This window comes from Pyrgilauda ruficollis, unplaced genomic scaffold, assembly GCF_017590135.1.
Source record: "Pyrgilauda ruficollis isolate IOZ18807 unplaced genomic scaffold, ASM1759013v1 scaffold17, whole genome shotgun sequence".
Classification (NCBI taxonomy): Eukaryota; Metazoa; Chordata; class Aves; order Passeriformes; family Passeridae; genus Pyrgilauda; species Pyrgilauda ruficollis.
Window position 1 is genome coordinate 8,447,439 of NW_024515875.1, and position 71,089 is coordinate 8,518,527.

Below are 71,089 nucleotides of genomic sequence, written 5' to 3' on the forward strand. Positions count from 1 at the left end.
ACCAAAATGATTGAATGATTCTGTGAAGAAACTGATGAGCTTGAAGCACTCGTGGTTGGATGAGGGCAAAATACAATTCCTGTCTTTATCTGTATAAAGACCTGTTTAATATGCCTAGTTACTATGCTGGAGCAAAAGAACTATTTGTGAAGAGAGATGTGCTTGTTAAGCACTCAGTGCTGCCCACGTACACAAATATGTATTTTTTTAATAAAGGGATTTTTTGCACGTTCCTCATCCAAGTGTGCTTACTGTTTCTTCCCAGTATATAGTGGACAGGTTTAGGCTGGCTTTGCTTCTCAGGGCCACCAGTGCCTTTCAAATGCAGGATGTTCCTACTTGTGACAGTGGAGCCCAGGAGCACCTGGGCCTGCAATCCTGTGTGTCATCCCCATACCACTGCCTTACCTGTCCCTTCAAGCAAAACACTCAAATTCAAGCTGCCCTCTCCTTCACAAGGGGCACTGTGTCCTTCAGCTCTTTGGTCATGAGGATCTTGGGGCAGACAAGGTGTTACAGTTAAATGGGAAAAGCTTTGCTGCCCACCCATCCTCATTGCTGCAATCCTTCCTCTGTGGCAAAGCTTTCCTGACTTTTTATGTGATTGTCCCGAAAGCTGACAATAAACAGTTCCTGTTTGTGGGCAAAGACAATGCTGAGAACTGTAGTGGCAGACTGAGGGAAGAGAGAAAGGGCAGCCCCATCCTTGGCACCATGAAGGAGTGGCAGCTGTAGGATTAGCTCTTTCCTGCATAACTCAAGGGAAGCTTTCCATGAACCACTGGCACCACTCCCTAGTATGAGTTCAGCCTCTACACTTGTACATTATTTATTTCTTTTCCCCCAGAGGTCTCTTGCTTTGACATGTTCGAGTGCCTGTGAAACACCTGTGCACTTGAACATGTCCCTAGTGCTGTCTGCAGGGTCTACCTGCTCTGCCTGGGTAATCTGGGTGAATTCCTCTCAGAGCATCCAGAGTGGGGTACTTCAGAACAGAGGAGCATCCACAGTGGGAGAGGAGCACACAGAAAGCACTCAGGCACTTGGCACGTCTGGAGACTGTGCCAGTTAGGAAAGGCAGTAGGGGAACTTTTCATTATTCTTTGTGTTTGGAGTGACTGACAGGAGGGCACATGGCCAGTGCAGGCTGCTACCTCATGCAGGGTGAAACTGTGCCTGTTCTGCTAGTTCTTTCCTCAGGTCAGTAGCTGTCCCTTAGTCACAGGCCAGGAGACTACCAGAGGGCTACTTCTGCCTCTTCTTGCTCCTTACCAGTGTGGGTGAAGGAGACCTTGAGTCCTGCTCACTCCCTCTCTGAGCTGGGGTCCTCCAGCAAACCTTGAGGAAAAAGCAGAAGGAGAATGCTGGGCACCCTGTCAGCCAGCAGAGAGTAGGGAGTGAGTGGAAGAGAGGAGGAGACCTCCATGCTGAGACCACACTGAATTTCAAGACTTTTGAAAATTGTTCATCACCCCAGAGCAACCAGTTGATTATTCTCCCTGAACAAACTTGGTCATCTAGGCAACCATAAGGAAGCGTGGAAGAGTAAATGGTTGACCTGGGGGCTTTGCTGCCTTGTCTATTCTTCTAACAATCTGTGTCTGAAAAGCACATATTGAGGGTTTGATACTCAACAAGGAGCTAACTTGGCCTACAGTCATCTGCCATGTTAGCACAGTATTCATTCAAGTGCATAGAGACAGAGAGAAATCCACCTATGTGTTGTTCATACTGGTATTTTCCACCAAGGGGATATGGCACACATGGGAACATATCAATACTTCAGCTTTTTCATATCAGTAGTTTCAAATTTCTATTTCAGCTAATGTAGAGAGAGGGAGTCAAAGAAACTTATCAACAGGCAGGAAAAAAAATCTATAAAATCTTGCTTTGCAGTTCATCTGATAAAGGAAATATATAGTGTGTAAACCTTGTTTCTCATCAAGATTCGCATTTGTGTAACTGATTCTTCTGTCCCTCACACTGTTATTTCCCCTCACATCATGTACCTCTGTCCTAAGGCAGTATAAGGATGGTCAGAACAATGTTTTTTTGTTTGTAGCAAGAGAGGAGACATGTACACCACCTATGCTAGCAACTCTGAACAACTGCAGAACATCTTTATAAATGTATTTTACACCATCTCTGAACTCTCCATTCATTGCACTATTGCCAAACTAATAAGAAGCTAAGACAATTGAAATCTGCCAGCACGGGAAAGCAGGGAGATCTAATGCTGCCACAGTGACCTGCACATGGATGGTGCTGCACTCGCCAGGACCGAGGTACGGACCCTGGGCTTTGTGAGTGACCCCCTTGACTGCAAACTGGTACCCTGAACTCCTTCTCAGCCTGCAGCCAAAAGGGGCTTCTCACATGGGATATCTGAGTCTCTAAGCAGGGAGTAACTGCAACTAAATACTCAAAAGCCAAACAGCTTGAATCCCTCCGCTGCTCACACCCCAATGCAACTCATCCACTATCTAATATGTTTGGATGGATGTGTTCCCTCCTGACATCTTGATCATGGGAAAAGATGCTACATTGGCTTCGGGTGAAGAGTCAGCAAAAGCTGGAAGGTCATGGGGAATAGAAGTGCTTCAGGGTGGGCCCCTGTGGATGTTCCCATTGGCTTGGCTCAGTGCCGTGATCTTCAGACTCAGTGGTTTGTACTCACACTGGGCTCTGAGCTGGACCAGCCTGTCCAGCAGTTCAGGAACTCGTGAGCTTTGTGTCTCATATCAGGGCCCCTGCACTGACTCCAGCTGTGGCCTCAGCTTTCAAGAAGAAAGTTCAGACAGGGGACCCGGTGTTTGGTTTTGCATTGCGCTGCCAGACAAGAATATCCTGTCATTATGTGGAATCACTGAAAACTTTAATAGCATCCCTAAAACCTCCCTCCCCTCCCAAAGCATTTTTCTGGCTCTTAGCATGTTAGGGAGTAGCTACAGACTCCCGCAGCGGAACTTGCAGGATTGAGTGGTCTTGGCAGAGTAGCTGCAAAGGGCATTGTGTTTAATAAAAGGGCTAAACTTTACACTTAGGGTTTTCCCTATGTCTTGAAGTGAGATTTGGTCTTTGGATGTTAAGTGCTGGGCTGATGAGCACAGAAAATACAAACTGGCTCCCTGCGTCCCTCTGGCAGCAAGCAGGCAGGCACTTTTCTCCTGCCCTGGGACACTCGGGGCAGATTCCCTGCAGATTCCTACTGTCCTTACTAAGGAGGCATGATTTGCAGCGGTGCTGGGTGCCTGTAGGTGCTGCCCTCCGCAGGGGCAGTCCCGCTGGCTCAGCACCGCTGGGAATCAGGCAAGGGGCTCCCGGCAAGGGCGAGGGCAGGGGGAGCGGGGCCGGGGGATAAAGAGGAGCAGCGGTGCTTGCTGATGCTCAAACATAGGTCTTCAAATGGAGGGACCTGCCGCAGGGCCAGGGCTCTCGGGCCCCACAAGTCAAACTGCACAGAGTCACAGTTAGTCGTCATCATCGTCATCGTCGTCATCGTCGTCGTCATCATCGTCATCGTCATCATCATCGTCGTCGTCATCATCGTCGTCATCTTCATCGTCATCGTCATCTTCGGTATTTATCTTCCCGGAAAGCACATCCTCTATCCAGTCCTCCAGCTCCTCGGCTGTGGGCAGGTCGTCATCATCTCTGATGTCCATCCAGACGCTGTCAGCCTGTGGGGACAGGTCAGGAGGGGTTAGCTGTCCTCAGGGACACAGGGAAGAGGCGGGACACAGCTACTGGGGGCTGAGGGCTGGAGCACGGCTGGGATGCACTGGCTCCCTCTTTCCACAGCCCGTGAGCAGGCTCAGCCAGAGCATCTCTCTGCCCATGCATTGGGATCCTCACCTCCCCCTGGAGTGCTGCTGTCTGAGCAGGGGCGGTGGGACTGGTCAGCAGGTTTTCAGGAGTGTGTGGTGCTGTGTGCCCTGATGAGATGTGTGCCTGCTGCCCATAGCTGTGAGCAGGAGCCTTGCCCACCTGATGCATTCCTCACTCTGTCTGGACAGCTCTGTAGACTCCAAGTCTACGTAAGGAGATATCAAAGGGACCTCTGCCAGCACCCGCTGCATCACCCCAGTTTGCAGGACATCACAGTGGTTCCCTCCTTCCATCCACCACCCTTCTGGGATCTCTTCCTTGGAGCCTTCACAACCTCCTGTCAGCACCCTTTCTCCCCAGCCTCTTTTACCTTTGCCTCAGGACCTTGCTCGGGACTCTCCATGTGTGATAATGTTTCCTGCTCTTGGAAGACCCTTCCCTTAGATTATCTCAGCCATGCTTCCATGCACACCATGGATCTCAGCTGAAGAGTGGTGAGAAACACCAATGCCCTGGACTGCAGGTGCCCCTGCTCTTTCCCTCCGGCTGTCTGCATTACTTCCATAAACCAAAAGGGATGGGACAATTCAGTAAGAAGACAACAACAAATTTGTGGCTGTTACCCAGGGACAGCAAGATTATTTGTTCTTTGAGGTCTAGAAATGAAACTTTTCTCTCTACTTTGCTACAGGTTCCTTGGGTAAATGCCTGGATAAGCCCCTTTCCATTCACTGGCTCCCCTCCATAAAACAGGATCAGCCTCCTATTTTGCAGAGGTGCTGTGAGGTTTTCTCGTTCAGCATTTGATGTTGCAGAAGCAACTTCACATATCAGAAGACAACTACCAGCTTTTGCAAATGCATCCAACTTCTTTCCCTGTCTGTGGTATTTAATTCTCTTTAATTTATGGCTTGCTAAAAAGCCAGACTAATTTCTGCTCAAGGAAAACTGCGTCTCCCATACAATATTTTCCTCCTAAATCACCAAAACTGCAATAAAAAAGAACCCTGGAGAGGCATGCAGTCCTTGCTTCACTCAAATGTTAATGTCCCTAACCTCAGGACTGTTCGTGCGGAAAAAAGTGACACTTTTAAATAATGGGAAGAGGAGTGGCTCCATTTCACCTCAAGAAGGTGCTGTGCAAATAAAGCAGTGATATTTTGCAGGGCATCATGACCCTAGTCCTGAGCCACAGTCACCACAATGTGATGAGCCAGTTGGGGCTGCTGGGAGCTCTGGTGTTTGCATTGGCAGGTTTTTACAGAAGTGATGGGGTCACGAGGGTTATGTCCACTGAAGCCAACAGCAGTGTTTATTTTCACTCTGTTGTGTAAGTCCCACTTTGTACCTGTGTAACTTGGCTGAATGCAGTGATGTAACACTGAAATAACAAAATGAGCTCAATGTTTGTTTTAGATATCACCTGACAACCTAGAACTTTCTTAAATCTCACTCGAGAAATAAAGAAAGGACTTAAGAGGAATGAAATAAAACCTGCAAATACTGTAATCAACAGCCTGATATAGTAATTTACTATATCAAAGCCAGATAATGCATGAGTTTTTACAGGTCTCTGAGTGACTGCTGAATAATAAGGCATATGTTCTTACCTAATTCTGCTTTCTATATGATTCTCATGCCACTGATAATCCCACTTCCATGAACTTCCATTGAGTGCAGTTTAATGTAGCTCTGACGTAACTTAAACATGACCGGTCACAGTAATTATAATGAAGGGAGGGACTCTATTAAGGGCAAGTATTAAGGACATAAGTCTGGAAGACATGGGTTCTCTTTCTAGCTTATCCATTCATTTCTCTCATGGTGCTAGGTGACAGGTGCTATTTTGGCCCTTTTCCCTTTTGTCTCTCCCTTAACAATTCTGCTAAGAAGCATTAGCTCACTGGGTCTTCACTCTCCAGGTGTCTCCCCCGTGGTCTGGTGGAGTACTGCTCTATTAGAGGCAAAAAGCTCACATGCAGCCAGGGCTGAATCTACTCCCTGACTCCCAAATCAGCCTCTCAGCTGCCTCAGTGGGATGAGCAAGATCCAAGGGCTCTGCTTTCTTCTAATCACCTTTGCTTTGCCTTCCCCACCACGTCTCCCGTGTTACAGCCTTGCAGCATCTGCTGTAACAGGAGGTACAACCATCCAGTACACTCTTGCTGTCCCTCTTTTTCTGGGGCAATACAGGAGAGAGGATGTGGAGGCTGGAAGCAAGGTCAGCATGGAGCGAAACCAGCACCCAGCCCCACACATTTGTCCCAATTTTAAGTACCTCTCTGTTCTCTTCTGATGAAACATCAAGCTCACTTATGACTCAAATTTCAAACATGAAGTCAAGCACCAATTTACAAACACTTCTGCGGTGGAGAGATGTCTGCTTCCAGAGACACTTACATACCCACACAGGTTCATTTTAAAGAGATTAAAACAAACACCCAGCACTTAAATGTTAAAAACAAACAAAGGTAACAGTTTAGGCAGGAGCATGCTGCACTATGGGCTCTCTGATCATCTGGACTGTTATTGTCAGAAAGAGGAAAGAATGGTTTCTCTCTGTATCAGGGCTGTTACATTGCACTCAGCAGCTCCCCTGAGATCTCTGCTGGTGAGGGTCAGTTTGGTCCCTCTCCCACCTGCCTTAAAAGCTCACAGTGTATGGGCAACCTGAGATCAGTCCCATGGCTTTCTGGCTTGAAGGCAAGCAGTGAAAACGGTAGCTGCTGGAAAGTTCTCCCAATAGCACAGCTGTGGGTGCTCTTGCTCCCTCAGCTGTGCCAAAGTAGCCCCTGCCTCTGCAGGTCTCCCTCTGCAGCTGCTCCTGTGGGATGGTGTGGAAACCTTCGCTGCCATCAGGTGTGAAGGGGCAGGCAGGTCTCCCCTTCCCACCCAAATCCCTCCGGCACTACCTGCACAGCAGTGGCCGAAGGGGAAGAGGGCCGGGATGAACCCCAGTGTACCCTCCAGGTACCAAGGCAGCAGGATCCCTTGATTACCAGTTTATGCTGTACTTCTGTTAAAGCTGTGTGTTTATTTAGCTTTTTCTCAAGCTGTGCAGTTTCTCCCTGTCATCTGCTGGAGACAATCTTTCCCTCCTACACTCAAGCTGTGCCATTTTGCTTCTGTAGAAAAAAGAAAAAACCTCCTTTTACTCCTCTTCTCCTCCCCTAAGCATGGCTTTCTTTTCCCCCTACACACACTTTTTCTCCACAAAGCCACCCAAGCTGTTGGAGCAGGGAATGGACAAAGGCGCGTGCTGTGAGTTGGGATGGAAATGCAAGACCTTGAAACCAAACCTGGGCAAAGCCCTGAATCCCAGGCCACTGGATTCAGGGATTCACTGGATTCACTGGATTCACTGGATTCAGAGCTGGAGCTGTCCCCAGCAGATGTGGTTTGTGTGTGATTTGGCAGCAGAAACACACTCAGGCTAAAGCCCTCAAGCCTGACATCAGAGGTGTTACAAGCCCTGTGGCATGTAGGAAGGGTGAGGCCTTCATATTTTTACCCTGCACTTAACAGTGGAAATCCCACTGATTCCAGTGTCCCTCAGGACCCAACCTTTCCAGCACCCTAATTTTGGGATCACTGGATTTTCTGGGCACGTGCTACTCACGTCAGTGACGTTCACCACCCCGATCTGTGGTCTGAACAGGTCGATCTTGAAGGTCTTCTCCCAGTATGTGATGAGCTGCAGGAGTGAGACACAAGGCTCAGTCAGGGGTGTTTGCAAGGCCCCCTTGGGCTGGAGAGTGAGGAATGTGCATCCATGTGTGCACGGGAGAGGGGAGAGGCCAAACACGAGCTTGGGCTGCCGCACATGGCAAAGGAAAGTGCCGACTCCAGGGGTGTTCCCGAGACAACACCTTCTTGGGAGGCAGACCCAAGCAAGCAGCTTTCAAGGACCTGTGGTCCAGTTTCCCATCCTTCCCTGTCCCAGATTCCCTGGGGCAATTCCTGCACTCCTGTGTGCGCGTGCACACTCCCCCACACCCCCCCATGCCCATCCCGTCCATGAATTAAACCAAGAAAGGCAAAGAGCCTCTGCCACTCACCAAAGGAAAGTCGTCAGGGTCAATCCAGACGATGCTCAGGTCGGGATTATCGGTGTTGTCCCTGGCAACCTGCTTCAGGATTTCCAGGAACTCAAAACCATCTGAAATGATACATGAACCACTGCAACTCTCCTGCGAATGCACAGGCACTTTTTGCTTGTGGGGTTTCCAGCTTCCCTGGCTCCCCTCTGCACACAGGAGTTGTTTATAGTTCTCATTAAAATGCTGTCTCCCAGCGCTTTCTTTTCATAATAAGGCTTTTAATTTCAAGCATCCTCCTCGGGTATTGAAATTAGTTACACATGAATTAAGCCCCATAATCCTTCCGTGGAGTGAAACAATGTCACTGTTTTCTTGTGGTGAGGAGGAACTGAGCCCCCAAGAGGCCAAAGCTTTCCGATTTGCTGATGGCTCTGTGGAGCACCGAAGCCACGGCTTTTCAGGAGTCGGTGGCTTTGTGTTTTCCACATGCCTATCCCACACCCAGCCCGCAGCACTCTCCCAGAGCTGCACAGCAAGATGGATGCAGAGTTAGGGAGCGAATCCTGGTACTGGGGCGGAGGGAATGATTTTTTCATTTCCCCCAGGCAATCACCCATTTCTATCCAAAATTTGAGTCCTGGCTAGGGCACCTGCTAGCGTAAACACCCAGTAGGTGTTTACAATGCAAAAAAAGCATATGAAAATACACTTTCTTGAAGGATGGAGAGTCACACAAGGAAGAAAATGGGCTCCTACCTGGGTCATCTGCTTCAGCAAAGGCTACAATGTGAATACCTTCCATGTCATCCTCCTGGAAACAACACAACTATTACTGATGGGCCAGGGAGGGAGGACAGAGTCTGGGTAGTTGCTGGAGAGAGGAGGAGCAGTGGGATGCCTTCAAAAAGGACAATTACAAAGGGAGGCTTGACTAGAGCCCCACTGACAAACCAGAAATGGGAGCTGAGGTGAGGTTGACTCATGCAGGTATTCAGTGCTGAAGGGGTAGTTTGGGTCGTGTTGCTGAAACTCTTCAGATAAAAATTAGGCGGGCACCATGATGGCAATGGCAAGGGAGCTTCTGATGATGTGAGGCAAAAGCTTCTCCGCAGGAAAGGCCAGGGCCTCTCTAGCACTAGAACAGAGGCTCCCCCTTCATGCCTGAGGTCACCCACTCTCATTAATTTTCAGCTCCCAGGGGATGGTTTGCAAGGAAACAAATATCTGCCATCGTGCTCAGCTCCAAAACAATGCTCCTTTGGGGCTAGCAAAGGAGGTTTTCTCACAATATGAGAGGCAAGGTGGCTCATTTGGGCCCCTGTTTGGAGGTGAAGGGTCTAGGTGAGGGTCTCGTGAGCAGTGAGGGAAATTGAGTGAGGGGCTCATTTCAGAGCTCCAATGAGTGGAGGACAGAAATTACGGCCTGCTGGATTACTTTCTCCATGAAACATGTGCGTAATGATATTGGCAAAGGCCAATGGATCTGCTGGCCAGTTCATCATCTGCCTGCTATGAATGTCATCTCTGAATTATCCCATGGATCGGTTTCGCCTTCCTCACCCGCTGTCGGTCCCAGTTTCCATTTCAATTGGTTTTAATGCAAGAAAAAATTCCCATCTAAATGCTAATTTCTTTTCCCTTCTGAGCCCAGAGGTGACAAAGCCACCATCAAATACTGAAAGGGAAAAAAACCCCTGAAAGATTAAGTGGAAAACATTATCTTTAAAAACAATAGCGGATGCTCAGCCTTTGTGGACGTCTTCAGGGAATACGTTTTCACTGGGACATTCCAGGCAGATTTACTTGGGATTCAGATCACTTAGAGCTGGCAAAATTTACACTGTTGCTTTTTCTTCATATTCACCAGCAGCATTGTCAGACAGCAAAATAAAGAGCATATATCTACATGCCATATATAATTACATGTATGTACTGATATGATGCAGCTCTATTCTGGCCAACAAGGCAGCCAACAAAACTGGACTAACTCCAGTGAAGGCAGTGAGGATATTGTGACCTGGCAGTGAGATCAGAATCCAGCCTTCTGTAGTTATGAGCCCCCTGCTCGTAGCAGAGGCAAGCTCTGTATTCCCAGGCTGCTGGTTGAGCAAGCATCCCACCACTGGGAATTCACACTTTTCATGAAGCTGTTTTAGAATATGGTCAGTACGAAAGTGAAACCACTGCACGTGTAATTTGGGTCTCATTGAAGCTCCATAAAAAACCTTGGAGGGGCTTTGGTGGATCTTGGAAGCTGTGTTCTACACAGAATCTGTATTTCAAAACAAAATGAAAGCTATTGTGCCTAAGTGACTCATAACTCCTGGTTCAGTTTTATTACCTCTTGCCTTGCTGTATTAAAGACTCCCAAGGTTTTTGCCACTTTGGAGTCCCACAGCGTTTCATGTTACACAGCCAAGAAGGGGACATCTAAATGCTGTTATAAATGTGTCGAGTCTTTTGGAAAAATTACTGCATCTTCCTTAGTGTCTGTAAAGCACCTGTTCAGCTTTGTTTTTCAGCGTTCATCTGGCACTTGAGAGCCCCTGACTAGCTTTTAACACCATATTCACTCACAGTGAAGGGATAATTTTGTTATACACAATTTTTCGTTCATTTTCACCCTTCTCTTCCCCACCCCTGCAGACCCCAAGACTCCTTTGTGTGTGATAGGGGCCAAAATTCGGGTTAGTTCTTCACAGTTGCTGATTTGCATCTTGCTTGCACTGTGAGAAGTGCAGCCAATGCACGATCTGCTTTGAAATCTGTATTATTAACTGTACTGCCTGCCTTCACATCATTTTGAATTGTACAAGTGCTCTGGTACTTTTACAAGGACACATAGTGACAGGATGGGGGAGACTGGATTTAAACTGAAAGAGGGTAAATTTAGACTGGATGTTAGGAAGCAATTCCTTACTGTGAGGGTAATGAGGCACTAGAACAGGTTGTCCAGAGAATGTCCCAGTCCCTGGAAGTGTGCGGGGTCAGGTTGTATGGGGCTTTGAGCAACCTGGTGTAGTGGAAGGTGTCCCTGCCACAGCAGGGGATTGGAACCAGATGATCTTTAAGGTCCCTTTGAGCCCAAAGCAGTGTATGATTCTGTGAGTTTCCATGAGACATCTGCACAATCTCCATAGCTCACCCAGCCAGCAGGCCACAGAAATCACCCCACCAGCAGCTCTGGTGTCCTCAGCACTTGGCTGAGATGGAGCATCCTTGGGCAGAATCACTACACAGGCCCCACACCTGCCTGGCTCACGGCTTAGCTTTCCCTCTTCCTTCAGTGAAGCAAGCAGGAGCCAGCCCAGCTCCCCGTCGCTGCTGCACAAAGCCTCTGAGCACCCTGTTTGCACTGGGGCACGAGGCTGCACAGACAAGGCTCTCCCTTTTTCCCAGAAGAGAGTACAAGGAAGGAAAGGTAGTGTTTTGCCCAGGCAGAGGCTGCAGCTCTTGAGCAGCAGTTTCTTGTAGGGAGCTGGCAGGGGACACGACGGTTCCCACCACATGTGCTTACCCACGTCTCAAACATGTCCTCTGGGCGCAGCTTCCTCAAGGTGGCCCTGAAAGGAAGACAGAAATGTTCTTTGGGGATATATCCAGCACTGCCGCACGTGACACTGTCGGCATCACGGGAAAGGTCATCATGGGCAGGTTTGGCTGGTGGCTGGAGTCAGCCACCACATCCTGAATGCAAGAATGGGGGCACTGTTGGTCAATTTCTGCCTTTATTTATGGGGATAAAACCCTGCCCATGGCCCCATTGGAGTCACTGCAGCCACTACTCCTGCTTGGGAAGATGAGACACCTCTCTGTGCTGGAATGTGCTGATGAATTAGTCCCACACAGGGCAGACTGTTCTGTCTGTGCTGAGAGTATGAGACAACAATCACTTTTGTTTTGGAGTCCCTGGGACATTCCTAATGGGCTGTGTCCCCCCTTTCTCCTGCTTTCACCTCAGCATAATTTCAGAACAGAAATCTTTCCCACCTCTGCTAAAGCAAAGAAGACAGAATTAACTCTGGGAAGAAAATTTGGATCCTAACAACGACTGACAAGAAAATTTAAACCCTAAGACTGGTCAAATAAATTTTTTTTTGAGAAGTAGTTCATAAAGGAAAAAAAAATCATTTTCAGACACATCTGTAGCAGGAAGCCTGGCAGGCTGAGAGTTGACTGTGGTGTTAGAGGGGCATCCAAGGCACACAAAGCCATAGAAGACAAGCACAAATCATCCTTTGCACATCTGCTTGCTGTGGTATCAGCTGTTTGGGGAGGATCCCCCAGCAGAGCAGGTCTCCCTGGCAGACCTGCCCCAGGACCTGCTGCAAAGAGAAGTGTCAGTCTGTGAGGTTTGAGAACAGATTGGTAGGAGTGGCAGCATGGTGCCAAAACCAGGTGGAATAAGTGAGATGTGTGACCTGTCACTTCCGTTTGCCTTACAAACAGAGCACTGGAAACAAGGGAACAGTTTTTAGAGGTTCATAAAGGACCTGAGGAGCCACAGAACTGAGTCCCAGTTAGATCAGAGGAGGAGAATCTCCTGTGGATTAATAACATTGAAGGGTGGAAATGCATGGTCAATTTTCATGACAGAGGGAATTTACCAATTAAGATTCATAGCATATTCTTTGGCATGATCATATGCACAACATATCCTCACATAATCTGAAAAAGGTGGGAAATAGGAATATGGCAGCATTTGCTTATTATATCCAATTCTTTGGCAACCAACAAAGGCCTGACTATGAGTTGATACAGAAGATCTCCTGAGACTTGAGTGTCTGCATGATAGACAGACATACAGCAAGTAACACACTTGCAGAAAACCAGCCCTGATTGTACAGGTGCAGCAATTGGTTCTAAATTAGTTGTAATTAATTTTTGCCTCTCAGGAAAGGGGCCCAGGTGTCACAAATTGAGAAAGAATCAGCTCCAAAGGAAAAAGGCCAAAAGAAGGTCGCAAACAGTTGGGAAATGGCCAAGGAATAAAACAGACCATTATGGCAGTGGACAGCTACACTGTGAGCCTCCACAGTTCTGGTCATGCCATCCCAGAAATTATACGGACAACTGAAAAAGGCACTTGGAAACGTGGGTGTGGTGAGTGAAGGTATGGAAGGACCTCTATTTGACGAAGCTTAAATAGATAAGAATTCTTTATCTTGTCAAAGAGGTGACTGAAGAGGGTTTTGGCAGGCATTCTAAAAAATGGGAATGGTAAAGAAAACGTGAATAGCTTAGAACATGGCCAAGGCTGTAATAATGTCAAGGCTCCAGATTTGATCCCTGCACGGGCCATTCACTTAAGAATTGGACTTGATGATCCTTGTGGGTCCCTTCTAAATCAGAATATTCTGTGATTCTCTCCCTACCTTCAGTATTAATCATTTTTGTTCCTCTTAAGAAAGAGTTAGTAGGTGCCCAGAGAAATTATTAGGTAGCAGGTATAAACGAAACAAATAAGAATGGTCTTTTGATGCAATGCATATTTCAGCTGCTGAACTCATTACAATTTGGTACATTCAGCATCAAAACAGAAATAAGGTCAAAACAGCTATAGAAATTGAAGAAACAGCCACTAAACACAAGTTCAAGGATACAGTTTTTGAACCAGCAAGTCCTTTCATTGGTCTAAAACTAGAGATTAAATCAGGTGAATGCACATTATGTTTTTAGGTATACTTGTACTTGGCTTTTAAGACACTTTCCCTAGCTGTTCTCTGGGGGAAGATCTTGGAGAAAGGAAACTCAGTGGGAAGGATCTGGACACACCCACGTGTACTGATTGCTGTGTTGACTCTGGATACTTCTCTGTGTTGGAGGAGTGAGGCAACTGGGGTTTGGGTAAGTAAGAGAGAGCAGAATTCAGCCCCCATGTTGATACAACTGCAGACAAGTGGGGGTCCAACCCCAAAACAGCATTTTGCATGTGAAAGAGGCATCAAGCCAGAGGGTTGCACCATGTAATTTGTATTTGTGGAACTGAGAGTGAAATCTGGGCTGAGACCTTGGAGTGGCAGTGACCACCGTGCTCCGATGGACACCAGTTTCTGCTGCCTTGGACAAGTCACCCCACGGTGCTGACCACCGGCTTCCTGACCTTCTGTGGAGAGGATGGACTTTCCCACCACAGCCTGCAGCTGCCCAGCTGAGCTGTCTACAGGGAACCAGCACATGGCACCTGCTGAGTTTGCTTCATTTTAATCTACAGCTCATCTCCATGTCTGACTAATTCCAGCCTGTGGCTTTAGGTCTTTTACTGGTGGCAAGGCAGGATGAAGCACTTCTGCTCTAAGTTCAGCATGAGCTACTGTGAACATATCGCTGTCACTCCAGGCTGCTTCTCCTGCCATGGCAGCACCTTGTCAGGTTTGGGATTTCAGACATGTTGTTTTATGGACTCCTTTTAATTATTTTCTGAGCTTTGGCACTTGCAAAATACATGCCTCCCTACTTGCTTCTACCAAGCACCACAAAACATTCTGAAATATCTAAGACTTGGAGAAATTCCACTGCAATTTTGTGCTGGTGAAGAGTTTGCCTTATTAGGATAGAATTTAGATGGCTGTGTTTAATCAGCCTTCTGATGCTGCTGCTTGACAGAAATAGCTTGGGGGAAAGAAAATGGGAAGGACTAAGGCCAAGAAACCTAGAAGGTCAGCAAAGTGAATTGTGGATACATGGAAGATAGAGGAGCCCTTCATATTTCAGAAAAAGTAGAGAAATGTTTCTGGTGAGTCTCAGACTCTGGCGATGATCTCCTGTCTGTGTGAACACAGACCTCCAGCTGAGCCTGATTTGACATCCCCTCTCTATATAGATGGCCCTGCTTTCCTCAGACTCATCTGGCCCTTTGTCTGCTGAGAAGTGCAGTTGTGGGAGCAGCAGGTAGCCTGTGTCCCTCTCCTGAGGCATGTTTCTAAGGGTATAAAAATACAGCACCTCCGGGTAGTTGTGCCCCTATACTTAACCCTGTGCTTTACACAGGATCAGCCTCTCCAGTGACTTCCAGACTATTTTTGTAGCTGAGTCCCTAAGCAACTGTGCAATAAACCTGACTGCAAGAAGCAAAATCATCCACAGCTCCTGCTGAGTTGATCAAACACTGTAGGTGCACAGCATCGTTCCCACACAAGGCTCAATGCAGCCATAACAACTGTGGCTTCTTCTCTGTGCCTACAGTCAGCAGGAGCTTCTTGGGCCATTGTGGCTCCTCTGAGCTTGGTCTGAGCTCAGAGACTGCCTCCAGACATATCTGACATCAGGAGAGGGTTACACCCATTAGTAAACCTGCTTTTGGGAAGGAGGAGATTGGACAGGATTTGGATTTGGCTTGCAAGGCCTTGGAGAGGGTCATCTTCTGTACAGACCTGAATTAAAAGCATGGGCAATTAGGGCAAGGATTTCACTCTCCACTGCCTTCCAGCCTCACTGCTTTTTGAGTGAGGACTAACCAGGGAGGAGGAAGAGCAGGAGGAGGGAAGCTCTGTTATCCCAGCTCCCTTGTGGTGAACTATGACTGCTGCACAGATCCTTGTACCTCTGGGAGTAGGAAAAAACCAGCAATTTCACAATTCAAACCTGGGTCAGAAAATCATCAAAAGTGGTCATCATCCTCATGTTTTTTGAGAGCGATGCCCTAGAAAGGCAAGGTCACAATGACAGACACCTTAACTCATTTCCATTCTCCAGGAGCATCCTGCATGCTACATACCTTCTGTGCTCTCTCACAAAATCCACCAGCTCCTCTTCTGAGTAAGGCTTATCAGGGATGTGAACAGGCTCATCCATAAAGGGTTCATAGAAGTCCACCTCGTTCATCTTTAGGCCTAGCTTCTTGGCAACCTGTTGCAGTGCAGAAGTCACAGATGAGAGAGCCTGATGTGCCTCTTTGCCTACCCAGAGAATTTGCTGCTGGCAGAGCGGAGATCAAGGTGCTTCTCCCAAAGCATGCACTCCTAGGGGTGCCCCACAAAATAGAATGGATCTCTCCTTGTTTAAAAACCCACTGATTCCCCCTACACGACTGCTGTCAAGCAGTGGGGCAGAGCAAAGCCACAGCCCAGGGCCTGCTGACCTAGAGGGGCTGGGTTCCAAACCCACATCAGGACCTGCCTCCATGCTGCAGAAATTGCCTTTTGTCTTGCAACAGGGCCAAAATATCAATGCAGACACCAGCACCACAAAATCCAGGAATGCTGAGAAGGAGAAGCTGAAACCACACAGTAGATCTGGGAACATCCTGAGCTCTCAGCAAACAGGTGGTGGCATATGTGAGCTACCATGAAGATGTGTGGATGCTTACCCCTTTATCAAAGGTGGCAAAGAACTTGACATAGGGCTGGAAATGTTCAGCAGCTTCTTCAAATGCCTTGAAATCTGAAAGGAGGAAAGGGGAATGAAGAAGATATTTCACAGACAGCTGGCCACACTCTGATCAGCCCAGAAGATATTGGGGGAAGAACAAATACAAATTACTGTAAATTCCGTTAGTATGCCCAATGTTTCTTCCACCCTTCCAGGGTTTACAAAGAAGGATGATTTCATGTGCAGCAACATGCTGTGCAGTCCCACAGTGTTCAGGAAAGCTGCAGAGCCCAGCTCTGTGAAGCAGGTCCATGGGGAAGTTCAGCCTGGGAAACACATGGAGTTGCTCCAGCATTAAGGATTGCTGCCATTCCCTAAACAGTCACCAAGTGTGATCAGGTGTGCTTCCCCCACTGCAGGAGGAGGGGGCAGGAACCAGGTAAGTTTTTACTGGGACTGCTACCAGGTCCCCCTGAGCCTCAGGGTTCAGCAAAGATGCAGTCAGCCTGCCGGGGGAGTTTACAACAGGTATTTCCCACTTTTCTTCCAAGTAGTTATTACTGAAGAGTGTTAGGGTCACAGCCCTGCCCAAGCTGCCCTTCAGCCCAGTTTGAGAAAGATGAAGGGAGAGGTGGGTGGGCTGTTGCATTGCAGATCTGGTGCTGTGTGGTTTGTTCCCTTAGGAATACCTGTCTTTCTGCTGAAGGCAGGACATGCCAGCGTGGGGTGCACACTGCCAGCGCTGCCCAGATAGCAGGGAGGGCAGCTGGGGCTGGCAGATGAGACTGCAGGGCTTGACAAGGAGATTCTCACGTCAGGATTTTTCTAGGCTTGTGAAAGTTGGGTTTGCCCAGAATGGTCCCTGAGTTGCACATCCCTCAGGGCATGGGACCAGCCTCTACCCAGTCTTGGGAGTCAGCAAGGAGCAACATGTCAGTGCCCCTGCCAGGCTGCCCCCAAGGGCCCTGCTCACCGCTGCTGTATGTTTGCCATGGTAGTGTTTAATGTGTGTCCCCCTTTCCCTTCCCTCCTTCCTTCTTTGATCCCTTGGGCTCACTGCTCACAAGAAGGGGCACTTTGCTCCTCTTAGTTGTTCTGTCAGTGTAACTGTAACCTCAGCTGATTTTGGGTGAGGTAAACTCACTTTTACTGCAGGAGCCCCTGGATCATGGCCCTCTTCTCTTGCCAGCAGACACCTTGCGGAAGGATCACCGATGCTGGTGTAGGACTGGGCTCATGCATTACACCAGCAGAAACTTGCCTGCAAATGCACTCATCCTCCAGCAATTTTCACTCTGTCACAGGCTGCCATATACCACACTACCCTTCATGTTCATGCAGAACAACCAGTGCTGAGCCTCTAGAGCTGCCAGGCAGGCTCCAAGGCCCACGAGGAACACGTTTATCTTACGTTCTGAGTCTTCTCCCTTGAAGTAGCCGATGAGTTTGATTTCGTCGTCGATCTGGTCAAAGGCCTGAAGCTCCAGCTTGCTGTTGATGACCTCCACGGGGTCTTCCAGCAACTGCCATGACAAATGCATGTGGTAATGCAGTGATTTGCAGCACCAGCCTGTGCCTGGCAGGGTGTGCCACAAGCAGCCTGAGCAGGGAGAAAGAGGTCACCCAATTTCTCTGCTGTTGGAAACCCTGCTTAGTGCTCTCTGCCTTAACGTGAGGAGCTGAGGGAAGCAGGTCACCTTCAAAGGGAGATGTTAGTAGGTTCACTGCAGAGGTGGAAGCCTTGAGAGGGAGGCTGATAAAGGACTGGGTAACCCAAATGAATGCTAAGGGACCTATTTTGATAAGGGATAAGGAGTGGCAATTGCAGCTGGCTTTAAGGAGGCCAAGTTGAAAGGAGCTGGTATGATCATTGGGAACATCTGTGAATGATACCTGTGTATCTAAATCTATATATATTTGTTTTTTTTCAAGTGTCATTTGCTGGAAGAGGTCATTGCAAAGATCTTGCTTTTGAAAAACATTAAAACCAGCATGTTAGAGGGTGACCAAACAGTGGTTTGGAGCAGTAGAAAGTCTGGATGTGAATTTTCCTGGGTGATCCTCATCCTATGCAAAATAGTTTAAACCTATTCTTTGGTCCTACACACATCACAATGTTAATGATGAAGTTGCAAGACCTGTCTGGCACTTTAGACTGTCATTGATGCAAACTTTGTTTCTCTTTTCTTAACTAGTCACTGCTGGTGGAAAGGTTCAGTCTGATTATTTTGCCCAGCTATAGTGGTATAAATCAAGTGTGTTTTCACTAGAAGAAAAAAAAAGCAGGCAAGCCACTGCCTACAGAGGAGTAGAGAACCTCTGGGTTTCTTTTACTCTTCAGATGAGGCTGCCAAGGCACCACAGACATGTCTGGTTTTATTTTCTAGCTTTGCCAGGTCTTTTCCTTCCTGAATGGAAATCACAAAAACACAAATCCTTGCTCTCTTTCTTTTTTCACACAACATGATTTTTCAGTGACACACCGCATGGCATAGCAAGCAAAACCTCATGAAGTGCATTGCAGCATCCTCGAGAGTGATGCTCCGGTGTGAGGCTGTGCCTTTGCTGTGCCCGCAGCAGCATGTGTGATTTCCTGCTGCCATAGTGGCCTGAGCCATGGGAACCTGGGATCCCACTGCTGCAGGGTCATGGCAAAGCTCTGCCCTGTCTGTGGCCCTTATGGGTGGGGCAGCTGCTCATTTCTGTCCCTGAAGCCACTTGCATGTGTTTTGGTCACAACACCCAATGCAGCCGCAGACATTGTCGTGGGAGAGCTGAGGTCCTATAGATCTGTTTTAATTCCCTGGCCATGCCTCTCCTCACCAGCAGTCCTGAACCACAGGTGACCATGTAGGCAACCTGCCACCCTGGGAAACAAGCCCTGCCAGCTCTGCTGCTCACCTTACCTCCCTTATCTGCATTACTGCATGGCCACTTACACAGAAAGCCTCGCTTCAAAGGAAAGCCAAACCACTGCAAAACATTCTCATTTATAAAGGAAAGGCCATGGGTTTTGTTGCCTCTCCTAGGAATAAAATGTAAATAAAGAGAAGTGCAACATATAGATGTGGGATTCAGCATACCTTTTGCATTTAGGCACAGAGGTGAGCACATTATTGTGCCCATGCACAAAATGAAGGTTGCACAAAATATGTTGCACATTATTGTGCCCATGCACAAAATGACCCAAGACCATTTAGTTCTAGGACCCTGATCTCCTCTCACTTGTGGCAGTGCAATTTGGCAAGTTCACTGAAGAGATGCTATGTTGCTTGTGTCTAGAAATGGGCAAATAGTTTGCAACATAAGCCTTTTTCAATGCACTGGGCTCTTTTTAGTTGCTCTATGAGAACCTTACTTCTTGGATATTACGTTTTTGAAAATAGCTCTTTTTTAAAAAAAGAAAGAAAAAGTATGAAAGATTTTGCAAATGGCAAAGTGTTTACACACGAGCTTGCTAAATGGGGTGGGTGAACAGCAGTCAGTTATAAGGATTGTAGCTGACTTCCATTCAAATACTCTGTGTATGGGAAAGAGGGGAGGTTGTCTCTAAGATATAAAGTGTTTAGTGGCAGATAAGGATACCACCTTTCCTGGGATCTTGTGGCCAGATAGGTATTGGGGAAGATGCCAAATGCCATCTCTACCAGTGAATAGCAAGCAAGGATGAAATTTCAAAAATTTCAAATACACTTGTTTTTTAGCAAACTAAGTATTTGCAAGGTCTTCTCTGAGAGATTTTATCTAGCTCTGAGCTTATCTGTGCTTACATCCAAGAGGAATTCCACCAAGACATCTGCAGCCAGTTCCCCATCAAATTCAACCAACCGCTCATCCTTAAAGACATAGAGACTTCCCTCTTCAAGCAAGCCTGAAAGAAGAAGAGAGGAAACGATAAGTGGTTAATATGTTGTTAAAACCACGTTTAGTGCAGAATGTCTTGCTTGTTAACCCAGCAATTCCTCCTGGGAAAATGCAATTGCCGGTTTGCTGTGTTGGTCTTGTTAGAAACAACCTGACTAATCTACTGACTGATGTTTCATGACACAGGGGGCAGACTTCAGCCAGAACTGGCGCTAACTTCTTCCCAAATGCTGAACTTTTCATTCAGGTCACAGTTGGTCTCAGCTGGAAAAATTCTGCACCAGAAACTTGTTTTAGCTTGGCTGTCTATCTTGCAGTAAATACTGGGCTCTAACTGGCAGCTCAGATTTTAACAACCTGTCACTATATGGAAATTGGATTTTGATTCGGGTTGTGCTCACTGTCCAGAGAAGGCTGAACTATGTGAGTGTCACCAGTGACCTGAAAGTGAGCTTCAAACTGTCTGAGGCTTAGCTGGCCTTGGCAAAAGGGTTAGAAACCAATGATAGAGATACCACAGACTGCAGGGTGACAGATTTCAATGCTATATCACTGGACTGAGGTCTGACTGCCACAGAACCTTATTGGAGCCTCTGAAATCAACAGCGCTGGTCTCCTGCAATGCAGGATGGCAGGGTACCACTGGCCAAGGAGGTTGGTAGTTTGTTGCTTCTTGGAGAGGCAGAAGCTCTTGTCTGTAGTTTATCTCCCATTAGCACTCACAGCCTCTAATTTAGAAAAGAAAATTACAGTCCAGTATGTTTAAACCTTAGGTTTAGCAGTATATTTGTGTGCTGTTGTATTAATGTAACACAATATTTCTGTATTGGTTTGTGGGCTAAAATATGAAGGGACTGCCAGGCCCTGGAAGGCAGCTGTGTCCAGGGGTGGGCAATGCAGCAGCCTTCCACCTCTAGAGCAGATTTCCTCTTTCACTCTGGGGAAGAAGCCGGAGTGATTGGCACCTGACTGCCAAGCCACTGCAAGGCTGTGGCTACTCCAGCTGTTAACAGGGGTCACTGGGTCACGGGACTGATGACATTTGGGGGACTAAGTGTTTTCCCCATATCTTCTGGTTCTGCACTGCTGTGTTGGTCCTGTCTCTGTGTAGGAAGAGCAGAAAGTTACTCCATGGCACCTATTTACTATTTCTGCACAGAAAGCTATGAACTTACACCCTGTCATCATTGCAGCATGAATTGACTTTCTTTTTCACTTGGTTTGGTTTGGTTTGATTTTTCTGGAAGGGTCTTGGCTTGTCTCTCTCATCCTCACCCCCATGCCTGATCCTGCCCCTGTTGGGTTGGGCTGGTGGTCAGTGTGCAAGTGCCACCATCATCCTCCCCATCCTGGTAACGAGGATTTGGCTGTCCTCTAAGGGACTCCCATAGGCACATCACTCCCACAGTCTCTCCAAGCTATTCCAGAGATGTCAAACCTGGGACTCACCTAACTTTTTGGCAAGCTTGGCATCCTTCTTGGAGTCCACCATCCCAAAGCCAATGCTCCTGGGCTCCAGGACCTGAGCTGCCAGCTGTGGGAAGAAGCAGAGAGCCCAACATTAGTAGTGTTAACACCACAGGGTAGCTAAAGGGCACCGTGCCCTGCTAGCATGACATGACAGACACAAGTGACCCATATTCTGCTGCTGAGCAGCACCAATGGGTGGGCTGTGTCACATGCTGCCTCTCTGCTGAGATAACCCAGAGGTCACAAGGGTTGGGTTGGTTCCCATTGTGTTGCAGCAGGGAGGGAGTCTGCTGGCACTCCCGTGTGCTGTTTGACAGTGGCCTCAGGAGAGGGCTCCTGAGTGAACTGGGGACACCAGAGCAGGGGGGACGGCTGGAAGGAAATCCTGTGCCACCAACACAAAGCAAAAGCTGTTTCCTCTGTGGTGCCTTGGTGGCCTCCTGCAGGGGAGTGTGACATGGGCACCATGGACATATTAACTCTGGAAGTGCATGGTGCCAGGCAGCAGTGCATGCAGGACTCTGCAGCATGATGTATTCTTCATGCATGTGATGGGGTGGCCAAAGCAGCCTCCTTTTCCTATGAAGTGCTTGAAGTCATGCCTCCTATCTAGGCTTCAGTAAGCCCCCAGATCCTGGTCCCCTGTTTTTACTAAAGAAACACATCTAAGCCCAGCCATGCTCATGTTCACCTTCTCACAGCTTTGCAAAACCACTGCACCCTGTTCCCACCATCTTTGACGAAGGGGCCTCTTGAAGATATCGAGTTCCTGCCTGTTTTGTGAAAATAGATATGTGAGGAAAGGAGAGACGCTCTGCAAGGGCCTGGTGGTGAGAGCGACCGGGTGAGACCCTGTGAATTCCAAATTGGCTCCTAGAGATGCACTGACCCTGGTAAATGGATCCACTTATGCACTGGATGACTGACAGCCCCACCACAAGCATACTAGAGACCCTACAAGGTAGTAATGATGCTCTGAGAACCACCAAGCAGCTGTAAGAGCCTTCTCCTCCTCCCTCTCCCTTCCTGCTGCACAAATGCCTCTGCTGCTGATGGTCTTCTTGCTGTTCCTCCTCCCAGCCCTGCCGGATGGCGGGGGATGATGGAGATGAGGGGTCAGGAGCCTCTGGGGCAGGAATGTCCCTATTAGGGCACAGCTGTCAGTGCTTGGCAGCAGGAGGCTGGAGAGGGGCAGAAGAAAGCCATGGGCAGAGAGATGGTGGGTTGATTTATGAGGAAGCTCCCCCCCGCCCCGGCTCATTTTGGCTCCCTCCCCCAGACTCAAAGCCAGTTTGAATGTCACCCAGCGGCGCTGCCACCATGGACACGTGGCCCCTTGGCTCCCCTGCTATAAATAGTTTCTGCCTGTGCCAGGCCTCTGTGAGAGTGAGTGGTGATTAGAGGCATTGGGGGGCAAAAGTGGTGGGGCAGCCACCTTGCCTGTGCAACGGGGTGTCATGGGGCCAGCCAGCTCCCTGTGCTCTCAGCCTGTCCCTGAAATTCTGGGGGCTGGTGGCAGGTACCCTGGTGATCAGGGCTCAGGGACCTTGCTGGAGCAAAAGGGAGAGATGGAGAACGTAGTTATTTTCTCCTTTCCACCAATTACATGTCCTCAGGGCTGTCCCAAAGCCCTCCAGGAGGAAAAGTACTCCACCAACCACCACAGCATTGCTGCAACTTTGATCCCCCTGCAGCCACCTGCCCTGTTGTCTTTAGGGGCAAATGCCACCGTGGGAGGCAAAAGGGGTGCCTGTGTTGCACAGGAAACAGGGGTGTCAGTGCTCTTTCCCTGCTCTTTGCCAGTGCTTTGAAATTAAGGTAAGGCTGCGGATTCAGGGTTTGTGCTTACAGTGGACGCTGCCTGAAAGGGGCAGAGCACTAATTTGTGTTTGCACATGCATTGATTAGGCTGATAAGGCACCGGTCTGGTTTGGCATCCCATCTGGTGGCTCAGGCCACCTTAGAGCACCTGAGAGCAGCTGGAGCCCCACATTTGCAGTGAGAGATGGACACCTCTTGTGAGCTCTCTAGACATCTGCAAGTGAGCGGTGGTAAAAGAAGAGATTTTAATTTCCTGTTTTGGGGATCTGCCCTGACTGGACAAAAGGATGGAGCCTGTAGGATCATCAGCTTTCTGGGACATTGTCAGCACGTCCCTGCTTGTTGGTGGTTGTGTACACCAGCAAGAGGCTCCTGAGAGCCACCACTTGAGGCTCTGGCTGCTCTGTGACCAGAGGAGAACACAGAATGGCCAAGGGAAGAAGACTTGTTCAGTCATGTCCAGTCTATCCATACTTGATTTAGTTGCTTACAGTTATGTCAGCCATGTGCCAGACAGAGTCAGGGCAGTTTAAGCACAGTAGTTCTTGACTCCTACACACAGGAGATGGTTAGGGTTTCTTGTGAGTGTTTGAAGGTCAGAAATATGCAGAAAAGCTGCAACACCTGCTACAGACAAGTGGTTGGATGTGAGCAGGGATGTGTGCAAGGAAGGACGCATTGATCAGAATTCATGTATGTCAGCAGGCAGCACACACAAGGCTGCTCTTCGGAGGGGTGTGGGTGCAGTTCTGTAGCTGTGAGCATGGCAGCTTGCTGGAAAAGAGTAAAAGTGTCAAGAAAACGTGGGTGATGTGATGAAAGCCTCTTTCTGTGAGACTGTGGGAGTGCTCAGTAGTCAAAAAGGGTCTCAGTAATGCTGGAGGTGTGCCTGTTTGTGTGGCAGGGCTTGTGTGACTGTGTCTAGCAAGACTGTCTCCTGGAGGTGTGTGTATGGTGGGTGCGAGTGTTTGGAGGTGTTCCTCTGCACAGGCTCATCCCCAGAGATGTGCAACAGTTTGGGCACATAGGAGAGTGCTTGTGCATGGTGTGTGAGTGTGCCTGAGGGGGCAGAGCTGGGAGCCCAGTGGGCAGCCTGCCTCCTCTGCAGGGACCTTCATGCCAGTGAGACTGAGGAGAACAGTACAGCCTGAGCTTCTCTCCAGAGCAGGCTCTCACAACAGGGAGGTCTTTGTGCAACATGAGACTTTCAGGAGCTCTTCCCACTGTGGCAGAGCCTGGAGGCAGGAGACTTTGCAGGGTGTTTTTGGTGGCATTTGCAAGTGCAAGCTGTGCAGGGGCTAGGCATTGCTCCTGGCCTTGCTTTCTCTGCTTTCCACTGCAGCAGGAGAGTCTAACCCATGCATAGGTGACAATACATTCCCACACTTATATTTCAACCACAAAAGGCAGCAAAATATGGAGCGTGCCAGAGGCACAGCAATTTGGCTAATTTCCCCCTACTCATTACAGTATCAAGCACTTATATATCCCCTTACAGTATTTTCTGTTTCCATAATGCTAGTGGGATTTGAATGCAGATAATGTTTCTAATCTTGACAATCCTCTTGGCTCAGGGCCTTGGGACAGAGGCATCTGTAATCTAAGAGCACAGCCCCTCCTCCTCTTGCCTTTAAATTCATATTGCTCGAAGTCCTGGCCAGCCAGAGCCCTTGCCTTTGTGTCAGCCTCTATCTCCATAGCACATAATTTAGCTTCAACAGCTGCATGGAGACATGGAGGGTAGAACCATGCCCTGGAAGAACTGAACATAACAGATCATGCAGTCCCTGAGGTAGAGCAAGAGCTTTGGGCTGGCAGAGTTGGCTGAGAGCATGAGCAAAGAGCCCAGTAAGTTGCAAGTTCATGTCCCATGCACATTTTACAGTCTTATTCTCATGTTCATGAAGTCTTTGCAATGCATACTTTCTACCCATAGGATCCCAAGCTGTGTCCTGTGCAGCACTGGAAAAAGAGCTGGGAGTTTGGCAGCACTACTCCTTTCTCCCATATCCCTGAGGAAAGAACCATACTTGAATTTGGGTGACTGTGAGGGGGTGAGTGGCCCTCTGGGATGTGTGGGAGGTCCAGCCCAAAGCGAAGCTTGAGTACCAGCAAGTGTGCAAGAGCCCTCTCATCCTGGATGGTGTCAGCAGTTACAGGCACTCAGAATAATGGAAAGGCACAGCTCCCTGCCCAGCATCTCAGCTCCACACCCACGGTACCTATCTGAGCCTAGGTGTGATGCTGGGAAGTTTTGGGAGATTTAAACAGTCCCATGGGCTCATTCTGAAATCCTAGGTTATACAGCAGCAGAAATGTCACTGTCTGCCTGACCATGCTCTTATTCCAGCTGCAGGCAGCACTGATTGTGCCAAAACTTGCACTTGTCAGTTTTCCTGCTACATGGCAGACAAAAGTCCCTCAGAGAGGGTTAAAAATGGGAGTAGGAGGAGTGGCTGCCTCAGCATGGTCAGTTTTCATTGTGAAGTGACATTATGGCATTCTGGCCTGGATTTTCTTCCCACTTCTCTAGCACCTGCCCAGAGCTCCCACAGACAATAAAGCTCATCTTCCCCAGTTGCTCAGGCTTGGGAGGAAGGGCTGGGGGCATTTGTGTGTCTCTGAAAGCCATCATGAGTACACTTAACCATGGGGAGCTTTCTGTTTTGCTATTTAGCAATGGAGAAAGAACAAAACTCCAGTAATGCAGGGAGAAGTGCAACAGGAGATGATAAGGAGACGTCCCTCAAGCAACCTACACTCCTCTGCTGCTTCTCTCCTACTCTCTTTAATGCTGCAGTTGATGCTGATGGTCAGAACCTGGTTGATGAAATTATGATGATTTTATATCCCAGAATGTTAGGTTTTTATTTCCAGAAACAGCAGGAGGAGATGGCAAGTTTTTAGTGTATTCCCCCAGAAGTTTTGAATCCTTACACAGGATTGCCACCTACACACTATAGTTGGCTACTGTCTTTGAGACATTGGGCAGTTTCTTGGAGAACAGAGGCCATTATTTCTCTTTCCTAATGCTGTGCTGTCCCCACTAGCACCCCCTTGCATACCACACTAGTAATATCTTAGGCTTTTCCATAGTTCAGGCTGTCCTGAAGCACTGTGGTGATCAAAGAGCAGGGACAGAAGCCTGCTGAGCAGCTGCCACTAGAAAAGTCACTTTGCTGGCAGTGGGGACTGAAGGAGAGTATGTTGGTCCCACCTTACTACACTTTTCCACCACCTGAGCTGCTTGGAGAGGCTGAACCTCCCGTCCTAGGGATCACTACTCCTTGGACTAAAAGGCAAGTCCCCAAATATGGAACATGCAAAGGTCACTCCCTCAGAGCTGGCTTTCACAGGTAATGCTTCAAAAATGCTGCCCTGGAGCTTTAATTGTTGCACAGCCGCTCAGAGGGGTCAGACATACGGCAGCGTGTTCTCTGGCTGCCTCTCTAAAGGTTTCACATAGCTAGGGCTGTATTTTTATCTGCTCCTGGCATCCCTAATTTTAGCCAGCTGCCAGCCAAAGCACAGCCTCCCCAGCCACAAGCTAACCGAGGCTGGTGCCCGTGCCACCGAGCACCCATGGGCGCAGGGGCCACCTGCCACCGCTCCCAGCCGGTCCCTGCCGGCATGACATCGCAGATGTTTTGGCAACTCAGCTGTGCAACTTGTATGTCAAGGGCAGACAGGGACATGAGTGTGTCTGTGTGTGTGTGTGTGTGCTGCCCCAGGCGCCTGGGACTGGGCAGGGGCCACATGGCTAAGCTGTCCTTTCTGAAACAGAGACTGACAGTGTAGTTTGGGGGCTGTCCTTGTCCTTGACAAAAGTGAGGCTGTTGCTCCCTAGTTCTCCTTCTGGCCTCAGAAAATCTGCTTTGAAATTGAAGGCTGGATGTTGCTGTGAAGCTGATGCAGGGCAGAAAGCTGGGTGCTTTAAGTGGGTGCTGGAGGAGGGAGGCATGCTTGGTGTTAAGCCCGTTCACCTACACGTGTCCATGTCATTCCTATGCCTCTGGCTCTCAGGAACAAGCCAGATTTCTCCAGTTTCTGACCCAAGTGAGTGTAAGCCAGCACCTCTGGAATCCCAGAGAGTTCAGGATGCTGCAGGCAAGAGCTGGGAGCTCCCACCCTGCATCCACAGGAAGGATCAGCGAGTCAGGGCCCTGGGGGAACAGAGTGGTCCTTGAGATAAGAAAGACCTTTTCCCCAAGGAGTGAGCAGAGAGAAATAAGAACTGAAGAAAGCTTTAAATATACACAGCCCTCCTTGCACTGGGTTCGAGGTGTCAGAGGTCTGCTAGCTGATGGCAGTGTCTCCTGCCAGGGCCGAAGAGGGTTCCCAGAAAAAGAACATATCATGTACAGCAGCTGGCCTTCACCGGAGCTGTGTCAGAGAGCACGCAGGAATGAGCACCATCAGCACTGCTCAGGAGGGAGCGCTGACCCTCCGGGGTGCTGGGAGGGGAGGAGCGACTGCCTGGGAATTGAGTTCTTGGTTGCTGCTCGCTCCATTTCCTTGGGCAAGTTTTTTTTTTTCCTCATGTATGTAGGTAAATCCCAACGTGCAAAGGGAAAAAATAAAAAGAAAGGAGAACTTGGACCTTGCTAAGTCACTTATTTCCTAGCCCGTGGATTTCGTGTCTGGTTGCCTGTTATTTAGGGACAGAGGCTGCAAAAGGACCTATTTGGTCATCAGATTCAGAATTGTGTCATTCAGTCTCTGTCACAAAGCAGTCAGTGTCCATTTAAAACTCATGGGACTGTTCTCCCCTTCCTCCTCTGGTGATTAGGGACTTTGTAGTTCCAGACTTGTTTTATTCATAGCCCATTTGTCCTTAGGCTTTGCGCTTAAATAGCTCTTCTCCCTCCCGGGTGTTTAAAAGGAATTATCATATCCCCTTTCCATTCTTCCCACAAAAGAAGTTCAGGCACGAAGGAAGGGCAGTCATGGTCTTTGATTAGTTTGGTTTTAGATGAAGGGCATTGGCAGACCAGGCTCTGGAGTAAGGTCAGGGTGGGCGAGCATGGCATGGCCATCCCTACCCGGTCTGCCTCACAGGGCAACAGCTGCCCCAGCTTGTGGTCAGCTCCTGCAAAATGTCAGGGTCCGGGGCAGGGAACTTGAAATGGTAACTACAAACACCACACATGTCCTCTGAGTAGGTGAGTGTGAGCTCAAGCTAGCCCTTCTTGGGCCCTTCACTCAGGATAAGGCCTGGAAAAAATTCTCCATCGTGAGCCTGGTGAGACAATGGAACAGGTTACCCAGAGAAAACATGGATGCCCCATCCCTGGAAGTGTTCAAGGCCAGGCTGGAGGGGCCTTTAAGCAACACGGTGTGATGATCCACCCCGAAGAGGAAGTCACACCTCATTTAGTGAAAGGTGTCCCTGCCCATGGCAGGAGGGTTGGAACTAGGTAGTCTCTAAAGTCCCTTCAAATCCAAACCATTTTGCATTTGTATGAAAGGCGTCTCATTATACAAAAATGAGACCCTGCCTCCTGAGAACCAGCCCAGCAGAAAGACACTGGGAACCCTTGCTGGCACTTTTAGGGGAACCTGACTAGCATGGCAGGATGGCAAGACCAAAGAGGATGGATTTTTCCACATTTTTCCTCAATTGCATTTCTGACAGGAGGGGTGGCTCAGAAATTTCTGAGTCTCCATCCATCTCAAGGTCTTGCATAGAAATGGGCTCAAATTGCACCAGGGGAAGTTTAGATTGGATATTAGGGAAAATTCCTTCATTGAAAGGGTGGTCAAGCCCTGGGATGGCTGCTCTGGATAGTGGTGGAGTCGCCATGCCTGGAATTATTTAAAAGACATATAGATGTGGCACTCAGATATGGTTTAATGGTGGGCTGTGCTGGGTTAATGGTTGGACTTGATGATCTTAGAGGTGTTTTCCAATCTAAATTATTCCATGATTCTAGCACATCTACAGAGGTTGTCTGCAACAGCTGGACTGTGATAAGAGCTCCACACTTCAGGGCCAAGAAAGGCCACAAAACCTGAGCAGACTTGGCCTTGTACTCTGCCAGCAAAGCAAGCCCAAGCTCACAGGGGTCTGCCATGTCTCCAGGAGACATTTGCATTCTTTAGATCCCCTCCCCAATCATAATTTAGCAGATGAGAAAGGTGCCTTTCAAAGCACATTTATGGCTGTGAAAGTGGGGTCTTAGGAGAGATGCTGCTCATGCAGTCTGTCCAAACTCACTTCTTGGAACTGACAGAGGAACTTCAAAGGAAGAAACATGTCAATAATAGGTAATTCAGCCTTGGAAATTATTTTGGCCACAATTACACAGAAAAATCAAGGCACACATTGTCCCTAGATGTCAATGTGCCCATCTGTGAAACAGGGAGCTTTCTGTAACCTGTTTTTGTGACTGGCTTGTCAGTGAGTGAAACCCCCTGGGTGCTATTGCTAAAAACCTGTACTCTGCTGGCTGTTGCTGAGTTGAGACCTACTTACATGGCCTCAAATGGGAAGTAATCAATGCACAGTTTTCCTTTTTCTTTTCCTTCCTCCCTTCCTTATTTTCTACATTGACTTATCTGTAGTGGAAGCACTTCTTTTGTAGACATAGAAGCCAAAACACCTCTTTTATTACAGGCTCTTGCACACATACCTATCCAGACAGATGTCCCTCATCTCTCACCTTGAGGACTTGCTCTGTAAGGACCCAGAGAACTGAGAATTTCTGTGACAGTCATTGAACATGTCTTGTCTATCCATATTTATACTCATACCTCTTCACTAAATTGTGTTGAGGCACTGTCCCATAAATATTTTTTCAAAGAAAATGTCTGAAATCTGAGTTTTTGAAACAAACAGAAAAGGGTGGTTAAAGAAAGGGCTTTGGTTTATATTTCTATTTTTGCTGATATTTTATATATTTTTAAGATTTTATATTTTTATACATAGAGATGGGGATAAAGTAGAATCTCGTCTCCTGATTCCTATGGATTTTTGGGATAAAGTATACAGACCTAAACTGATAAAACTTTATTCTGTGTTGCATCAGAAGCAGAAAGAGACTTTTTGCTATGTATTACATGGCTCTGACCTCTTATGGGAATATCTGCTCTCTAGAGAGTTCAAGACCATATGAGTGAAACTACCCCCAAACCAGCTGATCTTGTACTACTTTTTCCATCCTGAGCTGGAAGCTGCAGTAGTTTCAGCACTTGGAAATAAATTAATTAGAAGGTAGAGCTTACATACAGTTTAATCCTTGCCTTTTACTGGACTCAAAATCCTTCTTTCCCTTACACACCACAGGGAGATACTGGCTGTGTTTCCACGTGTTACAGAATTGGCCAAATATGTTCAGGAGTTTCACTTTGTTCTGCCATTTATTGCTAGAGGCTGGACTGATCCTAGGCCTCATCTGGAGAGGGGAGTACTACATCCCTCTTCTCTTGCCTCTATCCCTCTTCTCTTGCCTCTTATCAGACTGGATTGTGCTACAGCACAAACTTTCGGTCTAGGGGCACTGTTGCATTGAAGGGACCAAAATATCTGGGCTTGATGAGCCTCTCTTTTTTAAGGATATTACACATGCACACAGATGGCAAGGGAAGAATGGCAGGGGAGCTGGGACTGAGGGAGTTTCAGCAGAAAGAGGATAGCAGAGTGCATCACAGGCAGCCTGCTATGATAGTGAGAACCCCTCAGCTGCTGAGGAGAGCTTCTCAAGTGCAAAAGGAAAGCCCCTAACACCAATGCTCATTTATTCTTGCTACATGATTCCTAGAGACAGGGGCTGGCCCGCTGAAAGGCCAAACTACCTATTTAGGATATTCAGAGATGAGAAGGAGAAGGTCTTAGAAGTGATGGTAGGAGACAGGGTGAAACACAGTAGAGGAGATAGAGAGGAGGAAAAAAGCAGAACAGGTATTTCTCAGCTTCTTTCCCCTCTTAACCCTTCTTCGTTAAAGTTGAGACCATTTAGGACAAGCAGATTTTTCTTTTACTTGTCTGTTAAACAACTATTGTGATTGCTTGGCTTTTTTGTCTTCTTCACTGTGCTCACCTCATGGAATGTGCAGAGTTCTTACAAACATCCCCACAGGGTAGGAATGGCTGCTGTTATCTCTGGGACTGCTTGGATCAAACTCTGCATTGCCCTGTGGAGGCTTTTCCCTACTCAAGGTGTAGGTGCTTTCCAGTAGCCAGCGGTGCAGAGTGGAGTCATAGGAGAAAGGAAAGGAACCCTTAAACCTGAGCTGTGAAACAGCCTGTGCTCATGATATCTCTGCCCAGGGTTGTCTTAGAACAATCCTTCCCCAACTCTTTTCCATCCTAGCCAGAAAGCAGTAGGCATCTCAAATCAGTTCTTTTGCTATTTTTCCTGACAGACCAACCCAACAGCCCCCATCTTTCCAATGTGGACCTGAGGGGCTGGCACTGCCACCTCTGGAGCTGTTGTCATGAACTAACAATGGTCCAAAGAAGCTGCCTTTGCTGCCAGAGGAGTTCAGTTGTCTCTGGACCCTGCTGTCACCAGGTGGCACCCAGCAGTGTAGGTGGTAAGAGCTGTTAGGACTGCTTCATAATGATAATCACCTTCATTCCCCTTCTAAACTGGAAAGTGACCCTGGGCTGCGTGGGAATTTGTTGATCCAGTACACCTGGATACAGGGAGCTGAACACTCCATGTGCTGTGCCAAATGCAATATCAGCTTGATGACATCATCCCTTTTCTGGTGACAGTGGGTGTGCATCCTCAGCTTTCAACAGTGTCAGTCAGTCCTACATGCTTCTCTTCTTTCTTGGGAAGGAAATTTTTCTTATATCACTTCTTGGTTGCTGTGCGTAGTTATGGTTTAGTAAAGTCCTTAAATAAGTGCTTAACTTTACTTATGTGCTATCATGTTGTCAGTTTGATTTCCTGAGTAAATGAGAGCCTTGTGATTCTCTTCTCTCTCCCCTGTCTATCAGCTGCCTTCCCTAATAAGCTTTTTACCTATTGGCCCTTTTAAACCAAATTTTCCAGAGTAGTGATGTCAAACATAATGAAGCTATTGCAAGTTTTATGAAGTGCAAAGACTTGGAAGGGAAAAGACTGAAGTGCCCTGAAAGAAGGAAATGTTGCCATATGAGCTCAGCCCCCATGGAATTTCAAAGGACCCAGTTAAGAGAGAGCCTCTTGTGTTCTTCACTCCTGGGAGAGGCCCCAGTCAGAGCTTGCACTGATGAGCTACATATTTCAAGGAAGCCATGGTGGATCTCTCTTGCTCTTTTCTTTGGTGTCTAAGGTAATTCTTCATGTCTTTCATCTTTGGAGTTGTACATTTCTTACAAGGCACGTGTGAGAGAAGCAGAAAGGATGGACTATTTGGGGGTTTTCTGGACTTAAATTCTTTAAGCCCATGTGCCCAGACATGCATGTCCATGAGACAATCTGATGTAACCACCCTTAACCACCAGCTCAGACCTTTGCTTTGCTCCACACCTGCCTGTGTGTTGGATGGAGGCTCACTTTTATTCCTAAGGATGGAGACTGATGATATTGTGTGGAAGGGGGCTAAAGACACACTGTATTGCCAGGCTGTGAAAGCAGCATGTCTCAATGTAAAACAGCACCAAAATTGTTAGTAAAGTTATAGGGATAAACATGAGGGACTCTAGAAAGGAGCATCTTATCACAGGCAGCACCCTGTGCTGGGAGCCTCTCAAGACAGCTGGCAGGGAATAGTGAGGGCTGGAGTATTTACCTCTTAGATACTGCATTTCAGGCGTAAAGGATCTTCAGCACTCCAATCCCTGACCGCTCTACTGAAATTAGATATGTAAAACCTTCCTGAGTGAACTTTTCTCAGGTTTGGCTGGAAGGAGAGCCCTGTCACTGCTCCTGTACCTACAGAGCAGCTCACTACTCTAAGGCTTGCTCAAATTACAAGAGGCCTGGGTTCGGTTGCTGACTGCTTCCAGGAATAATGATCCCAGGCAGTTCATCTCACAGGCAAACAGCTCCACATCTCAGTCAAGGAGCCACTGCAGACATTTCTTTCCTTCTCCCTGTGCTGGTGAACATGCAGTGAAGTCCAGCAGGTGAACGAGCTCTGACAGGGAAAATTAAGAGTGACCCCCTATGGTACAGCAATCATGGCTTGAACTGAGGGAGTTGAACGCTCTCACAAGAAGGAGCAGATTACAACCTGGCTTGCCCACTCCTTTCAGAGTGCTCCCATGGTTAAATCAGTACAGAAATTGGAAACTGTAGCACCATTCTGGCCTGTGTCCTATGCAGAATAGAACATATCTTCTCTGTTGCATTCTGAGACCCTCTCCCCTTCTGATTCCCTCTGGGTGACAGAAGCAAACAAGTGCTCAGTCTGCAGATTTCTCTTGTGCTTGGGCTGTCAGATTGCTGCTGCTGCTGCAGTTCCCCGTCCAGGGGAGGGACTGTTCTCAAACCGTGATACATGCACTGAATCAGCACTGCAAGTGCTTTGGAAATTTTGAGGTCAAAGCCACAAGTGCCAGTTGATGTGTGGCACAATTAGCTGGAAACTGAGCATTAGGGGACTGGAGGACTACAATTATGTAAAGTCTGCTGCAGGTCTAGCCCTCAGTCTCTTGCCCAAGGTCACATAAGAAGTCCATAGCAGAGAGCAATTGGAAACCAAATAAATCACCAGAATCCTAAGCTAATGTACTCATGGCTGAATACAATCCTGAAAAAGAAAAGCTAAAGGCCGTATTATACTGCAGCTGTCGCACCCTTGATAGCATGGGTAATGGTGTCATGAGGACTCAAACTGATGGTAGACATCAGACCATAGAGTCATGGAAACATGGAATGGCCTGGTTGGAAGGGATCTTAAAGGTAATCTAGTTCCAAGCCACTGCCATGGACAGGGACACCTTCCACTATGCCAGGCTGCCCAGTACTCTATTCAACATGGCCTTGAACATTTCCAGGGATGGGACATGCTTCTGTCCCAGGTTTCCCATCCCAGGTTTCTATAAATATGTATCTAGTAACTGTTTGACACCTATCAAGCACAAAATAGCTATCCTATTAAACAACAATGTGATTATACTATCAACAATACTCATTTCAGCTAAAGTTCAAGCACTATTTTTTCTTTTCTTTGCCAAATGTTATCTGATCACTCATCTGCAGAAAGTAACCATTGCCTGACGGGTGAGTAAAATCTGGTTAGTTTTTGGACCTTTCTTTCTGGCAGTCATCAGGCTTGTTGAGGAGGTCAGCAGACCTTGAACTTGACACTGAACTTTTTTGGGTCCTAGTCCTCAGCAAGCATATTTTCTTATTCACATTTCCTACACTCTCAGGGCTGCAATGCATTTTCTCTCTGGATCTGACAAATAAAGCTGAAGTGTTTCTTCTGCAGTTCTGAATTCACTTTCTTTTCAAGTGTGTCTTTTAGTTAAGAGGGAATATTTGCAAGCTCCTGGTAAGAAATATGCACCTAACAATCGAGGCTTGCAGCTGTATGATTCCCTGGATTACAGCTACAATACAAGAAAGAATGCTACAAATCTACATTGTCACTTTTACCATGATTTATTTTACTGAGGATTAATGAATCATTCGTTCATGAAAGAATTAACAACACTCTTTTTCCAGCACAGAAGAGAATGGTTGCATTAACAAGCAGCTATAGACTGATTCCAAGCAGGCAACCAAGTGTCAGAAAAACAAAAAGGGATTTAATGCTGCACCAGCAGGGAGCTTTTGAGATGGGGAGCTAGGACACCCATTTGCTGCACAGCTTGATAAGGTTTCTTGGCTGACTGCTCCTAGTGGGATAAAAAATGGGACTCAGTCCAGAATACAAGTGGGATACTGGCTTGCACAGAATGAGAAAGGATCAAAAAATTTCAAGCTACAGACTCAGGTGCTGAGATTTGGGAAAGCTGAGCAGAGCTGAGTTCGTGTTTCTGAGGTTCTCAAGGTTACTCGCTGTTGCCTGAGTTTCTGACAGACAGTCCAGAAAAGCTATTTCCCAGCAAACTGAGAAGAGCACAAAAGAGGCTTTTTCCTGGACTTTGCAGAATTCAGGCAGGGGCTAACTGAAATCCAACTAAACAAACTTTTGGACACCCAACCTCCCCTGCATGAGACCATTTGACTCTCCTGTCCTGTGGCTCCTCTCCACGACTCTGAGCAGTGCTGACCCCGACTGGGACACGCAGCAGCACTTACCTCCAGGACCATCTCTGTCATCTGGAACTGCTTCTGGGAGACCTTGTCAGAGCCCACAGGCTCATGGAAGAGCAGGCAGAGCATGTCATACTTCTTCAGTGCCTGCTTGTAATTCTTCTCGTTCAGGTCGATCACTCGGTCTTTCCCATCGTAAGTAGGGAAGTTCAGTCCCTCTTCTGCCTTGCAGCAGAAAAGCAGGTAAAAACCTGCCAGGATCCAGCAAATTGCCTTCATAGGGGCACCCTTGGAGTGCAGCAAAGGGTGGGTAAATGTCCCCCTGCTTCTAAATTTGAGAAGAGAGGGAGACCAAAGACTCCAGGTGAAGTTTGAACTAAGTTTCTCTTAGTTTCTCTTTCTCTCTGCTGCTTTCCTAGACTTGAGCCCAAACACTGCAAGGCTGGTCGGGAGCAGCAAACTTTGCTGTCCTGCACTCACAACAAAGAGAGAGACAGACGGGAGAAGCTGTCAGGCCAAGCCCTGGATACCTTACATAGCTGTGTCCAGCTCCCGTGTCATTAGGAACTCCATTTTTAGGAAGCAGTTGTTTCAGGCTAAAAATAAACCCTGCAATGAATAAAAAGGACAGATATGACACCATTGAGGGACTTGCTGGCACTCTGCATCATCTGAGAGAGAGGGAGTGGGCAAGAGGGAGGGAGTGGAAGATGTCAGTCCTCGGAATATGCAGGCAGGGTTTGAGAAGGGACAGACTTCACTTGCACAGGGAACCAAGGCACAGGCTGTCCTACTAGAAATTGACAAAAATAGAAGGTATTTACTGCAATTTATAATAAGGGTATCTCTCTTTATATTCCTTTGGGCATCACAGTGATTAAGCTTTTGATAACAGATCTCAGGTTAAACAGTTTCAGAGCCTCATCTGCACCACTAGAGGAAAAGTCCTGTTTCCTCAGCAGCAAAGGAGGTGAACACTCCTGGGACTTCCTTCTCCTGCCTGAAGCACCATTTGGAGCTGCTAGCTGACATTCAAGGTGTTTCTGAAGCACATTCTCTCTTGTGGGGCAGCAGAATTGCTGGCCCTTGGACCTGCAATCCAGAAGCAGAGGGAAGCTTATGTCACAGCTTTCTGAAGCACGTTCTCTCTTGTGGGGCAGCAGGAGAATTGCTGGCCCTTGGACCTGCAATCCAGAAACAGAGGGAAGCTTATGTCACAGCCTCCTATTTTCACAGCAGTTCCCAAGCCACATCCATTGCTGGAGAGTGGTTGTGCCCAAGCGAGTGTCTTGGGGCAGGAGGCAGGGCTGTCCTCAAGAGGACAGTCAGATGGTTCTTCATGTCCCAGGGATGGTGGCCAGTTCCTCCTTCTGTGGGAGCTGAGCACCAGCTGCTGCTTTGCTGTATCACCTGCACGGCGCTGCTGGGGGAGAGCGGTTCAGAGGCACAGTCCCTCAGCTCTTCCCTCCTCTGACCACGGTGTCACCTCTGACCCATGACTGGCAGCAGCAGGCAGGTGGAGGCAGGCCAGCTGGCCACAAGCCAGCCCTGGGGCTGGCATGGATCCACTGGAAAAGGCCTGCTGAAGGGCTGGCAGAGAAGAGCTTGACAGGGGGCACGGCTCCCTTCCCCCTGCCAAAGTGATGTGCAGACAAGTGGCCTTATCAGGTCTTTTCCTTGCATGCTGCTCCATCACAGCTTTGCTCCATCCACACCAGGGAAGAGACAATATTCCTTCTTAATGCAGTTGTTTCCGTTTAATTGTACATCTGGGATTGTTTCAACATTTGGGGAAAAAGGTGAGCATTACTTAGCAATTACAGAATCATAGAATTGTTTGGGTTGTAAAAGACTCTGAAGATCATTGAGTCCAGCCATTAATCAAACACTGCCAAGTCCACCACTAAACCATGCCCCTAAGCATCACATCTACATGTCTTTTAAATACCCCCAGGAATGGTGACTAGAACACTTTCCTGGGCAGATTAAACACATCTCCTGGCTGACTTAGGAGAACACATCCTTTCACTTCTATGTCACTTTTCACTTCCCACCAGAACAGCCCACAACGTACTGACTGAAACCCTCCGGGTAATAGTTTCCAAATCTGTCTAATTTCCAAAGCCTTTTCAGAAATTTGACATTTGCTGTCAAATTAAAGTCCTAATGACAAAGCCTGAGGAATATGGGTAAAAGCCAAAGAAAGACAAGCCTCCAAAATACACTTCTCAGAGGCAGACTGCGGGGGCAGTCATTTTTAGAGGGAAAGGTGAGTCTGAATTGCCTTTAGTGGGAGACACAAGTCTTGTGTCACCATGGGTGGCAATGGCTGGTTAGGTTTATGCTGAGTGTTTGGGATGTAAAACACAAACCCAAGTTTGAGGGATGATTAGGCATACATTAGGCTGGCTGCTTGCCTTTGAAGGACTCCCATGGATCTGGGGTGCAGGAGCAGGCTTCACTGGTGTCACAACGTGTTTTAAAGCAGGAGCACATTAGACAGGGTGTGAAAATGAAATGTTTGCAGCTACTTCAAAAATTGGCTTATGAGGCTCCTGACCTCCTTTATTCTTGTAGATCTTCAGCAATTGCTCCACTTTGATATTGCTCAAGCTATTTCTGATGCGCTTTTTCTCTAGTCTGAATAACTTTTTAATCTGCCTAAAAATAGATAGAATCTAAATGTAATTTTCTCCTCTTTTTTTTTTCTATCAAAAAAGGAACAAAAATGCTTCTTATTCACAAAAATTGTTGCTTTGTTAGCCCCACATGAATCTTGTTTATCTGCTTGTGGCATGAGTAGCAAATATTTGTGATTTTTTAGGCTTCACCTCTGCATGAAAGGGAATTCTTCCAGCAGACCAACCCTGGATGTCATGGTCCCCAGAGAGTCCATCTCTTTGTGTCTCCACTCAGAACCTCAGTGGGGCTTCTAGGGCTAAATCTAGTGGACATTTTCTGTGGTCTTCTAGCTCTAGCTGCATCTATATGAAATTCAAGACACCCTGTTGACCAAGGCAGAAGTAATGGTGAATTCCTCAAAGTTGGAACAACTGCCTCGATTACCTGAAATCCTTAATTCCAATAAACTTTAGTCAAAGCAGATGTTCTTCTTGCAGTCCTGCCTATGCAGGTATGAAATCCTGGATTCGTGTGTTTTGGGAATTTCAGAACAGCAGTTAAACACTTGAATTTGAGCAGAACTGCTTTGTTTTTTCCCCCTGGGGAATACCAGAGCTGGGACTGAAGCAGATGCTCCCACAACCTGACAAAGGCCATAAGTGTTGTGCCTTTCTCTTCATCATCTCTCTTGGTGCTAACCGCAGCACACTGAAATGTGCTCATCTCAACCCCAGAAGCAAAACTCCTTGCAATTTCAAAGCATGTCTATCCACTCTCAGATAATGTTTTAAATTTGGAATTTTGGGCCAGGCTCACTGTCAAGACAAGTATAGTGTGCAGACCCCATGCATTTGGGCAACCCGAGTTTTGTTGAAGACCCATTTCTATAGGACACTGGCATAAGTTTTCTGTGCCTGTCAGATCTTCTTTCTTAGGGCAGGAGCAATAGCAGCTCCCCTCGGAGGGAAGGATAAGAGGAGCAAAGAAATTTTGCAGGCTTCTCTGTGAAACTTCAGCTTTTGCATTCCTCTGTTCATGGCAAGTACTTTGTGCTCTCTTCCTGCATAGAATGGTGTCTTCCTGATCCCACTTAACTGCCTGTGGTTTCAACACATGTGTTTCTGTGGGCAGTGTCACACGAGGGAATGATATGGTCTGAACTAAATCCTGGGACACTTGCCTTTCAGCTCAGATATCTCACTTCCTGGCAAAGCTGGCATCTGTTAGTCTCTGATATAAACTGACTGCAAGGTTCAACCTCCAGCTCTGATTACTTAACCATTGACACCTTCATCCATTCTCTTGCTGCTTCTCTTAGCCTGCATCAAAAAAACAGCACAATGCTTTCCCCCAGCTAACTATCCCAGAGATGTTTCCCTGAAAGCTTTTTGAGGAATGAACTGGTAGGGCTCACTGCCTGTTCACCCTGACAGGTGCCCATGTTGTTTAAACAACCTTCAGAACTGGCTCAAAACTTGAGGCAAAGAAAGAGATAATTAAGAGGAAATACTTGCTGTTCGTTCATTCACTACTGTCAGCTTTCTGGGTCTATCCATCAAGCAAAATCCTAGCTCCAGGGATTTAGCTTGCAAAAGCAACCCTGACACTCATGGAAATAGGATTTTACTTTATTTCTTCCAATTTTGTGAGGATAGGTAGTCAGTAACAGTGCTCAAAACAGTACAACCTCATCCCTTCAATTCAGGCTTGCAGAAATGCAGGGTGGGGATTTAGGACAAAGAAAAATCTCTTTCTTCTTGATTCTTTTTCTCTACTTGTATTATAAATTAGGGATATACAGTTGCTGTTCTTCCCTCCTGGCCACTGCAGCAGCACTCCATGTTGCTGTCCTCACCTTCACTGTCCTTTCTATCTCACATAGTAAAAGAAGTCCCCAGCCACTGCTGATCCAAATGCTTCAGTGAGCCTTTTTTCCAGGGCTTCAGGATTTAGGGTTTTGCTTTAGCTAATCTCTTTTCAAGCTTCTAAGACCTTGTATGTTTTGCAAGATAGGAGTATTCAGAAAATATGCCTTTTGCCACTAGCTAGCCAAGCAAGGTCAGAGTGGGTAATAGCTTGCAGAGTACTGCTATGGCCAGGGTGGGAGCCTCTGAGACACACTGAACCTTCCTAAAGAGACCAAGGGGAACACTGTCATCCTGAGAAAAGCTCTGCTGTGTAAAAAAATGTAGATCTCTCTCCCTTCCCTTCAGCCCTGAAAGGTGGTAAGCCCTTCATAGTGCTTTACATTGCCTGTACTCCAATGCAGTCATGACAGTGATGGCAAGGAAGTACAAGGCAGAGGAGCTGTATCATTGCCATTCCCCCTCTTTTTTTTTTACCTGTTTTTACCAGTTTTACAAACTGCCAGAGATCTTTGTAGTACCTGACACTACTTTTACTGAGGTGTCTTGAGACCTGCTGTGTGATAAGAAAATGCTATAAACCCTTTCTGGTTTTGATGAGGAAAAACAAATATAGGACAGACAAAAGCACTTCTTTGAATTATACAGAAGTTGTAAAGGGAAGGTCAAGAAGATAATCCAAGTGTCCTAACTCATTCTCAGACACATAGGCATTTTTAAAAAATCTTGTGTTTTTTAGGCATTGTGTCCCCCTGTGCAAAGTTACTCTGTGCCACCTTAGGGGGATCATTGCACCTTTCTGCCTTTGGGACCTCGTCTGGCACCTCTGACTTGTATGTGTCAAAAAGTAATTTAGAAGGTCAAAACTGGGACTGTCCCAGAAGTACTGGGATAGTTACCTCTTAATGAGCTAATAATCTCTACACAGCAAAAAAGGATTTAACTAAGGCATCGCTGTGGCCAAATGGAAATGTGCCCATTGGCGTATATGGAAATGGGAGAGAAAGAAATTAATTGAAAATGAAAAGCATTAAGAGAAATTCTGGAAGGAGACAAGGCTGCTGCTTCATGCAGGGGTCTGACAATGGACATCTGAGGGCAACCTCTTGTGGTGGTTGGGGAGCCCATCGGGTGGACTGGAAAAGGTGGCAGATAGTTTGCAACAGGACACAGAGGCAGTGACCTGCCTACCCCTCCCAGCCAGGCTGGGAGCTCTGCCAGCCTGTGGGAGCAGGGTTGAATTTGTCCACATGCAACTCACCCTGGAAAGGGTAGAGGGGCTCCCTGGAGGGCTTCCTGTATGTAGCACCAGGATGGGAGAATTTTGTGCATGTGACAGCCGTAGGCTGGCTAGTAAAATCTTTGCTTTGCTGGTAATCACAGTGAGTTGGGGCCCTCCAGCTGTGACTCAGAACTATTCCAGTCATGCTGCACAAAACAGCCCACACAGAGCCTTGGCCACAGTGCTGCCTGCAGCGGGCTCCTGCCCATCTTCTCTTCTGCAGGACCTGGGAGAAAGAAGGGGTCTGGCATGTATCTGGTGCTGGGGCCTTCAACCTTTGTTTGATGTATAAACTCCTAAAATATGCTGGTGTCAGTGCAAATTCCCGCACAGCAATTTTAAGCTGACTGATTAGAGGTCCTTTTTTTTTTTTTCTTTTTTCTTTTCTTTTTTCCCAGATACCTCTAATGCACCCGACTTCAGAAAAACCACCACACCATTTCACTCCACCCTGCCCTGTTTAATGCCACTTTCTTCTGCTGAGATATCACAAATGATGAGTTAAAGCAGTTGCCCCTTGAGGGGAAAGGTGTGGGTGGGTGCTTCATGAGGGACAGGAAGGGGCTGTGCATAGGAGATGAATGTTCAAATTTTCCATAGTCACAGGCTTCCCACCTGGGCTTTGGGAAAACCTTTCCATGTGAACTGTGCCAGAAGGGTCCAGGGATGATATGAAGCTGCAAGGTGCTCAGACATCAGACTCACAGGGTTTAGAGCTTTAGGCAGGCAGGGAGCCTGCGTCAGGTCTGGGCTCCTAAAGGTTTTGGCATCATGGAGAGCTGGAGAAACAGATACAACTGCTGCTGACCATGTTTTCAGGAGAGCTGGCTCAGAAACCAGGCCAGGCATGTTCCTGTGAGAGGTGCTGAGATCTCTGTGAAAGTCCAGTGATCCACAGCCAAGCCGTGAGCTAGTGTGAAAGTTTGGCCCAAAGATGGTGCCCCAAGAACTGGGGTGTGAATCGTGCAGACTGAGCTCTGACCCAGGGACCTCCGCAATTACAAATAATGTCATAATAGTTTAATCATTATTAATGAATTAAAGAAATAAAGCACATGATCTAACACACAGTATGTTCCCTTCTGAAAAATCTTAGGGCATGTACAGCCCAGCCATTTCCATCGGTCCCCTGCCTTTTTCTTGGAGGAGATGGGATCACTGGACTGTTGCCCAGCCTTGGCCATGATCGGTATGTCCGAGCATGTGTCCATGTGTCTGTCTGCACACACCCACGCACGCACGCATTAACCACTGGCACTGCTTCCACCCAGCTCTGCCAGGACAGACTCTAAAAGATGGATCCCACATGGAGCACACCCATTTGGGGTGGACAGGTCTGGGGTGACATCTGCACCTCAGGTTTCTCCTAGCCATGTGAGCATCAGTGTATTTAATAACATCTTGATGATTGGAGGGGTGTTTAATTTAGCGGCGTGGCGCCTGCTGCTGCTGACGGAGCTGTTCCTAGCAGATTTACACCTGTTTCAGTGGAGTGGCTGCTCAGCTCTCCTCTGCTCTCAGCCTCTTGTGCTGCCCCTCAGAACCTTCCTCCTCCCCTGCCTGGACAGTGATGCCTGTTGGGGCACGGCTGACAGACTGGGAAGCGCTGGGGTGAGCTCACTGTGCCACCAGGAACATCATTCCTTTTGAATGATGAGCCAGACAAGCTTAGCGCGCTCCTTAATTGTAAGGAGACAGAGAGGATTTGCTGCTCTTGAATTTCTGCTCCATTTTTACCTTCTTCTTCTCCTCTAACTGAGTTTTATACTGTCTGGAATGGCCCTGAGTCTCTCTAAAAAGTTAATTTATCAGGTACTTGCATTTCTGGGGTGAATAAGTTTCCAGGCAGTCCAGATGTCTTCCAGGCAGTCCAATATGCATCCTCTGGGCAGGCTTTTTTTTTGGTGCCAGGCAAATTTTGCAAACTTTTCAAATTCTTCCATGTGAATAAGTCCTACTGGCAGCAAACCCACCATGGATATTGGTATGTAGCTGGGTACAGTTACACAGTGTTCCCAAGAATTCAGATGCAATGACTCAAGTATCCCCTTCCCTTGGATCATTAAGTTAGCCTAGAAATACGGAGATCTGAAAAGTGTCTTGCTTGCTACATCTTTCTCTGACAACCTCAGGGTGCCCCTGCTCAAGCTTTTACCTACAGTCACAGAAGAGAGAAAAGCTTCTCTACTAAAGGATCTCAGTTTCAAAATAAAACTGGAGATATTTGGTTAATAGCATGAAACCTACCATGAAGAGCCATAGAATGATCTGAAAATCACAGGATGATATAGTGGAAGGTTAGCAAAAAATTGGAGACCTTGCCTCCCTTCTTGGGATGGCTGGAAACTGTTGCTGCAGCTGATGGTGGGAAGAGGCACGTAACAGAATTACTGAGTCATAGTTTGGGTTGGAAAGGGCCTTAAAGACCATCTGGTTCCAAAACCCCTGCCATGAGCAGGGACACATTCCACTAGACCAGGCTGCTCAGAGCCCCATCCAGCCTGGCTTTGATCTCTTCCAGAGATGGGGCATCTAGAGCTTCTCTGGGCAACCTGTTCCAGTGCCTCACCACCCTCAGAGTAAAGGATTTCTATCTAATAGGTAATTTAAATCTACTCTCCTTCAGTTTAAATCCACTATCCCTTTTCCTATCACTTCATGCCCTTGTAAAAAATCTCTGCCTTATTGACAAAATGCCTCTGCCATACTGAAAATCAGCCACTACCCACAATAAATGGGGATTGCAGAAACATTTAGGCAGCGGAAACATTTTGCAGCTTCTTCAGAATTGTTTTGCCCTTTCCTTAGAAATGGCTAGCCACTCTTGAAGAAACACTGGCTTGAGACACAGAGTCTCTTCATTCTGGGACAGAGCACTGGCCCATTGGCTGTGTCTGCTGTGGGAGGCTGGGAAGCAGAGGCTCAACCTGGATAGGCTGGATGCTCAGAGGAGCCCTGCTAGAAGGAAGATACTTCAGCAGCAGCCTCGCACCAGCTCTGTCTGAGAAAGAAAAAAAAACCCAACACCTCCAAAAACATGCAGCCAATGCTTTCCCGGAGGAAAAAGCAGTAGCTGTGTCTCTCCAAGCCTGGGGCTAGCAGGGTGTTATACCAGAGCATGGTTTGGCTTTTCTTTCTGACCTGAGGTTTCTAGTTAAGTACCACCTGGCAGCACCCCTGAGCTGCAGCCTGGGTCATGGTTTCCATAAAGGGCTGCTGGGTTCACTCATATTTATAACTCTTGCCCCGGCACGGCGTGTCAGCTTGCAGAGGTCAGCTCTTCCCTGGTAGCAGGGAATCATTCCACAGGCTGTGCTCCTTTTCCATCCCTGCCTGCCAAGGGGCCTCCCACCCCTTGGCAGATGGGACCTGGGGGTGGCTGACTGAGGGGCATGGCAGAACGGTCTGAGGGGTGAAGGGCACGAGGAAACAGGTTGCACAGGAGATACAGTGCCTGGTTTCTTGTGTAAACTCTACAAGGGAGGTATGTGACTTTCTCTAGTGCTCCAGGGAACGTGGGAACTACTACATCCCTGTGGGAGACAGGCTGTCTGCAGCCAGGTGAAGAGTTTTCTTCTTCAGGTGCATTTTAGTAGGTACTGTGGGTTAGGAGGATCGCAAAAAACTAAGGCATGGCTCCTTCTGCTCCGAGTTCATCAAAGATGGCTTCAGATCGACTCTTAGAGCTGCCAGCTGTACCACATGGTACACTCCAAATGGAGTTGTACCAAAGAGAAGATCAGATGCCAGTCTGGGGCCAACATTCAGACATTTCTCATGGTTTGGCAGCAAGCCATGACATTGCTCTCAACAGGTCCCTTGCTGGGTGCCGTGGTCCTAGTGAATGCTGAAAATCCCTGACTGGGGGGTATTTTAATGGGCAGGAGACAAAAGCCAGCTTGGAGGATGTGACAGGTTTTAGAAGTCAGGCTGTACACTGATGGTGTTCCTCATCCTCCTGTGTCTCAGAGCACGTGCGTGGGGTGAGGAACCAGCACTGCCAGCTCGGCTCTTCCGCCTCTCAGGAGCCACACGTTACAGCTGTGTGTAGCGCCCGCACGCTGATGGCCGCAGCTAAGCTCCTACAAAGCTCTCTGGATTAGCAGGTGTGGATATACAGAGCAGGGATACAGTAATTTGAGCTGGAGTAGTTAGTGCAGTCAGGCAAATGTCACACGTAAAAAGAGGAATGATCTAGCACAGCAGTTTGTGCTCAGTTCTTACTGGACCCTAGCAGGAAGCCAAGATAACTTTATTGTAGTAAATATAACTGATACCTGTTCATCCTTGGTCAATCTCCAGAGGGAAAGATTTCCAGGAGGATTACAGAGCTTTCACTATGCTGTCCAGGATGTTTTGACAAAGCCATAAATACCTGCCTCACCATAAAGTGGTGTTTTCTGGAATTCTTATATTACTATTTTGCCAGAGTTAAAGCCTGCAGATTTATGACCAATTTTTCTAGCCTCTTTTAAAGACCAATTTCAAGCTCCAGTCATTTCAGGATCATTATTTCATTTGCAAGTAGCAGACTTTTGGGGTTTAAAGAGCCAATTAGATACTTAAGGCTAGTTTTGTGAAGATGTGAAATCCTGATGTTTTTTCCTGCTCCTAAAGTTTGTTCTGGTTGCTGTTTGTCCAGATCAGACCCACAGAGGAGAGGTTTAGGCAGTTAAATGAATCAGAACAGGACCTGAGTCACTGATGAATTTAAAATTTTTCAAATCTGATTAAGAGCCTGAGTATTTAAGACTGAAGTTAATCCTTTTGACTTCCAAATGTTGTGATCATACACAAAACGATGTGGCTGAACAGCATCATTTATCCTGACAGTGTCAACCCAAATAATTGCACATGCTGAAAAGGAGACTAGCCAGCAATCATCTCAGGCGGGCTTTCCATGACATTAATTGAAGTGCTAATTGAAAAAAAACCCAGCTAAAGCTCTCCAGTGGCAGAAACCACAGATCTTGTAACATAAAGTATTTTAAAAGTGTGTTTTAATTCGACAGAATGGTTTGGACTGAAAATATATCTTTCGACGTTTTGAACTGCAATATTTTCATTTTTATCCAAAATGCCCTTCCTGTACCTAAACTGTGTCTCAGATGAGAGTTGGGAGGCCACTGCTTGAGGATCAGACATGTGAGCACGCACACATACACACATTCACTGGAAATATTTTGAAGGAAACCTGGGGAGCCTGATACTCAGGAAGAAGTTGCAGGAGCAGCCAAACCTGCCCAGAGTTATCCAGCCCAGAGACATTTCACTTTTTAAACTCTAGTGAACCAAACACTATGACCAGCTGCTGTCTTATAGCTATCCAGTGTCAGTAGCTTGGCTTTTTTTTTTTTTTTTTTTTGGCCTGTAAATTACTGTACACAGGTGGGGAATTTATTAGCATAAGTAAAATTAGGAAGCAGCACTCCATCTATCTCCCCAGTGACACTGACAGGCTGTGAGATGCTGACCTTCTCTGAAGTGTTAGTCAGTATGGCCCTGAACCCAGCGAAAACACTTAGGCCTGTGCTTAATTTTGCATCCCATTAGGTCTGCCCTTGTGCTAGAAGTTAAGTATGTGGGTCACTGTTTTCCTGGATCAGATCCCAACTCCTGAAGGTCCTTCAAGATTTAGCTAGATAGAGCTTCTTAAATGATATGATGCAATTAATGGAATGGGATTCTGCTCTCTTTTCTGTTAGTGGCTGATTTGTGATGGGGAGGCTGGGCTGCGCAGGAGTGTACAGCCAGCCATTAACGGTTTCTGACAAACTATCAACTATAAACACATTAATAAGTTTTAATTATCAAAGTCTCTGGGATGTCAGCCTTTTTGTAGCTGATAAAGGCTGTCCCTCCTTGCAGACCAAGAATCCACATGCTGAGGTCTAAATTAAGAGCCAAACTCTGAAGCTCAAAAGTGACTTTGCTTTAGCTAGGAGCTGTCAGGACACTGAGAGCAGCTACTGCAGGATGATCAGGTCTTCAGATTGAGCTGGTGGCTCTTGAGTCTCCTTGGCGGTGAGATATAGCCCCCTGTATCACATGTTCGATGGTGTGCCTGGCATGTCAGGAGACAGGGACTGATCTTTCCATCTTCTCCAACACAGGCAGAGGAGACCGTGGACCTAGAACGATAGAATCACAGAATGTTTTGGGTTGGAAGGCACCTTAAAGATCATCTAGTTCTAAGGATCAGAGAAGCATCCTGCTCATGATATTTCTCCAGCATGGCAGCTTCAGGGTGCCTCTGGCTCAAGCTTTTACCTGGGGTTACAGAAGATAGAAAAGCTTCTCTAAAAGCATCTCTGTTTGAAAATTGAAATGGAAATTTTTGGGTAATAGCATGAAACCAGTCATGAAGAGCCACAGAAGGATGTGAAAATCACAAACTGTATGATGATAACAGTGAAAGTTTGGCAAAAACGTGGGAGACCTTGCCTCCCTCCTTAGGCATGGCTGGAAATTGCTACTGCAGCTGATGGTGGGAAGAGGCATGTAATAGAATCACAGAGTCACAGAGCAGTTTGGGTTGAAAGGACCTTAAAGACCATCTCTTTCCAAACCCCCTGCCATGAGCAGGAATGCCTTCCACTAGACCAGGCTGCTCAGAGCCCCATCCAGCCTGGCTCTGAGCACTTCCAGAGATGGGGCATCTAGAGCTTCTCTGGGCAACCTGTTCCTGTGTCGTGTTTTTGAGACCCTCAGCTTTTCCTCATCTTCAGATGCTTGTGTCCAGCCGGTCCCTGCTTTCCCCCTCCTCCTTGGCGGCCGCCGCCGTTCCCGCCGTGCGTCCCCGGCCCGCGGCCGCCGCCTCACGGGGAACCGCCAGGTGGCGCTGCCGCCCCGCGCGTGGCGCCGCGCGCCCCGCCCGCCTTTTCCCGGGGGCGTGAGGGGCGTGAGGGGCGTCCCGGGGGGGACACGGCGACAGCCCGGAAGGGACAGCCCGAGTGACCAGGGACAGCCCGCTGGGGACAGCCCGAGTGACCAGGGACAGCCCGAGTGACCGGGAACAGCCCGCCAAGGGACGGCAGGGCAGCCCGCGCCTGATGCCGCCTGTGCCGCGCCGTGGCCGGCCTCGCCCGCTGAGCGCTCCCTGAGCCCTCGGCAGCCCCGTTCACAGAGCGGCTCCGGTTCCAGAAGCACCTTCGCCGTGTTTCGCTGATGGTGCCGGCAGTGTGTGTTGATGGCCAGGAAGCCCAGGAGTATCCTGGGGTGCTTTAGGAAGAGCAAAATGCCAGCAGGTCGAGGGGGGTGGTCCTGTCCCTCTCTGCTCAGCCCTGGCGAGGCTACATCGGCAGTTTTGGGCTCCTCAGGACAAGAGAGATGTGGATGTCGTGGAGCAGGTCCAGTGGAAAGTTGATTAGATGATTAAGGGACTGGGAGCATCTGCCTTGTAAAGAATGACTGAGGGAGCTGCACCTGTTCAGCCTCAAGAAGAGAAGACAGAGAGAACCTTATCAACCTATTCAAATATCAGAAGGGAGGATGCCAAGAGGATGGAGCCAAACTCCTGTCGGTAGTGCCCAGCAACAGGACAAAGGGCAGCGGGCAGAAACTGGAACACAGGAAGGTCCGCCTGAACATGAGGAAGAACTTCTTTATTGTACAGGTTACTGAGCACTGGACAGATTGCCCAGAGAGGATGTGGGATCTCCTTCCATGGAAATATTAAAGAGCTGTCTGGACACGATCCTGTCCATTGTGCTCCCCACCCTGCCTGAGTGGGGAGGTTGCACCAGATGATCTACAGAGATCCCTTCCAGCCTTACATATGATGAAATTCTGTGTTTTAACTGGGACCTATACTCTCCATGGACAGTGTCTGTGCAACTGAGGACCTATACAGAGGTCTGGGCTGCAGAGTGCTCTCCATGGACAGTGTCTGTGCAACTGACAGAGTGTCTGCAATGTGAGAAGGAGTGGCGGGGAGTCACAGGACTTCGGAGGTAACTTCCAGAGTGAAATTCAGGTCTTGGCTTTCCATTTTAAATTCTGAGGCTCCCCCTGGCTCCCAAAGTTGCAGAGGGCAACTTGAAGCCATGACCTATGGCAGGGTTTTAAAGGGTCAGAATACAAAATGTAAAAAAGCTCACCCCTTCCCAACCAAATACATACACAAAAGTCTATTTATGTATATTAAATCTTGCAATTTAAAAATGGTCATGTAACTTAGGCAGCTGTGATTTTTGAACAGGTAAAGATGGGTCTGCTGTGTTTTAGGAGTGGGATAAACCCTGCTCCCAAGACTGAATCCAGCACCAAGGCACACCCCCCACCCTCCCCACGGTGGGATGCTTTTTCTACGTTCTTCCAGCACTGATGGAAACAAAGCTACATGGCCAGTTGGGCTCAGGTTTAGCCTTGTCTGCTGGGGCCCCTTTTCATACCAGTTCAGACAGCCTGGCATCAGTGCCCCTCTTTGTACAGCGGGGAGAGGGGCAGGTCGGGGCACACAGCACAGCGAGGAGCGGCGGGGTCTCCAGGCAGCGCTGGCGGGCACAGATGGTGTTGTTTCCCCCCGAGGGCCGCGGGGTGCCCGCAGCGATGCTGGTGCGCGGCTGAGCAGGGCGCTGGGATTTGCATGTGCCCTTTGCACGCCAGGCGCCGGCTATTTAAATGACAATGGGGCGAGGGGCAGGTTAGGTATATATATAGACAGAGAGATATTTCTCTGTCTGCACGGGCTGCTGCTGGCAGCTGCAGTCCAGCAGCCATCCTCACCTCCCCTATCAATATCCTTTCCCCTGAGCTGGAAGGACTAAGGGATAATTTAGTCTTTATGCTAGTTTGGACTTTGTCTGATTACCAGCTGAGCCTGATTACACAGGCCTTGCTGTCCCTTCTGGGAAATAGTCCAGACAGCACAAAGGGGCCACTGCTCCTCCTGCCTGTTTTGCCACTGCCAATCTCTCTGATTTTATTTTGGATTGCAGGAGGGTGGCTTGTTCTCTCTGCTGTCCTCCCCGTGCACCCACTGTCAGGGACCAAAGGACCTAGTTTTTGTTGAGGACAATACACAGTAACACACAGGGCTTGAATACCACCATGTAGAGCCAGGTGGTGGGGAGCTGAGCTCTTGTGACTACTGATGACATGGAGCTGGGTCCTGCAGCAAAGAGCAAAGTGGAGCCCATCTTCAAGTGAGCCTCCTTGCTCACCCCAGTTTCCCTTTTCTTTCACCCTTTGGCACCTCAGTATATGTCAGTGGGTGCCGTGGATATGTGGGAGAGCTGTCAGGGAGAAACTAGTCCAAGCAGCAAAGCTGAAGATCTGTTCCAGCTAAGCATCCCAGCTCCTGCTATTTCACTGAGAACAGAGTGAGTGTCAGGCAAGGCAGCATTGTACTGGGGACTGACAGCAGCCAGCAGTTGCAGTCCAGCAGCCAGCCCATTCTCCCCCACCACTTGCCACTTAGGAGCACTTGGATCAGCCAGACACAAGATTCAGATCTCCATCCATATCTGCAGTTCTCCAGAGTTCAGAGGAAGTGAAGTTTTGGCTTTGGGCTTATGCAATTTTCAAAGCTAATGAACAGATGGTGTTTTACTTGCTGTCTCCAGCCCCTTTGTATTAACTGTGATCCAAGTCTAAACACCATAGATGAATTAGGATGGTCATGTTCCCACTTTTACTTGGAGAGGAATTATGTGGGGAGATGGAGGGACATAATGCAGAAAGTCCTAGAGCCAGGAGCAGTTTAAAAACATCTCTGCATAGCTGGAGCAATGTGTGTTGCACACAGGAGTTACCACAACTTCTGAAGCTCAATGAAAACACTTGACCCTTGACTTGAACTAAGACCTCTGGTTATTGATCCCAGGAAAACTTTAGAGAGAGGGCCGTTGCATTCTGCCTGCAACAGCTCTGGCTCCTGAATGGTTCCTCCTGTTTTTAGGAACTGTCACACTGAGCTCTTGCTTCAGCCTCTCTGCACTGTCTCCAGATCTTGTGGGTGACTAGGACTGTACAAGAGTTTGGCTCCATAATTTCTGGGGCTCCAAATTTGAAATAAGTGTAGGCTGCTCTTATATTGCCTGGTAGCTTCTCTTCACCAGAGTACAAGCCCAGCTCCTAAAACCTTTTCTCATAGGTTATGTGCTCCAGGACCCTCACCATCTCAATTGATTCTTCCAGGTTTTTCAACATCCTTCTGGAACCTGGGAGATCCAAACAGAACAGAATATCTAGGCACAGTCTCACCAGCACTTAGGAGCAGATTGGGATAATTTCTCTCAATCTGCTGGCCACTTTCCTGCTGATGTAGTCTGGAATGTGGATGGCATTATTTACAGTGACAGCACTCTCCTTGGCCTCCACTTGTAATCCCCTGGGCCTTTTCAGCTGGGTATAAACAGGTATATCTTCACTGACAGATCATACAGGCCCAAGGAGTGCTCCTGGTAGCATTGGTCATGGGTGTAGGTGGCATTTGGGATTTGACCCCCTGAGTCCCATTGGTGGTGACATCCTGGCCATTTTCCTGTGTCCTGTTCCATGAATCTGAGACAATATGAGAGCTTGGGGAACAGTGGGGTGCATCCAGCTGCTGAGAACTGATGCAAGCAAGTGTCAGAGAATGGAGCTCAAGCAGTGGTTTGTCTGGTGGCAGCAGAGGTGCTAACCTCTCCTGTGACACTGCAGGCTCAGGTAGCACAGTGCTGTCCTGTGCTCTGAGGCACAGATGGTCTGAAAGAGACTCTCTAGTACATGGTGGAGCAAAACGTCACACACAATGTTGTGACAACTCTATTGGACCAAAGAGCTGTCTGTCACTATCCTGTTTCCAAGCATGACTAGCAGCAGCTGTGTAGGGGAAAAGATCGCTACCAGGAGGAGGATCACTGTCAGGCCTACCTTTGTAGCTTTGGGACATTTTGGAAATATACACAGAGAGGAGTTTGATCAATCTTTCCATGACGCAGACTGAATGAAGCTGGATAGCTCACAGCCCAAGACATTTGCTGATTTTGCAGTGGCACTCTGAGCCCCTTTTCGTTGTACACAGATACTTGTGCCCTCATAGGTAATTTAAAGGTGGAACATCTCCAAGTTATTGGAATGTTCTGTATTAATAGTTCATTTTCAAGCAGCTTCGTGCTTAGGCTTGATTTAAGGTGAAGCAAAATGTTTTCATTGATCTGAAACTCACTTCTTTGCAAAGAGTTTTTCCTAAATGTGTAATTTCAAATTCCAGACTGCTTTTCTGGCATCGGTTGAACACAAGAGTTGAATTTTTAAAATTGCCTCTGCTGAAGAGATAGAGGAAAACTATGGAACCTTGATACTCCTGGACTTCAGCTGACCGTTCTGTTAAGTTTGAGGGGTGGGTTTGTTGTTAAAATGGTCTGGGTGAAACCATTGCCATTTCTTGCTAAGAAGAGTGCAAGCTGCTGAGCTGTGTCATGTTTGCCAAGCCCAAACATCAAGTGTTTTGCTTTGAAGAGCCTGGGGGCCTGTGTTCCTTGGTTGGCTAACTGGGATTTTAGGAATAGAATCTATTTTCGATAAATGATGCCATGTAGACATGCTAATGGGCAAAGTGTCAGCCTCCAGATAACAATATTGTTCTTACAGCCTGCTGAAAATGGTGGTTGGTGATTTGGTCTCTCCTGCTAACCACTGCTTGCCTAAAGTGCAATTAAAGCTGATGTGAAGTCCAGTCCTGGGCTGGGAGCACTGGGAGGTGTGCTACAGAGATTTAGGGGTTTCTCCTGAACATTGCTTTGTTCCAAGTGGTGTTTCCTGGCCCTGGCTCCCTTTGCCATGCTATTTGTGCTGCCATCACTGAGGAGAGCTGTGTTACACCTGCTTGCTGCTGGTGTGGGCCCCTCCATGTTCATTAGCTGTGCTCTGCACCGTGCAGAAGTGGTGCTGCTGCAGGACACGAGCTGTGCTTCAGCTGCTGAGAGTGGTTGTGCCTGAAGTGCTGTGCCATGGGGCTCAGTGCAGGGCCTCCACCTTCATGGTGCAGCTCACGTGCAACCTGGACCCACTGCCTGCAAGCCTTTAGCTTGCTCTGTGCCAATCTGTGGTTGGGTAGCAGGAGGCTGCATTTGGGCTCTGCCCCCGGCTGCTGTTATTTATGGAAACTGGGCAACTGTTCATGGAAAAAAGCTGGTTGGTGCCTTGCCAACTGCTCTTCCATGCGCAGTAACCTGCAGAGCACGTGTGTATACAGTGGTGTTCAAAGGAGGTGTGCGGCTATGGAAACCTGCCTCTGCATGCCCAGAGAGCATGTGAGAGCCTGCGAACAGAGGTACTAATGCTCCTCTGCCTTGGCTCCCCTGTGATCTTCTGCAAACAGCCCTGCAGGGAGAACCACTTCATTTTCTGCTCTGCGTTCCCTATGCTCACAATACCTGGGGAAAAAATGACAGCTCTCTTTTCTTGAGACTACATGTCAAATGCCCGGGGCTGTAATGAAATATAGATCTACCTGATGCTGGACATAATACACGGGTGTTTCATTCTACACTTCAGGAAAGAGCCTGCCATGTCTGCAGCTCACTGCAGCCTACTGCAGCTGGAGGAGAGCCATTCTCTAGCTTCACTCACTTTGCTACCGGACACCTAAAGTAATAAAATGGTGTTCTTTAGGGTGCAGTGAGGCTCCTTGAGAAATATGATCAATTACAAAGATCAGTCAGGGGCTTTAACCAAAGACCCTATTTGGGGAATTGGCTCCTGACTACTCATTTCACCAGTGCTTGTTTCAGAGCCACCTCAGTGGCTGTTATGCTTCTGATCTGGGAGGTCCTTGTTAAGCAGATGCAGATGTCTGGCACACCTTCCTTTCAGACCTGACCCATTTAATGCTGGGGAGAACAGATGAACACAAGCTGAGCCAGAGCTGACCTGGAGAGGAAGGAAGAGGCAGGGAAATCTTAGCTGTCCGGAAATGCTTTCTGCACTGCAGTGATGGTCACCACCCAGAAAGGGGAGCAGAGGAAACTGTATCTGGAGGAACCTGCCATGATCAGATAGAGGCCCAATCTGCTGCAGCTCCAAGCATGGCTTGAACCCAGTGTGTGGCTGCAGTACAGAAGCTTAATGAGTTGTCACATGTCAGCCACACTGCGGTAGCCATCTGTGTGTGATGGATGTGTGGCGTGCAGTGGGGTGCTGAGGAAGCTACCTCACCTCCCCATCTTTGCTGTTTCAAGTGGCTTTGAGTTTGTCACAGGCTGCAGGCATTGATCTCTGCTCAGCTGCCATGGGGTGGTGAGCCACCAGGCTGCAGAGCTTGGAGCTGCTTGCCCTTTTCCAAAGTGAGGAGTCAAGCTTTGCTGGAAGGAGACGTTTCCTCACATACTGCCCATGAAGGCATTCACTGTGACAGGAGATCACTGAGGCCAATGACTATGCCCAATGCAAAAAATGCATCAAATATTTATTTAAGTGGGCCTTCCAAGTGATCTATCAGTAAATATGCAAAAATATGCAAAAGCCATGAGGGAAATGGAAGAACCCAGCTTTGAAGTGTTACAGCCTACCCTGGCCACAGTGTTCATGAGATATTCCTAATGGACAGGTAGTCCATCATGGAGCACAGGAGGTTTTTGAGCACCTTTTCTAGACAAGGCAGCCTTGGCCCATACCAGGATATTGAGCTACACGGACCTTGTCCTTAGTCTGGCAAGTTTAGCCCGAAATCTCTTTACACAGCTCACATCAGACCAAGACAAAACCAATGCTCCCAGATCAGGTGTTAGGCTGATTTAATAACAATCTTTCTTTTAAAACAACCTCAACACCACATTGGTGAAGGTTATTGTTTAAATTGGGTGGCTGAAAAAAAAAATTACCTATAAGGACTTCTATTAAAAAAATAATTTTTAAATAGTTACTGGGGAGTCATCTTTGGTAAATGCCTAGTAGCTGGCTCGACGTGGGTCTTCTGTCTGCCTTTGTGTGCGGGTACATATGGTCTCAGTGGATATGTGTGGAGTGGAAGCAGTCCTGTTCTGTAGGTCCCCTGTGCTCAGGTTTGTGTTTGTGTACTGGGAGCGTTAATGAGAACAGACTGCCTTTCTTTCCCTTCGTTCCCCAATCCCATCTGTTCAAACAAAAGGCTGAAAGGGAGAGAGAGCTGAGACCCTGCTGGTCAAGAGGGGATGGATAATAACACATATCCTTGGGCTACATTTCAGCACATGCAACCCTTTCAAGCTGTGCTAAAGCTTTTATTCAGGCAAGAGAAAGAACAACCAATATAAAATAAGGATTTTTTTCTTCTTTTTAGAAAAGCTGCATCAGGCCTGAAGGATGCTACATTCCGTTCTTTCCCTCTAACATTTTATAATGCTGGATTATCCAAAAAAAGGGTCTAAACCCATACTGATTATATATTTGTGTGTGTACAGACAGAGCATGATGTTGGGCTAGAGCGAGTGACATATGCAGAGGGGCCAGGGATGGCTTAGAAAGTCAATTTTCACTCTGTTTGCACATGGTAACAGTTCCAGATTCGTGTAATTAACTATACATCAAAAGGGTGTGAAGGAAGATATATTCCTCTCCACCTTGGGGATTTGATAGGTACTTTGCAATTCATGGTTAACCCCCCATTCACATATTTGTCATTATGGTCGTGCCAAACAACTCATCTGAAGATCAAAACAGCTTTCTTGGGGGCTGTAACAGCGAGAGAAGCACAAGAGATGGCACCTCGAATCCCAGAGCGGGTACCGAGTGGCAGAGAGGGATGCAGCCCTGGATGGCGGCGCTGGTGTTCAGCCCTCTGCCAGCCGTTCCAGGGACGTCATAATGGTTTACGGGAGAAAAATGGTCTCAAATGCCATTAGTTTAATGCTTCATAATGTCGTTGTGTCTGTTTTAAATGCAATCACCGAGCTCAGGGGACACCCAGGACTAAAATAAAAGAAGAGGAAAAGCGCTTCCAGAAATGTAACGATGGAAAAGGAAGCAGGAAAATCTTTGGCAAGTGAAGAAATGAGATTCACTGGTTCTTTTCCACTGAGCAGGTAGCACATGAGTAATTGGTATTGGACGGCTAAAGGGATATTCATCATGAGAACTGATTGCACCCAGGTTGTAATAAATACACCAAAGTAATATAATCAGTCTGGAGGCAGAGGAGAGTTTTGCAAAACACAAGACCTGATCCTGGCCAAGATTTTCAGAAAGAGTCATTTCAAGTGAGATTTCTAGTGCTGTGTTACTGTGTTTGCTTTGTTTTCAGAAGTGGCGCACAACAAATCCCACTGAATGCATCCATCATCCCCTACCCATCCAGCAAGTGCATTGGTGTGTATGTGGGTGCCTAACTCCAGGGTGCACTGTCTCAAAGAGAGGGAGCCAGAAAAAATGAAACATATCAAAACTGGTGAACAAGCTGAATCGGATCTGTCCACACTAATAGAAATGCAAATAAATAAATTGGAAAAGCAGTGAGTACAAGCAGTGGTTTTGCTCATGCAAGCTTTAGAAATCTTTCTAAGTGTCTCATATCTTATTTCAGTCACACAGGTGGAGCTGTTTCCTTAGGGATGAAATCCTCCCTTGGTTGACATCTCCCACTCCAAAGGAGGCAGGTATATGTTCCTTTCCAACAAGAGCTGCTCGGTTTCAGCAGTCATCAGTTATTCTTCTCCAGGGAGGGACTAAACAAGCTGAAGGGATCATAGGACCATCTAGCACTGCTCCTTTGTGCCCTTTTTCTTTGGAATCCTAACAATTGGGAGCAACCTGCTTCTATGCATTGATACTGGCAGCTAATCTAATGTAGAAAATTTACATAAGCAGCACATGCCCTCTCATCTCTACACGTCTTCTCACAGGGCATCCATCTCACACATAGGTTGCACACTGTGGCTGCCCTCATGTTTGTCATTAGAAAGCAGACCCTTGAGCCTGGCCTAACTGTGCACCGTTGATGTATTGCAGGACAGGCCTCTGCTGAATTCATCCATCAAGCAACCGCAAGAAGTGATTTCTGCCGATTAATGTGCTGCTGCGTGCATGCAGAGGTTGAAAGAGGAAAGGTTCATGGTAGTAGCTGGTTTACTGAAAAGACAGAGAAATGAGTGTGGCAGAAATAGGGTCCTTAGCATTGCAGATAGGTACAGATCAATAGGTTGTTGCTTTCAGCTCTTGTATTTGCTTTCTGCTACAGCTATTGGTAGAAAACAAGGAAAAAGGAGTTTTTGACAATGCTTTCTACGAAGCTGGTTTTAAGAGTTTGTTCCCAGAGTCTTACAACCCAGCTGAATGTAACTGTGGAGGCTGAGATTCGCCGTGGTGGATGTCTCTGGTGGTTTGGGTTGAGTGAGCTGAGTTTAATCTTGGAAAGAGGTTAGAGAAAAAGAAACAGATGTATCTGTAGTTTAAAATTGACTAGCAGTGCCTTTCTTTGAGAAGATCTAAAGTTTCTGTGGAGCAGAGATTAGAAATTTGGCTTGAAAGGAGCTCCACTGCAGGGGATATGACTTCTGTTATACCCTGAAAAACTGTCCCAGTTTGGCCAGATTGTGAGTCTCTAAATAAAAGCAGATTAAATCTCATTGGCACTTGGCAATAGAGTTTTGTCAGAGTTTAACAGCTGAACTGCCTGTCCATCCTTGACATGTATGACCAAAGTGCCTGACCCATCCCCTTGGAGCACAGCCCTGAGCTGTGTTTTCCTTGGAATGCACATAACTGTGTGGGATTGCCTTGGTGATGGGTACCACAAGTGCATACTGTGGGAATACAGCTGAGAAGGACACACAGAAAAGTTTCTTTTGCATTTCACCAGTGGCAGGTGGACTTAGAGCATCAGGAATCACTGAGAAAAGTCAACGAAGTAGCTATTTGCTGTCATAGATGAAAGAGACAAAATTCTTCCATTAGTTCCTGATGTGAAACAAATAAACTAAGGGAAATGTTTTTCACTGCAGGCCATCAGAGACATATTTTTTTTATCCTCAAATATATTTCCTGGGCGTGATGTATCAGCAGGCTTCCTGCTCAAGGCTTTAGAAAAACAGAGTGTTTGTTGGCAATGCGCTCAACACCCTTTCTAGGAAACATCTTTTCCTTCTTCTGACATTCAGGTTGTGTTTCATATCTTACCCTGCTTCCTAGGAAAATAACAGCAAGATTGGTGATATTAAGATACTTAGATCTGAAGAGTTGGTATTTGGATATGGGAAAGATCATATGAATAGCATGACTGGTGACTTGGAGTAACTTTGGAAAAAGCTGGAGGTTCAAGATGAACTAGCAAAATGGTCTGTTTCTTATGATGGAAATTGTGTGCCTGAAAGAGAAGTCAATACAGTCAGGTAGGCAAGAATAAATATGTTCAAAGAATTGCATCAAAGGTGTTCAGGAACTGAAAAAATCAAAGAGAAGAGCCAAAGAAGTTTCATGCTGGCATCAGAAGGTCAGTAGCATCAAGCAAGCTGATGAAGCTTGTCAAATATCTAGGGATAAGTAATAGAAATAATAGGGTTACGATGAGTGAAATAGTAAGATTACTGTAAATGAAACATGAACAAAAATACTAGTTTGTGTGAAACCACAAGAAGCAAAAAATAGAGCAAAGGTTGTTAGTCTGGTCTGTATTGAGCATCAAGGGTATGACTTCAGCAATCAAACTGTAGACACTGAAGAAAATGTGGTTTATGTCAGGCCTGGACAGGGTCCCAGCACAGACAATTCCTCAGCAGGTACCGGCTCTGATAAACAGGAGGATGGCAGCAAGGTTGCAGCACACTGAATGTGCCATTGTTCTTCCCATTATCCCAAAAGGAAGGCAGGCAAGTAACCATGAGATACTCAAAATTAGAATTCAGAGGTGTTGTGTGCCAGCTGTGCCTAGGGTTTATGGAGGCTGAAGTGAACAAGACTGTGAAGCAAAATCTGCTCCCCTAGATTCTGCTGACTCTGAAAAAGTATAACCCATAACCCATTCCAAAACCAGGTATTTGTCAGCCAGAAAGAGGGTCCCAAAAGTATGGAAGCAATTTTTCCTGGATACAATATACGTGATACCAAAATATCTGTACTCGACAATCTATCAGACTGGGTACTTAAGTACTTACTGAGGATGGACACAGACCCAAATTCAGAGAGATGATTAGCACTGCTGCAGTTCAGAGTAGTACCTCAGCAGTGTGGGTTGTCACATGGTCAGTAGAACTTCAGTAGGAAGCTGAAGAACAAGAAAAATCCTGACAAGAACACTGAGAATCAGAGTCCCTGGTGACTCTAACATAGAAAAAGCCAAGATTAAAAAAAAGTAATATGTGATTCATGGACCCAGGAGTTGTTATTATGCATCCTTATGATCAGAGGTGAAGTTGCAAATGTCGAGTTTAGCCCTGCTATTGTGGAAGACCGGTAAATACATCCAGTGAAGAAATAAGGAGCAGCTTCTCACAACATGAGTGAAAATGAAGCTGGAATGATGCACTCTCTGTTCTGGAAGGGCCTCAGACAAAGACAGCAGGATCATGAGGAGACAGTTGATGTTACGTGACCACAACAAGCAGACTTACTGCTGCTTGCCAGCCGTGCCATTGCTCTCTCAAAGGAGACATTAAGACACAATAGACTCAGCATTGTTGAATCAGCTAATCCAGAGGCTCACTGGATATTTCTGCTTTTTGTAGATATTTTTTCAAAGTTCTGTGCTGCAGGGATGTCAAGCAGGGATCCCATTATATGGTGAAGCACATCAGTAACTGGCTTTTGTGACAATCAGCTGTGGTGCAGCACATATGGAGACTGAGGTCATCCTGTACCAGTCCCTCCAGGAGAGAATGATGGTAACCTCGTTGTTTCTGAATGCTTGCTGAAGGGTGCAACCTTTTACTCACACTCCATAATTAGAGACAGTTTCTGCTCTCATAAAGCAGTGGCCAGCAATAAAGCCAGGGTAACCCACAGTTCTGGATCAAAACAGCCTGGGTTGTTGATCTCTTTGAAAGCTGGCTCCTAGTTTGGTGGATGAATTTAATGCCTTAACAAACTGGCTGACTGCAGATGGGCATACACAGGCTGCTCAGCTCCCTTTTCTAATCTCTTTCAGATGTCACTGCTAGGAACAGTGATTAAATCCCCATGTGACTACTTTCAATCCGTAAGAGCAGGTCTTGTTTCTCCAGAGTCACGTACCAGAGTGACTCTGTCACCTCATGGCACTGAGAGAGCACCTGTGTTAGTCAAGGATTTAGATACTTCTCATGGTGGGTTGAAGCTAAATGAGACTGGTCAGCCTCACAGACAGGATGGGTCTGGGCAGGTTGCAAATTCTCCTGCTGTGTGGGTCAGGTCCTTATACTGCTGACAGAGCATTTGCAGTCTAAACACGTAAAGGGTGGAAAAGGGGAGCATATGTTGCATCCCAGGAGGATGTGAGACACAGAGAAATACCAGACTGGCTGTGAGATTCAGAGATTTAGAGAAATGGCTTTGCTGGTGTCAGTCAAGCCAGAAGCTGCAACTCTTAGAGAAACTCAAGGAGCCGCCATGCAAGGGAAGAAGGAGCCAATCTGGTGTGGACACTTCTCTTGAGTGTAACAGTAGTATAACTTCCACATGACAGAAATTCCCCTGCTGAAGATGCTGTTGTTTTGAACGCAATTATCTTTTACAAGGTTCTTCCAATCCACCTAATCATCTTTATCTTAATGTGCTTTTCCTTTCTACATTGTAACATAAAATCCATTTCCTTTCAATTTACTTCAGATCTATCTGCATCCAGATTACTGTAACTTGGACGCACGGTAATTAAATGCGGTTTGTCTGACTAGACAGGCAGTGAATGCTATTACAGCCTGTTTATGCTAGCAAGCACTGCAGGTTTCTCTGTGCCATCCCACCAGCATGGTTTAACCCTACCCTAGAGAGTCTAGGCCATGTGCAAGCTTCAACATGCATTTGGTCCTTGGTTCATGGAATGACATTGGTGATTAATGCTCCTTGGGTTTCAGATTCTGAGATTTCAAAATATTCGTCCCACTAGGATCTGCCTCAATAGTTCAACCTGTGTCAGCTCCCACCTGAACCTCTCTTTCTGGTAGGGGCATTTAAGAGGCTGCTGGCAATACCTGCATGTTTAAAAAAGGATACAAGGGTTCTACCTGTTGGCTCTGCAATGCAGCCTTGTACTAGAATCCCTATGAGACTGACAGGATTTGACCCTGACCTTGGCTTCATATAACACTCTGTATTCTGGGAGCTTATTAAATATGTACTCTGAATCCCATTTCATGTTGTGCTTTCACCTTTTGGATGGTACTGAGAAGCAAATTGTGTGGTAGCAAGAGTCCTGGATGTCTTGAAATGATACAGAGGAGGTGTTATGAATGTCTGTAGTTCAAGCATGCACTGTAAATGCACCACTGAGAGGTGCTTTAAGAATGATTCAAGAAAAGGTCGAGTGAGGTAAATTCACCTTTAGAGAGTAAGGTTCATATCGGTTCAAATCTTGGATACTGTTACAAGGCAAATGGAATAGGAAAGTTTTGTGCTAATTTACTTTGCACATTGTTGGGAGATACTTCATGGGTCAAGAAAGCTGGGAGGTCTCCCTTAGAAATCCTTTGGCACTGATGAGCCTTGTGTGGGGAATGCTGAACTGGGAGAGACAAGGGGCCTGCTGTACAGTTTTTAAAGACACTTGCTTTGAAAGCACTGCTTTCTCTGATAAAGCCTGAAGTGGAGAGTGTAGCCTTTGAGACAGACATATGATTATGTACAGAAAAGTGACTTTAGTGTTTAAAGAAAATTTCTGAATCTCTGGATCATTTTTGTGTTCTGTGTCCCCATCAAGAAAACCGGGTCAGTGCCCCCAAATCACTTTTGAAAACTCCCTTCCTAGCTGGTCAGCAAGACCTGGCTCATACAGGAGATGGTCTCTGGCCACAAGATTTAAGCTGCTCTGTACTGGAATTTTCTGAATGACTACATATGGGGTCTGAGGCTGGTTGTTTGTCTGAGACACCTTTGATCACCCAAAAAAGCCCCAGTGGGATGAGCTTAGAAGATGATTGTCCATTACTCCCATAGTTCATGCAAACCACTATTTTCACTCCTCCTCTCTTTGTTATCATTGTAACTTTCCCTTCATTTTCCTTGTTTCTTCCTCATTTTTGAGGTTTGAATCAAAAGTATGTCAAAATTTTCTAGGTTTTGATGAACACAGTGGCTGAATCTAAACTCTTCAAGTCTCTCAGCAGTCCTTTCTTCTAACATTTTGCTAGACCGATATTATTTAAGGTCTCCAGAGCTTTGACCTTCTTGGGGCAATTCAAGAAGGATAAGAAGCTGTGACCCTGACTAATAGGACCTACATGTTCAGAAGGCAGTCCTGTCAAAGTACAGTCTGAAAAATATGTCAGGACAAGGAGACTGGGGCCAAATTCAAGGCAGGCCCCATCCTACATTTGACCATCCTACCATACCATGATTATCTTCAGGATCCTTCTTAGGATTGTTACTCTGGTGACAATCATAAGTAACTCCTTTGAGATCATGGAACTGCTGTAAGCTTACTTTTATGTGTTTGACATCAAACTCCAACCTTTTGACTTTCAGAAAAACCACATTTGTTATGCTTATTGCCCCAGGGAACAAGTCTTCCTCCCTCCCTATCTAAAAGATTATATTTATCTTGTCACATTGGCCCACTGAGGACTCACCTTACAGACAGCTTTTGTGGACAGCTTTTGTGTTCAGGTCCAAAGAGACCAAGGCTTGAAAGATGTTGGCATCTGTCAGAGATCTATTTCCTTCAGATCATGAAGATGGAGACTGAGCCAGTCTGAAAGACCTATCCCAACATCCCAGTGCAAATGGAAGCAAAAGCAGATGCCTGGGGAATATCACAAAAGCAGAGGTCTATATGATACTTCCTGCTAAAGGTTCTGCTGCCCTTCAGCCTTTTGTGGTTTGAGAGACTGAGTTGGGAGGAACTTCTACACATTTAAAAAATCCTCAGCAGATTTCTATTTTGTGAGCTTCTGCCCTTGAACTTGTATAATATTTTTGCTTTCACAACATCCCGAGGAAGGAGTTGCACAGTTTTACTGCACATGGTGTGACAAGACACCTCCTTTTGTTTGTTTTGAGCCTGGCATCCAACAGTTCCATTTGATGCCTCCTTTTATCAAATTATACTGGATGAGACAGGGAACAACTGATCCCTCTCCACCATTCCCTTGTTAACTGGGATATGATGGCTTTCTGTAAAATCACTTTTGGCTCTGTCTTTTTCACTTAGTCATTTGCTACATGGAAACTATTCCATGTTTTGTATTACCCTTGCTAGCATTCTCAGATGATTTTGGACTTTTACTTTGCTCTTACTGAGACTGAAGCAGAACTGCACACAGAATTTGGTTACTTACTTTGGTTTTATGCATGGCATAATGATGCTCTCTGTCTTGCTCTCTACCTGTTCTGTTCTATTCTCTCAATGGTGATAATAATATCTTACATTTCGTTTTCTTTTTCCATGACACGAAGACCCAAGCTGATGTTATCGTGAAGCAATATGTTGTAGCTACAAGATCTTGCTTCTGTGCTTGGCTCAGGACTGATCAGTTATATATGAAGTTAGAAATGTTCTTCCCTGCATGCATCACCTTATCACTTTATTTAGATTGAAATTCTTGTGCTATTTTATCAGTCTCACACAGTCCTTCTGCAATTTTTCATGGTCAGTCCTTGTCTTTATTATCTTGACAAGGATAACAAAAGTCCAATACAGCTTTGTGGCTCTATCCTGTAAGGATCGTCTCTGGGATAGTCTTGAAGCCTGTCTTAAATCTTGAAATTGCTTAAATGGTCAGGAGACCCTTGGTATTGGGAATATTGGGTCTGATATGTGGGCAAGAGTTGTCTTTAAATGCTGTGACAGTGGAATTCTGCTTTCTCCTGCTTCTTTCTTTCTTTCTTTCTTTCTTTCTTTCTTTCTTTCTTTCTTTCTTTCTTTCTTTCTTTTCTTTTCTCTAGCCCTAGGGTTTGCAAATCTTTCTGCCACTTCTATGCACAGAATTGTTTTGAGCAAGGAGACAGAGAATTTCTCTGGAGGATAGATGTTATATGACAAACTCCTTGTCTTTTGGTCCTTGAAAAAATGTTACTGTGCCAGTCCATCCCTCTGGCCATGACTATAGTTGTGATGATCTCTCCTGAGTAGTTTTGAATATCTAGTTAACAACTCCTTCCAGTTCCCTTCCTGCCTGGTTCCTGTCTGTTCCTGGACTGATCTCACTTTTAACCCTTGAGCAAGCTGCTCCTTCTGACTTTGCTGGAGCATCTTCTCCGCATCCACCAGCAGCTCTACCCAGCCACTCATATCCTTCTCCTTTCTCACACTTCTGCTGCCATCTCTTCCTGTGTTTGCTTCCTGCCTTTTCAGATGCCTTTTGCTCCTCATTATGCCCTAGTGTAGACCTCAGGTTCATATGTACATTCCACCACCCTCATGGAAAATCCTTTATGTTATGCCCAGTCGCTGATTGATGAGGCCCCTCCACCTATGTGACCTGGCTTCTTCTGCCATTCATTCACTCCACACTGCTTTTGCTTTGATTTAAGCACTCCTAATGGCACGTTTTTTCATGCCTTCTTCTGAATCTCCTCTGAATTCTCCACAAATTTCTTCTCTGATCTTCTTCTTGTTTTAGTGAGGAACAGCAGAACAACTGTCACCTGTTGCTTTTCAAGTGACTCTGTGCCCAGCCACTCCAATAGCAATCATTGAATACATCAGTGTGTGTGTGCACTCATATCTAGGAAAGTTTGGGACCAAGAAAACAGCAAAAACAAGCTGGGGGGTGGAGTGGGGTAGATGGGGGTCTTTTATTAATTTGCTAGGAATGCCTTAAGCAAACAAGTGGGTTTGAGAAGTGTAAGTCTGTAACATCACCTCTCTCAGATCAGTTGAGTAGAAGTCTGCGTGGATGAAAAGTGAGACACCAGCCCTGAGCTGGAGCACCAAGCAGCTCCCTGTGAGAGCTCCCTGGCTCCACTTAGGGCATGGGCTGGTGGGGTGGCAGAGGAGCAGAACCTCTCTGCAGTTGTGCCTCTCTCAGGGACCCTGAAGGGCAGGGTGGATATGGGAAGGCCAGAAGGAGCAGCTGGAGGGAGGGGTGCAGGAGCTGCTGTGAGACCTGGGCTGTGAGGACTTGGTGGAGAGCAGTGGTGGGCAGAGGAGCCTGCACTGAAAGGGCAGAGGAGGTGACATCAAAGAGCACAGCCGTAAGCTGAGAAAAACAGCAACTTTGTGCCTGCACTTGTGTCTGAAAGTGGACAGGGTCTGAGTTCTCTTTCATTTTGAGCCCGAGTTATTCCAGCCCAGTGACTCAATTTATTTCTGTCTCTGCTCCTGACATTTCTCTTTCAGGTGGCTGCTGCATGGTTTTGGGTGGGGCTGTGGGCTGGGGTGACTCGTGTTTTCAAGCTCTTATCGGCATCAGTATGATGTTCTGCTTTTCTTTTCTGTCGTACGGCATCCCGCTCCCCTCCCCTTCCTCCCCTCCCTCTGCCGGCTCCCAGAGGAGGCGACAGACGGTCCTGTAATTTGGTTCCATTCGCTCGACTGGAGCAACACCTGCCCCCCTCTCTGGGGACAGGAGGGTCTCATCCCAAACCGTGCAAGGAGCCAAAGATGAATCTGAAGCTCACATGCAAATAGAGCTCAGGATAAAACAACACGGCCATTCTGGGCAGGAAAGACAAAATCCGTCACCAGGGGAAGAGGCAGGAAAAACGAAATCGGCTCTGAAGAAATAAATAAGAAGCGCCAGGAGATTGCCTTTTCCTTTTGGGTCGGTTGCTAGTGTGGTTATTGATCTGTCCCACCCTGGAGAATAAACTGAGAGTACTGAAAAATAATGGCTGATATTAGAACACATTTATTCACCCTAAAAGAACTGGGTTAATTGGGTTACAGGATGGCTAGATGGATAGATATGTGAAGAGATAGATAGAATGTCTCTGCTATTTCTTCACAGCTATATAATGGAAAAGATCCATTTCTTTGTTGAGTTTCATATACAACATCATCTTCAGCTCCCCACCCCCCATCTCTTCCCAATCACACACACATTCCCTTTGCTAGAAATACAGCAAAGATATCAAATCACATCCAAGACCCTCAGAATTTATCTGCTGTTAAGTATCAGAGGTCATATCCTACCTGGCTCAAACACTTTTTAACACAAACACTAAGACACGACTTTGTGGCTGGGGAGTAATGTGATCCTGAATGCACAGTACCATGCACTTTTCTGGACAGTGATGGTCTGTGCCTAGAAATTCTTCCTTTTGTGTGTGAATATGTAATAGCAGCATAAATTCAAGTCTATATTTTGGAATATTTTGTGCTCGAGATCTTTTAATCTCTTAGGAAACTGTATGATACTGAGATACAGTTTCCCCTTAGCTGTACAGTCCTGTCAAAACCATTATGTTTATTTGGAGGAGTTACTTTTGGCTTGCTGTCTGTCCTCGTTTGCTCTATCAGGGTCAGGATCTGTTCCCAGGGTTCCGATGAATGCGTTAGCTGCCCTGCTTCCTAATGATACCATGTGAGCGTGTATTGCACTGTATCCCTGTGAGTCCATATAGGCCTGAAATGTTAGCATGCATTGGATATCCCTTGTACTGGGATATTCTAGGTTTATCTATTAGATCTACTTCCTCCCTGTGAATGCTCTGTAAATGGAGGTTTCCATTCAATGTTTTATATATTTTATATAAGGTTTAAATGTTTTATATATTGTATTCAGTTCAGGCCTAAAGTCCCTCTTTTAGAGTCAGCTAAAGGTCCAGAGGTAGTGCTCTGCCTTCTATGTCTTTGAGTGCACTTTCTGTTGTGGTTTGTAGGATGAGCTCCTCTTCAGTTGTGAAAGAAAGGTATCTGAATGTTGCTAAAATACCAGGAAATATTAACTGTGTCTCTTCCCTTCCAATTGTTGCAATGGCTGAGTGTGATATAAACTTCCATTCAGCAGTTCCAACCCCATTCCTCCTACAGTATTGTCATTCAAGGTCATTCATTCCTTTATTGCTGAGGGAACATAGACACAGGCAAAGTTTGATTATATAATTAGACTTTATTGCTATCTAACGCAGACTTGCAATGAGATGGAGTTAAATTTGTTTACCCGGTCTTCATAAACCCAGACTTCTGAGCACTTAGCCATGCAGCCTTGTTTTTTGCATGGACCTTGTAGCTTGTGCATACTACTCAGCTTCTTAAGAATAAAAAAAAAGTGTGGAATGTGGGAGCAAAACCTACATTCTGTTTCCAACACTCATCAACTGCTAAATGAGAATGAGCTTCCTTCTTGGTGCCAGCAGGAAAAATAGAAGTAGTTGGGGTGATGTTATGGTGGGGACAGGATTTAAACAAGGTGTTGAGTGTATGGAAGTGAGATAGGACTTGTAGGAAAAAGCAATTTCTTTCATCAGATAAAACCTGGGAAGAAAAGCACATCTCTTCAGGTCAAGTGCCCTGGCCCTTCTGCAGGTTAAACTTGAGATCTGACCCTTTGGATGCCACCAAAAGCAAAGCCCTTGCTGCACTGTGTCTGAGTGCAGTCAGGCTCTCTGTTGTTTCAGGGATGGTAAGAATGGAATAGCCCACAAGATTTTCTGACTTCCTGAGCCCTTCCACATCTCCATGCTGTGCTCTTCTTTGCTCACAATACAGCAGCCTTTCTGGCTTATCACTTGGGCACAGGATCACGTGGCTGGGAATCTGAGACTCCAGCATTATGTCATTCTGTGCCTCTGACATGTGTGTGAGACCCCCAGAAGGGGAAATGAGGCCAGGGGGAATGTGGGGTTGGCACCTACAACTGCCAGTGACTGCAGCCATCTTACTTTACAGTCAGGTGTGGCAGAGCACTCTCTTCCCCTAAAACATGCATTCCCAGTGGTCAAGAAGGAAATAATATGTTTATCTTTTCATTAACTAAGTCCTCCCAAATGCTGGTAGCATTAAGGCTTTTTGGATGGCAGGATTTATAATATCACTCAGGCAAGTACATCAAACTCAACATAGCGCCCTGATATTAAACCTAAGAAACATACCTGTCCCAAAGGAAGCCAACTTCAAAGTTGGAGTTATTTCAGCCCCGAAATGCAGGATTTGAAACCTGTCCATTGAGCTACCAAACCAGTGTGTGCTCCCTTGGGACATGGCAAGCACGTATTTGTAGGAAATGGAATTAACAGTCTCTCTGACAGGTTTTCTGCATGGAGCTTTTCAGCTGGTCAAGACCACACTTAATTAAATCGCTGTGCAAAGTGTCAGCCATAAAAATGGGGTAGAGGGGAGGGTTTTATCTCTCCAGCAAGAACGGATGATGCAGCCACCAGTCAATGGCAGTATTCAAATTATAGGTAAAATTAACCCCTTGTGGTAAACGAGGAAAGGGTTTAATAAATGAGACAGTCTCACATTGCTCAGGTAATTTCGAATTACAAGATTTGGCAATTGAAGCCTTGTATGAAAGATTATGGTTGAGGTTTTCTAAAGTAGGGAAAGGGCACAAGATTTTTCCTCAGTTTCAGTAGAATAAGACCTGGCCAGAGAGGGATCAAAGCTTAATTTAAACAAGAGAAAGAAAACCCAGTGAACTCATGCAGGACACAACACATACATTTGAATGGCAAAGCCAGACATTTCAAGGAGTGAGGTGGCAAAACAGGTGCTTGCAAGCATCAGATTGGACTGTACAACTTGAACTTTGTAACATGTGACCAGATGCCAGTCATGATGAGACTGGGAGAAAGTGACAGCAAGGGTTCTGTGTCTCCCTTGAATTTGGGCAGGGCAGCCAGCTGAGAGCAGCTGGAGCAGGGGAGCTGTGATGGAGGGACTGCAGTCCGAGTCTCCCTAGGAAGAGGCAGGTAACCTGTTGAAGCTTCCCACACACGACTTGAGAAGCCTTTGTAATCCTTATTCATAAGGACATTTCATGTCTGTCTTACAGAAGGACCAACAGGGAAAAATAATTAGGAAAAAACAGCTTTTATTTGATACTTTTATTTATATGCAAAACAGCTCACCATTCATGAGAGATATGAAAAACGCATCAGATAGAAACCAGATTTATCTATTTTCACTACAAAATATTGCATTATATAAAGCAACATAGACACACAAAAAAACCCTGAAAAAGACTAAAATCTTTGGATAGCAGATGTGTTTTTTTTTTCTTTTTCTCTTTTGTTCCCTAAAATGCGCTTCTTGTTTTAAGAGATTCACAGCAAAGAACATGAAACATTTTCAGGTTATAGAATTTTTTTGGTTGTCACAAAGGAAAGCAGTCCTGGATTTACTTTTCTTTCTTTTTCTTTTTCTTTTTTTTTTTTTAGGAAAAAATGTCCTTTCCTAAAAATATACCACACACATACACACCCACGCTCACTCCCACACACATGCATGTGTACACACACGCACATATACACCCACAAAGAAACTACTTCCCTTATAAACGATTTGCAAAGTACTTTTCAGACGCAACTATAGATCAGAATAACAACAAGTTTTTAAAAAAAACCTCTCCTAGTTAAGTGCTAGTGGTTGTTGATCCCACACAAGGAAAGAAAGAAAAAAGGTCAAGAACAAATGCCTTGATATATATAAAATATACTTATAAACAGGGAGGGAGGGGAGGTTTGTGGTACACAAGTGCAATATAATTGGAGGGGAAAAATAAATTATAAAGAAAATAAAATGAACACTGTATTGATCCCAACAAACACTCATAAAGTCAAACATAATATTCCACAGGAGAAAGTGTAAACACCCGACTATAGAAACCAATTGGCACGAAGTATCCAAAGTAAAATTGCCACCACTCTGAAAAATAAATAAATCTTGAAAAAAATAAATTGTCAACTCCTTCTACCATAAATAAAAAATAGTTATTTTTAACTGCACCCATGGGTCACACGTTTAAGGTCACAAGTAGATGTTTTTGGATATATATAAAGGGGCACTTGACAGCCTGAAGAGACAATCCTGTTTTACGCTTCTCTTCGAAAAGCGGGCTCTCGGCCGGGCGGGAGCCCTCCGGGGGGGAGCACAAGCAGCGGGGACCCCCGCCCGCCCCGGGGAAGGCGCTGCCCGCCGCGGCCGGACCCGGGGCGACGGGACTGGGGGTCCCGGGGCTCCGGGCGTCCGCCGGGCGCTACACGTCCAGCACGTGGTTGAGATAGGAGATGTAGCAGATGGCGAGGCGCAGGATCTCGATCTTGGAGAGCTTCTTGTCGGGGGGCAGGGTGGGCAGCAGCTTGCGCAGCTCGGCGAAGGCCAGGTTGAAGGCCTCCACGCGGATCCGCTCACGCGTGGCGTGGGCCGAGCGGTACTTGGCCGTGGCGCGGCGCCGCCGGCGCTTCTCCTCCCGGCTCAGCGGCGGCGGGTGCAGCCCGGGCCGGCCCCCGCCGCGGCTCTCCCCGCCGCCGCCGCCGCCGCCCCGGCCCTCGCCGCCGCCGCCCTCGGCGGGCTCCGGGTCGGAGACGCAGCAGCTGAGCGCCTGGGCGTCCGCGCCGCCCAGGGACTCCGGGTCGGAGGGCGCCGAGGAGGGGTGGTCGGAGTCGGCAGCTTGGTCCGGGCTAAGCATCATCTTGGAGGGGGCGGAGGAGCCTTCCCGAGACAGAGAAGCAGAGAGAGCGGGTCAGGGCCCCGGCCCCGGGATACAGGGGCAAGGCGGGGAGCAGGGACGCGGGCAGGGACACGAGGGACATGCCGGTTCCCGCGCCCTACCCCCGGCGCCGGTACCGCCCGACCGGGGCGGGGGGAGAGCCGGGTGGACGAGTTGCGGCTCCTTCAGGGAGTACTAATGAGAGCAATATCGGGGATAAACG

At 47.0% G+C, this 71,089-nt stretch overlaps 2 protein-coding genes across 2 annotated transcripts in view; both read right to left on the bottom strand.

Annotated features, from left to right (window-relative positions):
* Window positions 1-2,116: 2,116 nt before the first annotated feature.
* Window positions 2,117-35,977, bottom strand: CASQ2 (calsequestrin 2). The gene is made up of 11 exons (XM_041463755.1): window positions 35,519-35,977; window positions 21,492-21,576; window positions 19,949-20,049; window positions 17,590-17,701; window positions 16,177-16,250; window positions 15,586-15,716; window positions 11,386-11,431; window positions 8,625-8,679; window positions 7,887-7,987; window positions 7,448-7,522; window positions 2,117-3,680 (listed from the first exon to the last, which is right to left on the bottom strand). The coding sequence occupies exons 1-11, from the start codon at window positions 35,750-35,752 to the stop codon at window positions 3,471-3,473; spliced, it is 1,224 nt and encodes a 407-aa protein (XP_041319689.1). The 5' UTR covers window positions 35,753-35,977; the 3' UTR covers window positions 2,117-3,470.
* Window positions 35,978-69,792: 33,815 nt separating this feature from the next.
* The window catches only part of NHLH2 (nescient helix-loop-helix 2), a 3,267-nt gene continuing 1,970 nt past the window's right edge, over window positions 69,793-71,089 (bottom strand). The window contains exon 2 of the mRNA XM_041464041.1: window positions 69,793-70,868. Within this exon, the coding sequence (XP_041319975.1) occupies window positions 70,414-70,848 (435 nt within the window). The 5' untranslated portion in view covers window positions 70,849-70,868 and the 3' untranslated portion in view covers window positions 69,793-70,413. The remainder of the gene's footprint in view (window positions 70,869-71,089) is intronic.

Coding starts and splice junctions, on each gene's coding strand:
- CASQ2 (XM_041463755.1), bottom strand. CDS start 35,752: ATGAAGGCAATTTGCTGGATCCTGGCAGGTTTTTACCTGCTTTTCTGC. Junction 16,251..17,589: donor CAAGGGAGAAGACTCAGAAC/GTAAGATAAACG, acceptor TCCTCCTTTCAG/ATTTCAAGGCATTTGAAGAA. Junction 7,523..7,886: donor ACCCTGACGACTTTCCTTTG/GTGAGTGGCAGA, acceptor TCACTCCTGCAG/CTCATCACATACTGGGAGAA.